This window comes from Canis lupus, chromosome 13, assembly GCF_011100685.1.
Source record: "Canis lupus familiaris isolate Mischka breed German Shepherd chromosome 13, alternate assembly UU_Cfam_GSD_1.0, whole genome shotgun sequence".
Lineage (NCBI taxonomy): Eukaryota > Metazoa > Chordata > Mammalia > Carnivora > Canidae > Canis > Canis lupus.
Window position 1 is genome coordinate 62,889,146 of NC_049234.1, and position 61,174 is coordinate 62,950,319.

The 61,174-nt window shown below is 39.7% G+C and overlaps 1 protein-coding gene and 1 pseudogene across 3 annotated transcripts; one reads left to right on the forward strand and one right to left on the reverse strand.

Moving 5' to 3' along the window:
- LOC475374 (alcohol dehydrogenase [NADP+] pseudogene) lies at window positions 36,284-37,504 on the forward strand (annotated as a pseudogene).
- Window positions 45,014-58,224, reverse strand: COX18 (cytochrome c oxidase assembly factor COX18). 3 transcript variants are annotated; one of them, XR_005369088.1, is made up of 7 exons: window positions 57,896-58,224; window positions 55,798-55,898; window positions 53,658-53,821; window positions 52,066-52,190; window positions 50,069-50,176; window positions 49,237-49,337; window positions 47,422-47,560 (listed from the first exon to the last, which is right to left on the reverse strand). XR_005369088.1 is itself a non-coding variant. In XM_038556301.1 (6 exons), the coding sequence occupies exons 1-6, from the start codon at window positions 58,214-58,216 to the stop codon at window positions 47,387-47,389; spliced, it is 993 nt and encodes a 330-aa protein (XP_038412229.1). In that variant the 5' UTR covers window positions 58,217-58,224; the 3' UTR covers window positions 45,014-47,386. The 3 variants fall into 3 exon arrangements, 2 of the variants coding, with proteins under 2 accessions (XP_038412229.1, XP_038412230.1); XM_038556301.1 differs by lacking the exon at window positions 49,237-49,337 and having other exon boundaries at window positions 45,014-47,560; XM_038556302.1 differs by lacking the exon at window positions 49,237-49,337 and having other exon boundaries at window positions 45,014-47,560; window positions 52,066-52,187; window positions 57,896-58,221.
- Window positions 58,225-61,174: the final 2,950 nt, after the last annotated feature.

Consider the following 61,174-nt stretch of genomic DNA (forward strand, 5'->3'; position numbering starts at 1 on the left):
CTCCTGCTGAAACTCAGCCCCACCATGAGATTGGCATTCCAGGGCTGTTTCTTCTAGAAAGCAATGAAAGTTGGGACAAAAATTTGGAGGGTTATAGGGTAAAAGGCAGAGAAGGAAGACAAGAAGAGAGGGTAGCTTCTACTAGATGTGCTGCTTCCATCAATGTGATCATAACAAAGACCAAATTGGGCAGCAATTTTATAGGGTATCACACCCAGATGTGAACAGTCTGTGTTCAGTACCAACCTGCAAAGAAGATCTTCTCTGTGATCTTTATTTCAATTCTCCCCCTATTCCCTTCCATTATGTTAAACAGTATCAATAGCTTCCATGCCAGTCTGTCATAAGTTCTGTCAATGTGAGCTATGAAATAACCATCCCGGATACATCTCTTGTCTTTCATAACCATTGCCATCAGTGTGGCTCTAGCCATCAGCATCTTCTTTCACTTGGGTAAATAACAATGGTCTCTTCCGACTCTTTCCCCTCCCTCCCCTCACACTCTTTTTTCTTTCTAATCTATTTTATAATCAGGATGGTCTTTCTCAAATGCAAACATAAACATATCATTTGCTTAAAACCCTTCATGGTTCCCTGATACTTTCCAGATTCTTCTCTTCTTCCCAAATGCATTCTATGATTCATCCATACCAAACTCCTTGCAGTTCCTCTAATGTGTCCTGGTTCTCCCTTGACACCCCTCCCTTGACTCTCACCGCATTCTTTAAGCCATGTCCTGGATGCTTGATATCTTTCCATCCTCTCCTCCTTCTCTTCCTTTTTTCTCTTATCATCATTTGCTAACTCTTATTCACCCTGCTGGGCCTCAATTCCAATTTCACTTTATCTTGAAAGTCCCTGTGCTTTGCAAATCTGGAATAAGGTCCCTTCCCATGATCTTTCTTAGAACTCATTTTCTCCTTCCATAAGTGTTAACATTCTGTGTTATAATTGTCCATCACTCATCTCTGTCCAATTCTCCTTACCTGCTCTCCCACAACTCCCAAGACTACATGATCTAAGCTCAAAGAGCATGCCTGTATTGCTCACCATGAACCCAACACCACACAAAAAGCACATGGGAGGTGCTTGGTGTTTGTTGATTCAATCAGTCTATTCGTCAATTAAAATCCCAGGCTGCAGTAGTGGAGGTAGGAAAGTCTTTGGCTCAGGTGTTTTTTTTTTTTTTTTAATTTATTCATGATAGTCACAGAGAGAGAGAGAGAGGCAGAGACATAGGCAGAGGGAGAAGCAGGCTCCATGCACCGGGAGCCCGACGTGGGATTCGATCCCAGGTCTCCAGGATTGCGCCCTGGGCCAAAGGCAGGCGCCAAACCGCTGCGCCACCCAGGGATCCCAAGGCTCAGGTGTTGATTCCCAAAGTCCTCCTATTTAATCTTTGACCATTTATATGTGGTTATACTTTGGCAAAAGACATTGCAGCCATTGCATAGAAAGAAACTGGGAGGGACACCTGGGTGGCTCAGTGGTTGAGCATCTGCCTTTGGCTCAGGTCATGATCCTGGGGTCCCAGGATTGAGTCCCACCTCAGGGAGCCTGCTTCTCCCTCTGCCTATGTCTCTGCCTCTTTCTCTGCATCTCTCATGAATAAATAAATGAAATCTTTAAAAAGAAAGAAAGAAGAAAGAAAGAAAGAAAGAAAGAAAGAAAGAAAGAAAGAAAGAGAAAGAAAGAAAGAAAGAAAGAAAGAAAGAAAGAAAGAAAGAAAGAAAGAAAGAAAGAAAGAAAGAAAGAAAGGGGATAAAAGTTGAACAGCAACAAAAATATACTTCCCTTCACAGTTCTTAGAAGATTCTGGTATTTTTTTAACAAGCTTAATCCTTTAGACTCTTTTCAAGCTTAACGTGTTAGTAATCATCAGAATACTTGGCTGCAACCAAGATACTGAATCCTTATCCTCCTTCCACAATGATGGCTATCCCTGGAGGGCCAGGTCTGACTCACCCATTAGGTCCTGTAGTAGTTCAGTGCCTAAGGTCCACAATAGGTTTAGAAGACCATGAACATGCTTTAATTTCTTTTGAAATCAGAAGAAAAAAATAAATTTTTAGGTCACAAAAAATGCTAATGTAAATATATTTGTCTTTATACCAACACGGTCATAAAATAGGATTTTTTAATACTTTTTATGGAGAAAGTATCAATGAAGTCAATAGTACCACATGCCCATGAAAATCATGATTTTAGTCCTGCTGATGCCTCAAAAGTGATGTATGCACAGAGGACAAGGCTAAGGAGTTGGGATTGTCTCACTACCTCTGGGCCTTGATGGAGCTATAATTCCTGGTGAAAGGGTTGAACCAAATGGAAGATTCAAGGATTGCTTCCAAGCCTTGGCCTAACGTCTGCAGATGGGCAGAGTGAGGCTTCTCTTGCCCTTTGTTACAGGCTTTTACAGGGATTGTCAGCAATCTCCAGAAGGAAACCAGAGTATGTCAACTCATAATATGCCTCTTTAACATAAAAATTATCTTGAATTAAAAGCAAAATTAAGCAGTAAATACAGGGAAAAAGTTCCCTGTTTTCTACCTAAAGGCAGAAAATAAATTCTCCTTTTACTAGAGACAAACTCTTATAAGCCCACAGTTGGCACAAGTAGAATCTGTAAATAAACCTTAGTAAATTAACCCTATGGAAGGAAGATAAGAACTACCTAACCCCAGTAGGACTACCCCAAGTCCAAATCCCTTTGTTTTGTCAACTCCACAAATTTATTGTGTCTTTGTCCCAAAGATATAAAAGCTTCCTACTCTGGTCGTTTCTTCTAGTCTTCAGCCTCTTATGAAGGCTTCTATATACATGTAAAAAGCTAATAAATACGTATGTTTTCCTATTAATCTGTCTTTATCGTTTTACTTTTCAGACCCAGCCAGGTGTCCTACGAAAATCGGGAAAAACTTTTTTCCTCCCCTACAGCACTTTAACTCACCAGCTACCTTTAAAATAAAACTGTTTCTATTACTAGAAATATCAAAGAACTAGCCCAATACTCTAATCATTCAATTCCTTCTCTGCAGATAGAATTATATTAAATAACACTTCTCTCCTTAGATTGGCCCAGTACTCCAAGTCAGGAGCACCTCAATCCATACACCTTGCTACTAGATGTTACGTGAGGTGAACCAGTCTACAACCTCTCCAGACCATGGGCCTGGGGCAAGATCTGAAAACATCCTCCTAATCTAACCGGAAAATATATACTGTGAAGTCACATACTTCATTCACAGAAGGGCAGTGAGCATAAAGTACAACATATAAATTTCTGCTCATATTTTCAAACATATGCGGGAGCTATTGTGTACGGGAAGAATGCATTCATCTGGGGGAAGTTTATTAAAATATAAATGTTCAGAGATCCATCTATAAAAAAAGAATCAGAAAAGTTATAAAATATGCAAATATTACTTCACTGTAAGATTGGTTACTGAAATCTGCACTCTGTAAATGTGCATCAGAGCTGATATTTGGACTGAGTCACAAAGTCAAACAATCAGAACACAGAAATTCCCTAACCACTTTGAATCCACAAATAAAGAACCATTTGCTTACATAACTAATCTGTTTGCATTTTGTAGGCAACATATCAGATAAAAATGTGAATTTATTCATGATTAGAGACTACTAACTATAACTAACCATTATAAAACTGAGACTACTAATAACACGATTATAAATATTATAAAAATGTCCAAAAGCAAGGAAGCATAAGAACAGAGAAAAACAGGGAAAGATGGAAAGATCATGTTCCTACTATGGTCAAAAACCTGTGCCTGGGCTACCACCTCACACCTGTCAAAATGGCTAAAATTAACAACTCAGAAAACAACAGATGTTGGTCAGGAGATGCAGAGAAAGGGGAACCCTCTTACACTGTTGGTGGGAATTCAAACTGGTGCAGCCACTCTGGAAACAGTAAAGAGTTTCCTCAAGAAGTTAAAAATAGAGCTACCCTACAACCCAGAAATTGCATTACTAGGTATTTATCCAAAGGACACAAAAATAGTGATTCGAAGGGGCAAATGCACCCCAATGTTTATAGCAGCAATGTTCATAATAGCCAAAATAGGGAAAGAGGTCAGATGTCCATTGACAGATGAATGGATAAAAAAGATATGGTGTATGCACACACACACACACACACACACACACACACATTATCAGCCATCAAAAGGAGTGAAATCTTGCCATTTGAATGATGTGGATGGAATTAGAGGATATTATGCTAAGCAGAATAAGTCAGTCAAAGACAAATACCATATGATTTTCACTCACGTAAATTCAAGAAACAAAACAGAGGATCATAGGGGAAAGGAGGGAAAATATGATAAAAACAGAGAGGAAGGCAAACCATCGGAGACCTTTGAACTGTGGGTAACAAACAGGTTTGCTTGAGGGGGCCGGAGTGGGGGAATGCGGTAATTGGGTGATAGGCCTTAAGGAGGGCAAATGATGTAATGAGCAGTGGGTGTTATGGTGACTGACGAATCACTAAATTCTACCCCTGAAACTAACAATACATATCTGTTAACTAAATTAAATTTAAATAAAATGTAAGGGTTGCCTGGGTGGCTCAGTTGGCTAAGCATCTTATTCTCAAGTAAATAAATAAAATCTTTTTTAAAATTAAAAAAAAAAAATCTTGGGACACCTGGGTGGCTCAGTGGTTGAGAGTCTGCCTTTGACTTGGGTCATGATCCCATCCATGGTCTGGGGATGGAATCCTTCATGAGACTCTGTGAAGAGCCTGCTTCTCCCTCTGTCTATATCTATGTCTCTGCCTCCATGTCTCTCATGAATAAATAAATAAAATCTTTAAAAAGTTTTTTTTAAAATATGTTTTTTTTTTTTGCTCACACTTAGATAACTACACTTCTTTAAAAAATATCATAGAATCTGATTCTTCACATATACAACCCCCTTTATACCACCACACCGCTACCATAGTTGCCTTGCAGAGAACGGGTATGCTGGGATTTCTTAACACATTCACACTGCTGCTGTAGGTCTGAGATACGAGAGTCTGGGACTCTGAATGACTGCTCTCCCCCAATACAAATATGAGTATGTTGAAATTATTTAGATATTCTCAACATGTTTATTTCACTGCTCTTAAGTGGAGTTTCATCCCACACGTTTTAATGAGTTGTAAATTTTCATGAAAACATGAATCTCCTGGCACAAGTAATCCAATTTCACTGTTATTTAGGTCAAATGATAAAAAATGCCCAATGGGCCTAGAGCGATCTAGTGAAGGACCAAGTCATAGGAAAGGATGTAGTTTTCCCTGTGAGCAAGCAGAAATATGAATCTATAAGTGAGCAGGAACTCTGAATCAGCGTTCTTAAAGCCTGCTGCATTCCAATCTCTCAGATAGATGTCTTTAAAATGTTATGATTATTATTTAAACATTTTACAAAGCACAGAAGATTTTTAGGGCAGTGAAACTATTCTGTAAGAAGCCTTAATAGTAGATACATGTCACTGTACATTGTACATCAAAACCCACAGAATGTACAGCACGAAAAGTGAACTCTAATACAGACTATAAAACTGGGTGACAATGATGTGTCAGTGCAGGTTCATTGATTGCAAGAAATGTAACCACTCCAAGGAGGGATGTTCATACTCAGGAAGGCTGTGAGTATGTGAGGGCAGGGAGTATATCTACTTTAAAAAGAGTTTTATATCTAGATGTTTTTTCACGTAACATCACATAATAGGAAATAACTAACTACATAATATGAATATATCTTCTCGCTGCTCTCTCATCCTTCTCTAGGTGGCTAAAGGATCATATTGTGATGGCTTCCAACATCCTTCCAACCTTGGACAAATCACTGGTTCTGAATGTCTTGTTTTAAAGAAATGTTTGGTCTTTCCTCACACAATTCCTGTACTTACACTTCTCATTGTATGCAACTAATCTCCATTTCTTGTCACTGCCTAACAGACATGAGATCAGCTTTTCTAAAACCTGTCTTTATTTTTAGCAACTTTTTTTTTTATAGATTTATTTATTTATTCATGAGAGACACACAGATAGAGGGAGAGACACAGGCAGAGGGAGAAGCAGGCTCCATGCAGGGAGCCCGATGCAGGACTCGATCCTGGGACTCCAGGTTCACGCCCTGGGCTGAAGGTAGCACTAAACCGCTGAGCCATCCAGGGATCCCCAGCAACTTTTTTTTTAGTCTGTGTGAAAAATTAGATAACACTGGTTTCCTTCTCGCCAATGGTGTACCTACCACTACGCAATCAATTCTACAAGTTCCTGTCAGAGATATTCTTTTTAAAGAGCGCATACCCAACCAACGACGACTTCTGCTGGCTTTCAGGCTCGTGCAGGTAGGCCATAGCACCCTTCTCACTCTGACCTGCACTCACCTTTTCTCTTTACTATTTCCCCAACAGATCATGGTACTTTCCCACTTCCAACGATCACCTTTCCATTGCTTTCCTCCTCCCACTTTCCCCCTTTCTGCCTGGAAGAAAGTGTTTATACATCCTTGCACTTCAACGTATCTTCTCAGTGAAACTCTCCTTAATGCTCTCCCCTCACCGAGATAATAGCAATTAATGCTTTTCCTCTACAGCAATTAGTGTAATCCCTCTTCTGGTTTTATCGCCAGCACGAAACTTTGTTGTGTTATACTATGGTTTTTCCTACAGCTATCTTTCCACTAGACTGTAAGAAACTTGGGGCCAGTTGACTTTAATTATTTTTATATTCCCAAACTCTACCAGAGTGGCTAGTACTGAAATAGGTATCCCGAGCAGGCCAGCATTGTTTGATAAATGCATTCACATAATCAATACCTACAAGTAGTTCGTTCACCTGACCAGACAGAGGAGCCAGAATTCTCTAATCTCAACTGTGAAAGGAAGCAATATGGGCTTTTCCTTATTTCTGCTTGGTTGGTTAGAGTGTGTACATTTTACTTGTATTACAATTTTTCAAGGGACATAAAATTACCACTTTTAATCAATTTAGAAGAGCAAATTTTCCTTTATTCATAAAAATGGCTACATAAATTTGATTAATGATTATCCATAAAGATTCATCCATCTATTCAGTCACTCAAATATATTTTGATTCTTCCATGTGGAACAAATGAGACTCTTCTTTTTATTGATGAGTTTTATCTGGGAGACAGAGAAAACTAATATCAATCTCACAAGTACAAAATGTCTCTAAAAATTCAAAAAATTTTTTCATTTAAAAAAATTTTGATTGATTGATTGATTTATATTTTATTTAAATACAAGTAGCCAACATCATTAGTTTCAGATGTAGAATTCAGCTATTCATCAGTTGCATATAACACCCCACTGCTCATCACATCACATGTAAAAATGCAAAATCTAATGAAAATTTTGACATCAACCAAATTTAACTCTCATGAGTTCCATAAGAATTGGCCCCTGCAGTACTCACTAAATAATGCTTTCCTTCAGCAACTTAAAGCCAAAACCAGTCTAATGGGTTTCAGGAAAGATTAGTGGCTTCAGAAAATGAGAAAATATGGTAACCTAGTGTTGAATGGTACCCATCCTTGCTGCCGCCACCACCACCACCACCACCACCACCACTCACCACTCTCCCTCTCATCTACTGTCACACACACGTCCTCACATCCCCCCTTTTAGCAAAGTTGCTCACAGAGGCATATACAGATGCATAATTACTCTTACAGCAGCTTTTCAGATATATAGGACAGAAACCAGGTTACATGAGGTCAGTCAGGTTCCGAAGATTTTCTTGACTTATAGAAACCTTAGTTTCTTAGGAACCCAGGTGGAAAAGGTATCAAGTTGAAACATGTGTCTGAGTTTGATGAGAATTTCATTGGGCTGGAAGTCACTGGACTTGAATTTTCAGGTTGATTCTACCATGGTGATCTTAAAGCAAATTTCTACATTTCTAAATCTTAGTTCACTCACCTACCATAAGACATAATTGTCAAGTCTGTATTTTTTGTATCAGGGTTTACAAACTCCTTAAGATATATGGTTATGTGCTAGATGCCACACAGAAGTGAAGGATAAATAGGGACCATTATTCCCGGTAAGCAATTTTAAAACTTCTTTTATTAGAAAATAAGTAAAAATATAACTTGGTATCAACTTAAAGTAGCAGAAATATTTAAAGATAAAATAGTGAACTTCAAAGACATTATATATTATGCTCCTTCTGAGTGGAACTTTCTCTGTGCCTCCAGATATCTGCTGAATTGGCTTTTTCCTTTGCGATAGAAGTCCTCTGGTGAAAAATGGTGGCAAAACACTGATACTCTCCAAAATCCCTTTTATATCTTTTCGTCCTATAATTCTTCTGTATTAAATGGCAAACAGCCAGTTTGATTTAAACTCTAGTTATAGCTCACTATTAAAAAAAATAATGCTTTGCATGAAGAGAAGTTAAAATCCCTGATTGAAGTATACCGCAATCCTAAGTCAAAAGTCCTTTCTTTCTGGTGGGGAAAGGAGAAAGTAGGGGTACCATGAGAGGAGACTGTGGCAAGTGTGCACTTCCGTAGATGAGGGATGAAAGCAGGAGTGAAAAGGAAAGAATATGTAGAACTAGTCTAGAATGTGGCTGGCACTAAACAGAGCTGTCTCAGAGAAGAGGAGTAGAGATGGCATGCTTCTGTAAGATGGGGAAAAGCAATTTTTCCTCTCAGGGATAATAAGAAAATTAGACGTTAGTAAATATAGTCTAGGTAGTTTGATTACTTTGGTTCTGGACATCTATGAGAAGTAAAGGCCTTGAAATTTTAAATAAATACTTCATAGAGAGCTTTTTCAAATTATACCATTCCCTCTCTCCATATTTCACATATACAGATTAATATAATTATAAATTATAAATCTTGGTATAATAAATCCAGTATTCATTTCATTACTTCATGATCAATATGACGCTTTTGACTACTGCAAGTAATGATAATATGTCCAGTTGACTCTAAAGTGGCCCTTGAAACCAAGGATCATATCCCCACAGACCAATACGGTATAATCGGATATTTTATCTTGATAATCTCCATCAGCTAAGAACAAAATGTTCCATTGTCATTCATTAGGACTTTTATAAAATGGGAGCTTATTAGAAGAAACAAGTCTAAATCAAGCTCCACAAAATAAAAACAATATGCAGCCCTGGGAAGACACATTCATGGGAAAATATTTTCTGCCACTTTAATTCCTGCTAAGGTTGTGATAATGGGGTTTATCAAGATATTAAACAAAGAAACAAAGAATCTTTACAAGAAGAACTGTAATTTAGCTGTGTATCTGGCAACATGGGTCATTTGTATATATTAAGAGTGTGTGGAGAAAATAATACACTGAATAGATTATCCAGGGTTTATGAAAAGAAATCAGTATCTGCTACCAAATTTATAGGCTCAGCATATTCTATGTGTCTTATTGCTTCAACTATTTATTAAGAAAGATGAGAAAAGGAAAAATGGAAGATGATAATTTTCTTTATGGCAGAGACAGATGTTGTAACATAGTGGGTAAAATAATTAGAACAGATAAATACATGAACAAACTAGAAATTTCTATTCTGTGCACATAGTTCTAATGCACCTGGAGAAGAAAACATTTCAAAGTCTTGGCCGTAGTGTTTTCTGTGGAGAACAATAAAGTTCTGGGACCTCCATTGGGCTCTCCAAACAATTCAGGGTGTTGCCTTTGATCTTCAAAGCCCCAGTATCATCTGGGTTCAGGTTTCCATAGAAACTACCTTTATGTACCACCATGCCTATTTCAGCTGGCCAAAGAATAGCTGCCAACAGGCCTTAGGTGTGAATACCAAGGGCTGGAAGCAACATATTTTCCATGGAGAAATTCCATCTTTGGGATTCATTTTTTCAGTTGGTTTCACCAAGTTCAAGAATATTGGCCTTCCGGCCATAGAGTAAAATCTAATTACCTAATACTTATGGGAATATTTACTGGTAAAATAAACATCAAGTCACAACATTATTAAGATGAAATAAGTATCTTGGCTTAAATTCTCAAAATTCTTTGACTTCCTTTTGAATAGTTCCAAGCATGCCAACATGTGTTGAAACTATAATTAAGTCCTCCCACTTCTCTGTGAAAAAGTCAAGTCTGCCTAAATAATAAAGGTTCCTTTGCAAACAGAAGGGGTTTTAGAAAAATTGGCATTGAGTTATTAAAAGATAAAGTTCTCAGAACTAAAACATTTATCTGTACGGCACATCTGGAGAGCTAAATTAAGAACACAGAAATTCCCATCAAGTGCACTGGTTCTTGGAGATGCCCAGGGAAGGGTCAACCCCCTTCTCCAATCTGTAGAAACAGAATCTGCAATTCAGTTGGAGAATAGCTCATCGTTTTTAGGAAACAGATTTTACTATGACCACGTCTCAACTCAAACATCACCTCCTTAGAGGTCTTCCATATGCATTATTGGTAAAGTAGTGCCCACGCCAAAGTGACTCTCAACTGTTTTTTCATAGCAGAACTGGTAGAAGAAAGAATCAGAAAGCTTGAAAAGAGGTCAACTTAGATTTTATAGAAAGGAAGATGTACGAAGAAAATGACCAGAGCCTCTGACAGCTGTGGGAAGCCATCAGGCTACCACCATAGATGTACAACAGGAATCACAGAGGAAAGAATAGAACAGAAGAGGGTGGGGAGGTGAAGAAATAGTAACCAATAACTTCTCAAATTTGATTTTTTTTAAAAGTTGATCTCGGGACACCCGGGTGGCTCAGCAGTTGAGCGTCTGACTTTGGCACAGGGTGTGAGCCTGGGGTCCTGGGATCAAGTCCCACATCGGGCTCCCTGCAGGAGCCTGATTCTCCTTCTGCCTGTGTCTCTCATGAATAAAGAAAATCTTTTTTTTAAAAAGTTGATCTAATGTTCAACTAATATTTGACAAGGGAGCAGAGAATAATCATTGGGGAAATGACAGCCTTTTCAATAAATAGTGTTGGGAAAACTGAACAAATACAAGCAGAAAAATGAAACTGGACCCCTACTTTACAGCACTCAAAAAGTTAACTGGAGGGGCATCTGGGTAGGTCAAGTGGTTCTGCATCATCTGCCTTCAGCTTAGGTCATGATCCCGGAATCCCAGGATTGAGCCCCTGCTGAGCAGGGAGCCTGCTTCTCCCATTCCCTCTACACACCCACCTCCCTTGTGTGCACTCTCTCACTCAGTCTCTCAAATAAATAAATAGAGAAAGAAAGAAAGAAAGAAAGAAAGAAAGAAAGAAAGAAAGAAAGAAAGAAAGAAAGCCTTAAAAAATTAACTTGAAATGAATTAAAGACATAAATGTAAGATCTGAAACTAAAACTCCTAGAAGAAAACATAGGGAAGATCTCTTTGATGTAAGTCTTGGATATGACAACCATTTCTTGGATATGACACAAAAAGCACAATCGACAAAGTACAAAATAAACAAGTGGGACCACATCAAACTATAAAGCTTCTGCAAAGAAACCGTCAACAAAGTGAAAGGGCAGCCTATAGGAATGGGAGAGACTATTTGCAAACCACATATCAGATAAGAGCTTAATATCCAAAATATACAAATAAATCATACAAATCAATAGCAAAAAACAAAATCTGATTAGAAAATGGGCAGAGGAACCGAATAGACATTTTTTTTTCTAATGAAAGCACACAAATGGCCAACAAATACATGAAAAGATGCTCAGCATCACTCATCATTGGGGAAATGCAAAAACCAACCACAATCAGATATTATCTCATTCCTGTTAGAATAGGTATCCTTAAGAAAATAAGAGGTGACAAGTGTTGGTGAGGATGTGAAGAAAAGAGAACCCTTGTGCACTGCTTGGTGGAAATGTAAATTGGTACAACCACTATGGGAAGCAGTGTGGAGGTTCCTCAAAAAATTAAAAATAGAGCTATCATTTGATCCAGCAATCCCACTTCTGAGTGTATGTGCAAAGGAAATGAAAACAGGATCTTGAAGATATATCCACACTTCCATGTTCATTGCAGCCAGATATCTACCCTTCCATGTTCATTTACAATAGCCAAGATATGGAAACAACCTTAAGTGAACACTGATGTATGAATGTATAAAGAAGATGTATTAAATATATAATCAAATATATTTATATGTTAAGTATATAATCAAATATATTTATGTTAAGTATATTTAATATATTTCTACTATATGTTTTTATTAAATATATTTGATAATATGTAAATATTATATGTATACATAATAAAATATTATTCAGCCATGAAAAAGAAGGAAATCCTTTCATTTGCAACAACATGGATGTTCCAAGAGGACATTAGCTAAGTGAAGTAAGTCAGACACAGAAAGAAAAATATTGTATCATATACATAGAAACTAAAAAAGCTGAGCTTATAGAAACAGAGAGTAGAATGGTAGTTAACAGGGGCTGGGAAGTAGAGGAAATGGGGGAGGTACTGGTTAAAGGGTATAGACTTCTAGTTAGAAGATGAATAAGTTCTGGGGATCAAACGCACAGCACTGTGATTATCAAAAAAATTCTATGTTGTACACCTGAAAGTTGCTAAAACAGTAAATCTTGGGCATCCCTGGTGGCGCAGCGGTTTGGCGCAGCCTGCAGCCTGGGGTGTGATCCCGGAGACCCGGGATGGAGTCCTACGTCGGGCTCCCTGCATGGAGCCTGCTTCTCTCTCTGTGTGTTTCTGCCTCTCTCTCTGTGTGTCTATGAATAAATAAATAAAATCTTAAAAAAAAAACAAACAGTAAATCTTAAATATTCTCACCACAAGAAAGAAATGGTAATTATGTGACATGATGGAAGTGTTAGCTAACACTATGATGGTAATCATATTGCAATATGGAAACACATCAAATCAACACATTATATACCTTAAAGTTACACAATGTTATGTCAACTACATCTAAATAAAGTTGGGGAAAATTAACCTATATATCCAAGAAGCTCAATAACTCCAAGTTGGATATACTCAAAGATCAAGTAAAGTTTTTACTGCTGCATTTGCAGATCTTAAAACAGTGCCTGACACATAGTAGCTTCTCAATAAATATAAGAAATATTTGCTGAATCAGTAAATGAATTAATTTTAATTTCACAAATGAAAAACCTGAAGCTACAGTAATTTCCCCAAAGTCAAATAGTTGTCAGTGATAAAGTCTGGTTTTAAACTCAGGCAGTCTGACAATAAAACCCTCAATCTTAATCTCATGATAGTCTACATCATGTACTAGCCCTTGTGGTGTTAAAATGTTCAGAATGTGCATCTCTTTGACATCCATGTTGAATAATTAAACACCTACTTTTACCTCCCTTTACTTCCATCTGAATATATTTGTTCGTAGATAATGAGATAAGGACAAATGAGTAGAGCTCAATGTCAATCTCTCAGATTGTCCCAATCCTGCCTCTGTGGTCTCATGTCTAAATCACAGGGACAGGAAGGGCCTTACAACAAAAATTAATTTTCCTGAAATTAGGTAATTAAATCTCAAAATCTCAGTGAAATAAAAAGTTAAGAGGGAAAATATATGTAATCAAAGCTGACTTGAAAAATACCAAACAAGAAAAGACCAATAAGCTTTGAAGAAATTGAAAGCACCTAATTATCTCCAGTAAAAGATTTTAGGACCACACATTTTTACTTGTAAGTAATCCAGTTCATCTTATTAAGCTATAGCATAATCAAAATAGCAAAGGCGACCAAACAGAGTCCAAAATACAAAAGTTATAAATCAGTCTTACCTATTTGGATTTGAAAAGGGCAAAATAAGAACAAAGTGAATTGATCAGACTGGAGCAAATATCTACATCCTTTTTGGTTATGGTTAGTTAATATTTGCTTTGATGTTAGTTGAATTAGTCATTGTTGGATGGGGACTGCAAGAATCTATCTTATATTGATTGAATGCAATCAAACACTTTAATTACGCTAAGTTGAATAATACTGATTTAATTGTTTAATATTAGGAAATCTATACATCTTTCCTTAAACCTACAAGTCAAAGAACAAAAACCATTCAACCATTAAAAGATGCCAACAAGGAATCTGAAGATCAGTAACCTATTCTTAAGGGGAAGAAAAGTAACCTAAAAACTAGAACTGGGAGGAAATTAATGTGCAAAACAAATATTCTAAAATAACCTTATATTAAACATATATCTAGTCATTTCTATAAATAATAAATAAGCAAAGATATCTATCTAATATCACTCTTGATCTGGTACAGCTATACAAATGGAGAGGACAAATCATCATATTGGAAGATTGAAATTAAAACTGTTTACACAGGGTGCCTGTGTGGCTCAGTCAGTTCAGTGTCCGACTGTTGGTTTCAGCTTAGGTCATGATCTCAGGGTCCTGAGACTGAGCCCCACAACTGCTCCAGGCTCAGCGAGGAGTCAGTTTGAGATTCCTTCCCTCTCTCTTTCCCTCTTGCTCTGCTCTTCCTCCACTCATGTGCTTGCTTGCTCTCTCTCTCTCTCTCTCTCAAATAAATAAATAAAATCTTAACTAAATAAAAATAGATACAACCATTTACACAAAAGTGGTAGAGAGTTAATTGAAAATCTCAAATCAAGTGTAAGATGTACAATATATATCCACACTTTCTTATATATGGAAAGGATGTTAGAAAATACAATAGAATATATATTCCACTGACAGTATATTAAACATATATAAAATATCTAGAAATAACCTAAAAATTTGCGAGGAAACTACATAGAAAACATGACATATTTTTTAAAGATTTATGCATATATTTTTAGAGTGCGAGAGAGAGAGAAACCTAAACAGACTCCCTGCTGAGTGGGGAGCCCTAGGCAGGGCTTGATCCCAGGACTCCAGGAGTCATGATCTGAGGTGAAACCAAGAGTTGGAAGTTCAACTAACTGAGCCACTCATGCACCCCAAAACATGACATATTTTTACTATTAGATGTGAAGAAGAAGGAAGTGGGGAGAATAAAAGGAAAAGAAAACATAGAGACATTGTTTTCTTTTTTTATTTAAAATCAATTAATTTACATATAGTGTATTATAGTTTCAGAGGTAGAATTTAGTGATTCATCAGTTGCATAGAACACCTAGTGCTCATCACATCAACCAGTAACCCCATCCCCCTCTACCTCCCTTCCAGCAACCCTCAGTTTGTTTCCTATAGTTAGGATCTTTTATGGTTTGTCTTTAATGGAAAAATGGAATTCTGAAAATATGTCAATTCCTTCTCAAATTAACTTATAAATGTTTCATAATCTTTTTTTTTAATGTTTCATAATTTTAATCAAAAAAACATCTGGCTAAATCCAAAGTGCTTTCCAGGCCCTACAGGGTGGCACGTGATTTGGCCCTTTACTACATCTTTGGCTTCATCACCAAACCCCTCACTCCCTCGGTTCACATAAGCCTTCCTCCTGCTTCTCTGACCACCAGACACCTGTAAGCCCTCTGCCTGTGGCTACTCCTTTCCACTCACTCTCTCTCCCTTTATTCAAATACCATCTTCTCATAGGAACGTTCTGGAACGTTATCTAATACCATCTCCATCATTCTCTGTCTTTTGTTTGTCTCACCTATCACCAACTGACATTGTGCTATATAGCCACTCCTGGTTTTGTCTATGGTCTGTCTTCTCTAAGATATTATGAACCCCATGACAGCAATAATTGCCTATCTTGTACAAAATTGCATTCCTAGAATAAGGAATGCCTGGCACAGTGAAGGACCCCATAAAAATTTATTGAATAGAATAATGGAAAAATCCCAACTTAAATGGATGAAACCATAAAATTATTCTAAGTTTAGCTCAGAACTATAAATAGATAAGAATGTAGAATAATTTTTAATGCAGTAATAAAGGAGTCTTGCTTTATCAAATATTAACATTATTTTAAAATCATAGTAATTAAGTCAATGTCATGCTAGGAAAGAGACAGGTAGATTACTAAAACAAAGTTGACAAATCCAAAATAACCATAGCTGATAAAAGAATGTAATATATCATAAAGGCAACATCATAAAACAAAAGGGAAAAGTAATTATTTAACAAAGAATGTAAGAAAAACTAGATCAACCTTTGAGAAAAAAAAAGAAGCTATTCTATAAATTCTAATAAACCTCATGTTTTTAAAATGGCTTTAAAATAAAGCAATTAAATGGAAAAATATATGCAAATATTTTGCTGATATTTGAATGTGAATGATACTTGCTAGGAAATCACAAAAACACATGAAAAAAATTGGACATATAAAAATTTTAAGTTTACACCCATCAAAAATTCTATAACCAATATGAAAAGATAACATAATGGAAAAAGAACTCTTGGCACAATTATGACAAAGGGCCATTATGTTTACAATATAAAGCAAGTTCATAAATCATCACAAAAAGCATTAAGGGCTAATAGAAATATAAAAGCCAACAAGCATGTTAAAATGTACATTTTTAGTAATAACCAAAAAATATAAATTAAAATAATGCTTCTATCAAAATGCCAAAATAATTAATGCTTTAAGTCATTGTTAATAAATATACAGTGGGATAGTTTTCATACCTTGCTGGCAGAAAGGAAAATGGGTGGAAAATTATGGAAAAAATTTCCCTGTTTAATAAAAGCCAGTAAGTGTAGACTGAGATTTACATCTGAAGTTTCTCATCACAAGATTTTATAGAACAGCAAAAATTTACAAACAAAACACAAGCTCCCAATAAAATGGTGAAATCACTTATGGGACATTCATACAATGGAGGATTATGCAGATTTTAAAATCTGTTTTCAAGGAATATTTAATAATATCAGCTAACATTTATTACATATAAAGTTAACTTAGGAGGAAGAGGAGGAGGAGGAAAAAATAATTCAAAATTATATATATAGTTATTACAGGATATTATAGCTGAATGATAGCTCAGATTTTGTAGGTTGAAAGAATTGTGTTTCTCTCTCAACATGGCAATTGAATTTGGAGCTCTGGTCTGTTTGGCAGAGTTGAGTAGAACCATCTGCTTTTATAAATGTGCATGAAGTAAAAGGTGCCTCCTGGTAAAGAATGACATGAATCCCAAAGCCACACTCTTGAGAGTCAAAGATATAAAATGTCTGATGAACTAGGAAGGGAGGCGATGGGTATGTCCAAACCAAAGCCAGATGTCAACAAGGTAAGCTGCTGCCTACAAGGAAACCCACATAAGAAAGGTTGGGCCACCAATCAGCAGAGCTGAGACCAAGGGCCAAAGTCACTGAAGGGAATGTCAGTTTCAGGACCAGGGTGGACCTAATGCTGGACCCTGCTCCAACACAGACTCTCGCCACACCACACGTCCCTGCCAGGCCATCTGAGGACACCAAGTGGGAAATGTCTATCCAGCCCTTAGCATTGCCCCTGGCATGGAGTTACTACTCAACAAACATTTTTCTTGAATGAAAGGGGAAAAAAATGAGTTATCAATGAATCAATAAATGATTAAAAATTGTCCACCTTGAGGCAGGTTTTTTTGTTGTGGGCACCTCAATGAAGCCTGATGCTGAGAAGTGTCCTCTTTCACACCTCGAAGTGTGGATCCATAGATATTTCTACCAGGAGCAAGGAGGGCATGAGGAACACCATGACAGTGGCGCCTCCAGAGTGAGGCAATGCCTGCGGGCAGTTGAGTTCCTGGCAGAATTCTCCTGGGTTTAGGGGGCTGCAGCCTATGGCCCTCAGGACTGTATGCAGTCTCAGAAGGCAGCTGCAGGTGAGCAGGTAGGAGACAGTATTGAGGTAAGGATATAAGTGACCTGGGTGAGTTTCAGGACACTTGGAAAAAAAAAAAAAAAAAAAAAACCACCCAGGGAAAAGTGTAATCCTTTTACTCCTTTACTGGTTGGTACCCAAGCTATTGTTATTTGAATGTTTCATAGAGATATTGTTTTGTTTTGTGGACACAGACTTTTGTGAAATAAATTATTTAGATTATATGATAATATACGTGTTTTGTAAAAATAAAACGTCTAATGAAAACACACACAAGTATATACACATACACCTACACCTCAACATAGACAGAAAAAAAACATTTCTGCATTTAAAACTTTTTAAGGACCGTGGATTTTGTAAACGAAAAAAAAATAAACATGGCTTTTCATTTAAAAAAGGGTTTGAAAAGAGGCGCCTGGGTGGCTCAGGGGTTGGGTATCTGCTTTTGGACCCAAATTGGGTCCTGGGGTCAAGTCCTGCATCATTCTCCCTGCGGGGAGTCTGCTTCTTCCTCTGCCTATGTCTCTGTCCCTCTCTGAGTCTCTCATGAATAAATAAAATCTTTAAAAAAAATTTTAAGAGAGTGAATAAAAAAAGGGCAACAAACTCTAAAATATTTCTCTGCAAAAGGAGCTGGAAAGGAGGCTAGTTTGATGGGCAGCACTGTGACCACACAGCAGAGACTCTAAATGTTTAGGTGGCAGCAGCAACTGGTTGACATATGCACCCATGGCAGGAAACCCAGGCAGACTCACAGGACTCATTTGGAACAATCTGGTGGAACTAGATTTCTCACACAATGGGCAAGGACAGAGCCTGATGTGCATCTTACCACTGTAACTAAAACCATAGTTTCACTCTTATACTATTGTGGGAAAAAGGTTTTCAATTGCTTCTCTTCTAGGAGTTCTTAACCCTCTAGAGGAAAGAAAGCAATGGAGATGCTAATGGTGTTAGACGTTATAGGACTATGTGGGGAATTAGGAACTGACGCCTTAAATGCTTTCAGAGTTCAGAAGACACTTCTCTAGAATCAAACAGCCAGAAAATATTTTATTAAAGAGAGAGGAATTTAAGTTCAGCTGTACAGGATGGGCTGGAACCAAAGAAAATGAGAAAAGAGGTGAGAGGCAGAGGACATTCTAGCGGCATGTTTATCCTCTATCATCTCACAGAAAGCTTTAGAAAGGTTACCCTAAGAAGCAATGGTCAAGGTAACTAGTAAGTTCAATATTTCATATATATTATACAGTCTAATCTCATAAAAGAACTATTCATCTCTCGTGGAATATTACTGAAGGTTCAAAAGTCAAGACACGTTAAAGATAAAATATCTGCCTAGAAAGGATGGACATTCTGAAGAAGAAAGGATGGACAGAGAAAACGATGTCATTACAGAAAACCTGCAGTGCTGTGATTTTATTGGAGACAGAAACACCAAAATCTGACAATATTGAACACCCCCTGGTGGTCATATTAGTGAAGACTGGTTACTAGAGAATTTCCACCCTTTTTTCTATAAGGGAAATGATTTCAAAAGAAAATGGCATTTGTTGACTTGATTCTCCTTCCCCTTCATTAATTTGCATATGAGTGTAGCTCATCTCGATTTATTTCCCCCCACCAGCACTGTTTCGTAATTCTTAAAAGCCCCTCTCTTGACCAGAGGTATAGTAAAATGAAGAACGAGGAAGAATTTGTCCATACATAGGTAATAATATTATTAATTCCAGATGGCAAGAAGATACTGGTCTGTGTTTCTAAAGAAAATATCAAACACGAGGAAACTCAATGGTGTGGAAAATCCTGGCATTTAATGTTATTCACCCAGATCTCTGTTGCTGCTGTGAGACAGGCAAAGATGAAATAACTATGCAAAACACCTGGCAAAATCCCTGTCACAGAGCAAGTACTCAGTAAACATTATTCCTTTCCCTTGAATTCATACTGGTATATTTCCAAATAGGATTCAGAACCAAACGAACCACATACACAAAAATGGTATCTATGTGAAGTGATGGAAATATTCATTATCTTGATTGTGATAATCATTTCACATTGTGTATACATATCAAACCATCATGTTGCCCACCTTAAATATACCCACTTTTATTTTTCAATTATACCTCTATAAAGCCAGAGAAGGAAAAAATGGAAAAGAAGGAAACAGGGCAGGCAGAAAAGAGAAACAAGTTAGATTTCTCAGAAAATAAAAATGCCATTATGACACAGAATTGAAAATTTCATTATGGGATCCATTTTCTGCCCGACATACACTGCCTCTTCTAAGCTTTTATGTGTGTTCTTCACTCAACAAAAGCTTAAAAAAAAGAAAAAAATGGGGATAGAGCGATCCAAATTTCTATACTGAACTAATAGGAAAAACTCAGTTCTCTGCTACATGCAAGACATATGACCTTAAACAAATCATTTAACTTATTTGGACCTTGATTTATCCATCCAAAAAATGAAGATACTGTCCTAGATCAGTAGTTCTCTACTGCTGCTCATGGATTACCAATAAACCTAAGAGGAGCTCATTTGTCCTTGGTGAAATGAACAATGTAGCATTTCGCACAGTTCAATTATTAAAAAACTGACTTTAAAAAAAATAAAAAATAAAAAAATAAAAAACTGACTTTGATTCTGAGACTAAATCCTTCTTACCGAAGTGGTGTTAAAATATTCCTTCTTTTGGGGCACCTGGGTGGCTCAGTAGGTTGAGCATCCAATGCCCGATTTTGGCTCAGGTCATGATCTCAGGGTCACAACCTCAGGGTCCTGACCTTGAGCCCTGAGTCAAGCCCTGTTTCCACATTGGGCTCTGCTGGAGTCTGCTTGGGATTCTCTCTCTCCCTCTCTCTCTGCCCCTCCCCCCTAGCTCATGCTCTCTCTCACTCTCATCCTCTCTCTCTCAAATAAAACTTTTTTTTAAAAGCCCTTCTTTTACAAAGTAGTGATGATATTAGGGATGACTCTAATGTCCTCACTAAGTAAAATATTGCCAATCCTAAACTATCCCCCCCAATTCTTGGTCTATGAAATCACTGAAAACCCACTGAAATCTCCTGAAGGAATGGATATGGTCAAAAGATGGTGAAATCTGGATACAGTTGACCAGGCTCTGTTAATTCAATCCAGGCTCTGTTAATTACACACTTATGTGACCTTGTCTGTTTTATTTAATTAATTCTAAACCCAAGATAAAAACCAAGGATCTGAAAACTCCTTTCCTTGCTGATCTCTAAAGGTCGTTCCAGCTCTGCTCTCTAGACTGACACATTGACACTTGCCTTAGTTACACTATGCCACTAATAAAACCTAATAGATCACACATAATGTCAACTTGTGAGAAAAACCTGAGTGATCAAATCAACCTCCCAACCTGCAAACAGTGAAGAGGGCTAAATAAAACACAAAGGGAGAAGAAGACTGGGTATGTGTATGCATTACAAAGAAAGTGAAATGCTAACAGGATGCCTTCTGTATATGCTCACTAAGCAAATATTGTATGTGATATATACATGAAAGAGTCATTTTATCACCCCTAAAAACATAAACTGCTAGTCCTAAACTATAAAAATTCCCAATTTCCTCATTGCGTTTCACCTCCTGACTTACGTCAACTTTGTGAACTCCCTTTCCAAGGAGAGAAAAAACAGAGGATACTGGAAAAATGAGAAGTGAATAACCACAGAGGGTCCCTGGTCTTTGACACAGCCTCTCTACAGAACTTGGGAAGTGGAACACACGTCCACACACTCACTCTCTCCCTCCCCCTTCTCTCTCTCCTTTATAGTGTTCTTCCTCCGCCTGACATACAAAGCTACTGAATCCAAACACAGGTCACAGGCACCACCTAGAGGCATTAATCACAAGTCTGACTCTCATTTCAGTGAGCTCTGGATACAAATCCGTTCAAAATGCAGTTGAGGTTCCCCTCTAGTCACAGACTTGAAAATTAATCAAGTACAAGCTCCCACATCTAAATGCAGTCAGGGGAGGGAGTAAGACCAAATGAAGAGGAGACATGCAGATATACATACCCTGTCACATCGTTAGACTTACTGTATCACCATCTCATTCATTAACACCTTTGTGGTTCCACTTGCTGCCTATTCTACGAGAAAAATGCATGACAGAAAGGCCACAATTCTACCTTTGGGTGTCAAGGAGATTGAGAAACTGAAACCACAAGCCTTAACAAACAACATGCCCTTTAATAATGAAAATATGTCTGCAATAAGTGAAACTAGATCCTGCTGGTTACCATTGCTATCAGGGACAAGTGCATTTCCAGAAAGCTCAGCCTTCATGTGTTGGCTTTATCTCATCAGCAATAACCAAATACCTGAGTGATGTTTCAAATTAACCATGTGCACATCTCGTCTATGTAACATTAACTGGAATAAACAGGTCCCCCAAATTCAAAGGCCTATCTATACCCAATGTATCACAGATCACCAAGTGAAGTTAAGGGACAGTTGAAATTAATGAGGAGGTATGAGTTTCCTGTGTGTAACTGAGTCCTCAAATCAGAAGTATATTTGACAGATACCTTGGACTTCCGTGATACTAGCAAACTAATATAAAGCTGAGGCAGCTCAGATGGGCAAAGATTATGTTGGCTGGGGACAGTGGAGGCCCAGGCTCTGGTTCCATCTTTATCATGATGTACCTGTGGGAATCTAAGGCTATTCATTTAATTTCTCAGTTTTCTTACCTATAAAACACAGAGGATGCTTATAATGAATTGTAAAGATCTATAAATATAAAAAGTCCTAGGTATAAAAAAGCTCACACCAAACACCTGCCCTTTATTGGCACTGATGCTTTGTTCCTAAAGACCACTAGTGGGCAGTGCTGGGCTATCTCCCTAAGACCCTGCCGGGTGGGCAATTAGATTCCTCTAGCACTGAAGAACTTCTGCAATATTTTTCTCAGAATTGTCTGCAGCCCATGTACCCACTGGCTGCAATAGCCGTCTTGTGTTGCTGCAAGATACAGCAACCAAAACTTAAAGAATAAAAGGCTCAACATTAGATATTGGTTTTTGTTTTCACCATAAGTTGATTATTAGTCTCCCCTGTAAGTGGTATCATTTTTAGTTCAATATGTAATTAATCACTTCAATTATTATATCAATTCATTAAAATTACAACTGTTCAAGAAAGAATTAGGATCTTATTTAATGATCCAGAACAATGAGATTCTTGCTTTATCGGAATAGATGTATTTCTGAAAACATGGGTATAACAACACTTTTATAATGACAAAAGTAATACATTTCACTCAATGAATTTTAACTTCAAGAAAAAGGCTATATAAATCCAACCAAATCTTAACCAACCAGTGATATTTTGGAAATACCACTGTATGTTTTGTGGGGTTTTTTTTCTTTGTATAAGCATTTAACTTTTGCTTTTAAAGAATCTCTCCACATATTGTTGTATAATGTGCTTTCCCCCCGTTCATTACATTACGAATATTTTCATGACATTATCTCCTCCATCAACTTTGCTAGCGTCTACACAGTAATGTGTACACATTATGGAGGCAGGAAAAAACTGAATCAACTGCCTTTTTTGTAGACTTAAGATTATTTCTAATTTCACAACACAGAAATGAAAATCTTTACTGATAAGCCTCTCATACATCTTTGCTATCTGAGCCTAACTGAAGGTTTAAAAGCTGGGCAAGAATTCCAGTCATTTCAAAGTTCAGATGTCTTTGTCTCACACAGACTATCTTTAGTAGATTCCTAAATATTTGAAGAAGACTGGTGGTGAACGTTTTCTAATGTTGACTTATACCAACTCAGATGTTGCCTTAGTCCATTCGGCTGCTATAACAGGATACATGGACTGGGTAGCTTCTCAACAATAGAAATTTGATTCTCACAGTTATGGAGGCTGAGAAATTCAAGATCAGATGAGGTGCCAGGAGATTCAGTGTGTGGTGAGAGCCCATTTCCTGGTTCCCAGACAGCTGCCTTCCTGCCATGTCCTCACACAAAGCAAAGCTAGGTCTCGAGTGGCCAGCTACATCCAAGAGGCACGAGGAGCACTCCCCATGTAAGACTTGGTGACACCCTCTCTCTCATAGTGTACCTTCCCCTCACAATTACAGAAGGTTCTACAATAACAGAAGCTAGCAGAGAAAGTTAAGTGAAAGATAAAAATGCAACCGAGAATCACCAAATAGTTAAAGAAAAATCACATCCTGAAATATAAGCATCAACCTAAATATACAGAACTAACTTCTGAGGCAGGGGTGGAAATACAATGAACTGAGAGTGATTTTTATTAAGTATTTGTTTTTATTAAGTATTAATAGAAAAGACATCACGTCCATGTGGCAAAAGGGGCTGTTGTAAAAATGGAGTAGAATAATTAAAATTTAACTACCGTAACATTTGAAAAAATTTAACTACCGTAACATTTGAAATAAAACAAATCTGTTTTAAATAAACACAAACTTAAAAATAAACACAGTAGATGCACCTGAAGAACAGACACAGTGGAAGAACAAATGAGTGATCTAGAGCACAAATCCAAGGTTCAAAGTGATGAAAAGTGGGAGGGAGTGGGAGGGAGTGAAGAATGAGACAGTGGGGACAGCTAGTATGAATGACTTATAAATAAAATGACCATGAATTGGAGAAGAGAGAGGGAAGAAGAGAGAGAACGACATGGAATATTGAAAGATGTAGATTTAAGGAGTGTTGGATGATGGAGGAGCACCATAAAGTGAAGCAAAGCAGTGAGACCCCTGCTGGAAGGACCATCAAAGGAGGAATAACCAATGAGATGATAACAATGGATAATTTTTAAAAAGACGTATGTGTATTTTATAATACCATGAGAGAAAGGGGAGAACAGATAGTGGATATGAAGTCTGTAAACCGGTGTCAGGAAGTTGTAGAAACTAATATCTGGTTAGGCACCCAACTCTTGGTTTTGGCTTGGTCATGATCTCTGGGTCGTGGGATCAAGCCCCACGTGGGCTCTGCACTCAGTGTGGAGTCTGCTTCAGATTCTTTTTCCCTCTCCCCTCCTACCTTTGCCCCCTCCCCATTCGTGTTCTCCCTCTCTCAAAATAATAAATAAAATCTTTAAAACGACAACAACAAAAACCCCATAGAAAGATGAGTTTTTCTACTACCCCACCCCTACTTCCTGGAAGCTGAAAGCTTCTGTATCTAGGTGATAGAATGGCGGCCGTCTGTGGTAAGCAGAGGACAGTGTCTTAACATAAGATATAAGAGGAAAGGGATATGTTGACAGGAAATAAACATGTATAATATAAAGTGTCAGATGTTTTAATAATTTATATTCTTCTTTCAGGCCAGACTAGCACTTTTACCTACCTTGTCCATCTCTGGACCTGTCCAGCAGAGAAATCTTGTGAAACAGAAAAGAACACCTATTTCAGGGCACCCACAGCAGAGTAGGCTGGGATTGGGATGAAAGAGAAGTAGTTAATGAGGATCAAGGACTGTGGAGACAGCTCAAGGAGAGTCCAGAAGAGAGACCCGATGGCTGCCCCCTAGTTTATAAGTGAAAGTTCAACTATATGAATGGAGAATGAAATGAATAAAATAAAGTCATTTCTAAGTTCTCACCCTCATGGATATTATATGGGGTAAATCATAGTGCAAAGCTGAAATAAGAACTGAATGGACTTCCTTTGCAACTCTGTTGTGTGTTTTTCCAGCTGAGAAAGAGGTAGGGCATGCTTTCCCTCATCAATTAACAGATTGCCTGCATTTGCTCAGTGGAAGAGAAACCATGTTGGAACAATTTCTCCTTACTGTCATAGTCTTCCATGTCCAAGATAATAGGCAGAGAGACCAAGTTATAGTTCATAGCTTCCCACAGGGGTATGTATCTTCAGGGGCATTTGAGTGTCCAGTTGTTCCTGGATCAAATCATTAAAAAGAACTAAGACACAATTCATCATGGCAGCCAAAATATTAACAAAATAGTACCACGAGAAATGGCTCCAGAATAGTGGTTTTGGGGTTTAGGATCTTCAGATAGGAGAGAGAAGTAGTGTATCATTTTGTGATCCAGTCACTGGAGCCAGTGAGTTTGTATATGGAGAAGACTGGAACCATGCCTTCTGCAAAACCGATACTGAGCTTTCTTGCAAATAGATGGGAAGTGGTATATAGATGCTTGTTGTCAGACTAACGATTTGTTTTTGAAATCTGGATTACTTCTAGAAAGGGAAGATCCATCCACAGAACTTGACCAGGAGATAGATATGCAGTGATTATATCAGAACAAAGGTGATGGCCCGTGATGGTCAGGGAAAGAAGTAAAGTTGCTTATGTTGCATACTACTATGTAGAGAATGCTAAAGTTATTTTCCAGGAGCACAAAATGGTTCTCAGATGGGCTGAATCTGAACTATGGAGTAAGAATAAAATGTATCAGAACTATGAACAGAAGAGGACTGTGAGACTTTGGCATCTTCTGTCTTCAAAGTGATATGTGAGTTAAATGCCACAAATGTACTGGCCTTGATCCATGATGGATTGGCGGCCTTCACACAAGACTAAAGAATACTGAGAAATTCCACACTGATCACTCAGCAAGAGAGGCCAAAGAGACTGCTAATTAGGCCATGAAACTATAAACACACACGTATGTATACGCATGCTGAGGAGCAGCTAAGAAGCATGATGGATTCATTCCTTCCCCAAACTCCAAGCATGTGGCTTAGGTTGGACCTGGCTCTGGGAGTGCACATAACCCTTATCTGAGCAGTGTACTACACCTTCACTCCTACACCAAGGTTGACCAGTTGGTTCAGGGATGGGCAATAATCAGAAGCTCTATTTGTTTCCTATTGCTGTTGTAAAAAATTACCACAATCTTAGCGACTTAAAAAAAAAAAACAAAAAAACCAACACCAACGTATTTTATAGCTCTGAAGATCATTATCTATTATGGGTCCTCAGGGCTATATTCTGGAGTCTCTAAGGAGTGTGTTCCTTGTCTTTTCCAGCTTCTAGAGGCCACTTGCACTCCTTGATTCATGGCCCCTTTCCTCCATTTTCAAAGCTGGCAGCATAGGATCTTTTCTCTTCTCCCACCTCCCGCCTCCCTCCTGTGACTACTTCAGGACCATCTGGATATTCTAGCATGATCACCCCATCTTATGAGCCATAATTTAATAATATCCTCAAATTTCCTTTTGCCATGTAACGTAACATATTCACAGGTTCTAGAAATTGGGACATGGATATTTGTTTGGGAAGATATTATTTCACTTACCACACAAGGCGAAGTCTCTCCTGGAATATTTTCTAGAAGTACAAATAGCACTAACTGAAGAAATATCATGAGCCTAGAGCTACTAGTGGCCATATTTTCCACTTGAGACTCAAGAATCAGCCCAACCCAAAGGAAACCAAAGTTGAAAGATAAAGGGAAATGGTCCTGAGAATATGGTTTAAGCTCCCAGGACCACCCATGCCTAAAACCAACATTACCTATAGATTCTATAGCTACATGAATAGTCCCTTTTTGCTGAAGTTAGACTGAATTAGGCTGCTATCTATTATAATAAAAAGAGGCCTTGTAATCAAACTAATTAATGGAAAAGCAAATGACCAATTGGAATTTATCCATCACTGAATTAGATATAAAACGTGTTGAAGAGAAATAACAGGGACGCCTGGGTGGCTCAGTGGTTGAGCGTGTGCCTCAGCTTGGGGTGTGATCCCAGGGTCTAGGATCGAGTCCTGCATGGGGCTCCTTGCGGGGAGTCTGCTTCTCCCTCTGCCTATACCTTTGCCTCTCTCTGTGTGTCTCTCATGAATAAATAAAATCTTTTTTAAAAAAGAAATAAAATAAAATCTTTTTTAAAAAAGAAATAACATTAGCAATATGAAGCCCCTCCACTTTTTAAGGAGTATCGTGGAAAAAGATCATTTCATTAGAGAAAACTACTGACTTAAAAAAACATATTAATGATATATTGATATCAGAGTATCTGGATTTTGTAGTCTTGCAAAATTGAGATATATGTAGAATATGGCATGGAGCAAATTGGCTAAAATAGATTAGTATTTCATGCTGGGAATTCGAAATACTCTAATGGCTGAGCCAAGCGCTCAGTGGTGGTGGTGGTGGTAATGTTAGTGGCATTTCTGAATTTAAGAAACAGGTATTTTCTCAAAGGACTCATCCTATTGTTACAGGAGACCCTGGGATCCTTGGCTATTACCACGTAACAATTCTTTCTCCTCATGAGTCGGTAGACTGAGAATACTATTTCTTGTTCTTCAACAATATACTGCAAAGATATGTATGTTCTGGCCAGAGATACATATGCTATAAGGAAAGTGAATATATAATATTTGCAAAAATATTATGAAATTGCCTTCTATATATCTGCAGAAAAACTTTTGCTTTTCTATATGTTAAAAATAGTGTAAAAGACCCTGAAGAACTGAGAAGTTTCCAGAGTCCCTGCAGCTATTCTTCTCTATTCCCTCCTACACAATGACTTAGCCCCTCACTCTTCTCCACTCTTGATGAAATCCAAATTGCCCAAACCATGGCTACTATTCTACAAAGTATCCCCACCCCCACCCCCCCTTGAGAGAACATCCTTGCCTACTTCTCGGGACTACCTAATTGTCAAGTGCCCCTTCCTGCTAAACCTCAATAAAAAGTTTGTGCCCTGCCTCCTCTCCCAAGTTAGGATGTTCTTCTTAGGCCCAGCATTTTTGAATCAAGATTTATATAAATGATGCTCTGGGTGGTTACTATCTACAATAGAAAGGCAGGGGGGAAACATTTTCCCTCCAGTATACTTAGTGAGGCAAGAAAGTTTTGATTTAATATCTCCCCCAGTCTATTATTTCTTTCTGAAAGAAAGCAAGAAAGAACACTTTCTTCCAGCAGTAGATAAAGGACTGAGTGAGGGTGGCCACCCTGAGATCTTAAGCTTCAGACCAAATGAACTGACACCAGTTTAAATCTGTTTGAAGGGGGGGGAGGAGCAAGACGGCGGAAGAGTAGGGTCCCCAAGTCACCTGTCCCCACCAAATTACCTAGAAAACCTTCCAATCATCCTGAAAATCTATGAATTCGGCCTGAGAATTAAAGAGAGACCAGCTGGAATGCAACAGTGAGAAGAGTTCGCGCTTCTATCAAGGTAGGAAGACGGGGAAAAAGAAATAAAGACACAAAAGGCCTCCAAGGGGGAGGGGCCCGCGAGGAGCCGGGCTGAGGCCGGGGCGAGTGTCCCCAGGACAGGAGAGCCCCGTCCCGGAGACGCAGGAGCTGCACCGACCTTCCCGGGGGAAAGGGGCTCGCGGGGAGGTGGAGCAGGACCCAGGAGGGCGGGGATGCCCTCGGGCTCCCGGGGACACTAAAGACACCTGCGCCCCGGGAGATGCGCCGAGCTCCCTAAGGGCTGCAGCGCGCACGGCGGGACCCAGAGCAGCTCGGAGGGGGGAGGGGGCGGCTCCGCAGAGGGGGCTGCGGGGCGGGAGCAGCTCGGGGGGCTCGGGGGCGGCTCCGTGGAGGGGGCTGCGGGGCGGGAGCAGCTCGGAGGGGCTCGGGCAGAGGAAGAGGCTCCGTGCGGAGGGAGCTGCGCAGTTCCAGGAGCAGCTCGGGGGGCTCGGGCGGCAGCTCCGCGGAGGGGGCTGCGGGGCGGGAGCGCGAATCCAACAGCGCAGGCCCCAGAGCACAGGGCGCCGGGACACAGCCCAGGATCCCGCCTCCCCCGGGACAGGCAGAGGCCGGGAGGGCCCAGGACCGCGAGGACGCTCCTGCCCCAGCTGAGCAGATCAGCGGCCCCGCCCCGGAGCCTCCAGGCGCTGCAGACGGAGAGCTCCGGAGCTACTGCGGGGGCTGACTCCAGGGCTGCAGAGCTGCCGCCGCCACTGCGGTTGTTCCTCCTGGGGCCTCACGGGGTGAACAACCCCCACTGAGCCCTGCACCAGGCAGGGGCACAGCAGCTCCCCCAAGTGCTAACACCTGAGAATCAGCACAACAGGCCACTCCCCCAGAAGACCAGCTAGACGGACAACTTCCAGGAGAAGCCAAGGGACTTAAAGTACACAGAATCAGAAGATACTCCCCCGTGGTTCTTTTTTGTTTTGTTTTGTTTTGTTTTGCTTTTTGATTTGTTTCCTTCCCCCCACCCCCCCTTTTTTTTCTCCTTTCTTTTTCTTTCTCTTTTTCTTCTTTTTTTTTTTCGTTTTTTTTTCTTCCCTTTTTTTCTCTTTCTCTTTTCTTTCCTTCTTTCTCTCCTCTCTTTTTCTCTTTTTCCCAATACAACTTGCTTTTGGCCACTCTGCACTGAGCAAAATGACTAGAAGGAAAACCTCACCTCAAAAGAAAGAATCAGAAACAGTCCTCTCTCCCACAGAGTTACAAAATCTGGATTACAATTCAATGTCAGAAAGCCAATTCAGAAGCACTATTATACAGCTACTGGTGGCTAGAGAAAAAAGTATAAAGGACTCAAGAGACTTCATGACTGCAGAATTTAGAGCTAATCAGGCAGAAATTAAAAATCAATTGAATGAGATGCAATCCAAACTAGAAGTCCTAACGACGAGGGTTAACGAGGTGGAAGAACGAGTGAGTGACATAGAAGACAAGTTGATAGCAAAGAGGGAAACTGAGGAAAAAAGAGACAAACAATTAAAAGACCATGAAGATAGATTAAGGGAAATAAACGACAGCCTTAGAAAGAAAAACCTACGTTTAATTGGGGTTCCCAAGGGCGCCGAAAGGGGCAGAGGGCCAGAATATGTATTTGAACAAATTCTAGCTGAAAACTTTCCTAATCTGGGAAGGGAAACAGGCATTCAGATCCAGGAAATAGAGAGATCCCCCTCTAAAATCAATAAAAACCGTTCAACACCTCGACATTTAATAGTGAAGCTTGCAAATTCCAAAGACAAAGAGAAGATCCTTAAAGCAGCAAGAGACAAGAAATCCCTGACTTTTATGGGGAGGAGTATTAGGGTAACAGCAGACCTCTCCACAGAGACCTGGCAGGCCAGAAAGGGCTGGCAGGATATATTCAGGGTCCTAAATGAGAAGAACATGCAACCAAGAATACTTTATCCAGCAAGGCTCTCATTCAAAATGAAAGGAGAGATAAAGAGCTTCCAAGACAGGCAGCAACTAAAAGAATATGTGACCTCCAAACCAGCTCTGCAAGAAATTTTAAGGGGGACTCTTAAAATTCCCCTTTAAGAAGTTCAGTGGAACAGTCCACAAAAACAAGGACTGAATAGATATCATGATGACACTAAACTCATATCTCTCAATAGTAACTCTGAATGTGAACGGGCTTCATGACCCCATCAAAAGGCGCAGGGTTTCAGACTGGATAAAAAAGCAGGACCCATCTATTTGCTGTCTACAAGAGACTCATTTTAGACAGAAGGACACCTACAGCCTGAAAATAAAAGGTTGGAGAACCATTTACCATTCGAATGGTCCTCAAAAGAAAGCAGGGGTAGCCATCCTTATATCAGATAAACTAAAATTCACCCCAAAGACTGTAGTGAGAGATGAAGAGGGACACTATATCATACTTAAAGGATCTATTCAACAAGAGGACTTAACAATCCTCAATATATATGCTCCGAATGTGGGAGCTGCCAAATATATAAATCAATTATTAACCAAAGTGAAGAAATACTTAGATAATAATACACTTATACTTGGTGACTTCAATCTAGCTCTTTCTATACTCGATAGGTCTTCTAAGCACAACATCTCCAAAGAAACGAGAGCTTTAAATGATACACTGGACCAGATGGATTTCACAGATATCTACAGAACTTTACATCCAAACTCAACTGAATACACATTCTTCTCAAGCGCACATGGAACTTTCTCCAGAATAGACCACATATTGGGTCACAAATCGGGTCTGAACCGATACCAAAAGATTGGGATCGTCCCCTGCATATTCTCAGACCATAATGCCTTGAAATTAAAACTAAATCACAACAAGAAGTTTGGAAGGACCTCAAACACGTGGAGGTTAAGGACCATCCTGCTAAAAGATAAAAGGGTCAACCAGGAAATTAAGGAAGAATTAAAAAGATTCATGGAAACTAATGAGAATGAAGATACAACCGTTCAAAATCTTTGGGATGCAGCAAAAGCAGTCCTAAGGGGGAAATACATCGCAATACAAGCATCCATTCAAAAACTGGAAAGAACTCAAATACAAAAGCTAACCTTACACATAAAGGAGCTAGAGAAAAAACAGCAAATAGATCCTACACCCAAGAGAAGAAGGGAGTTAATAAAGATTCGAGCAGAACTCAACGAAATCGAGACCAGAAGAACTGTGGAACAGATCAACAGAACCAGGAGTTGGTTCTTTGAAAGAATTAATAAGATAGATAAACCATTAGCCAGACTTATTAAAAAGAAGAGAGAGAAGACTCAAATTAATAAAATCATTAATGAGAAAGGAGAGATCACTACCAACACCAAGGAAATACAAACGATTTTAAAAACATATTATGAACAGCTATACTCCAATAAATTAGGCAATCTAGAAGAAATGGACGCATTCCTGGAAAGCCACAAACTACCAAAACTGGAACGGGAAGAAATAGAAAACCTGAATAGGCCAATAACCAGGGAGGAAATTGAAGCAGTCATCAAAAACCTCCCAAGACACAAGAGTCCAGGGCCAGATGGCTTCCCAGGGGAATTTTATCAAACGTTTAAAGAAGAAACCATACCTATTCTCCTAAAGCTGTTTGGAAAGATAGAAAGAGATGGAGTACTTCCAAATTCATTCTATGAGGCCAGCATCACCTTAATTCCAAAACCAGACAAAGACCCCACCAAAAAGGAGAATTACAGACCAATATCCCTGATGAACATGGATGCAAAAATTCTCAACAAGATACTGGCCAATAGGATCCAACAGTACATTAAAAAAATTATTCACCATGACCAAGTAGGATTTATCCCTGGGACACAAGGCTGGTTCAACACCCGTAAAACAATCAATGTGATTCATCATATCAGCAAGAGAAAAACCAAGAACCATATGATCCTTTCATTGGATGCAGAGAAAGCATTTGACAAAATACAGCATCCATTCCTGATCAAAACTCTTCAGAGTGTAGGGATAGAGGGAACATTCCTCGACATCTTAAAAGCCATCTATGAAAAGCCCACAGCAAATATCATTCTCAATGGGGAAGCACTGGGAGCCTTTCCCCTAAGATCAGGAACAAGACAGGGATGTCCACTCTCACCACTGCCATTCAACATAGTACTGGAAGTCCTAGCCTCAGCAATCAGACAACAAAAAGACATTAAAGGCATTCAAATTGGCAAAGAAGAAGTCAAACTCTCCCTCTTCGCCGATGACATGATACTCTACATAGAAAACCCAAAAGTCTCCACCCCAAGATTGCTAGAACTCATACAGCAATTCGGTAGCGTGGCAGGATACAAAATCAATGCCCAGAAGTCAGTGGCATTTCTATACACTAACAATGAGACTGAAGAAAGAGAAATTAAGGAGTCAATCCCATTTACAATTGCACCCAAAAGCATAAGATACCTAAGAATAAACCTAACCAAAGAGGTAAAGGATCTATACCCTCAAAACTATAGAACACTTCTGAAAGAAATTGAGGAAGACACAAAGAGATGGAAAAATATTCCATGCTCATGGATTGGCAGAATTAATATTGTGAAAATGTCAATGTTACCCAGGGCAATATACACGTTTAATGCAATCCCTATCAAAATACCATGGACTTTCTTCAGAGAGTTAGAACAAATTATTTTAAGATTTGTGTGGAATCAGAAAAGACCCCGAATAGCCAGGGGAATTTAAAAAAAAAAAAAACATATCTGGGGGCATCACAATGCCAGATTTCAGGTTGTACTACAAAGCTGTGGTCATCAAGACAGTGTGGTACTGGCACAAAAACAGACACATAGATCAGTGGAACAGAATAGAGAATCCAGAAGTGGACCCTGAACTTTATGGGCAACTAATATTCGATAAAGGAGGAAAGACTATCCATTGGAAGAAAGACAGTCTCTTCAATACATGGTTCTGGGAAAATTGGACATCCACATGCAGAAGAATGAAACTAGACCACTCTCTTGCACCATACACAAAGACAAACTCAAAATGGATGAAAGATCTAAATGTGAGACAAGATTCCATCAAAATCCTAGAGAAGAACACAGGCAACACCCTTTTTGAACTCAGCCACAGTAACTTCTTGCAAGATACATCCACGAAGGCAAAAGAAACAAAAGCAAAAATGAACTATTGGGACTTCATCAAGATAAGAAGCTTTTGCACAGCAAAGGATACAGTCAACAAAACTCAAAGACAACCTACAGAATGGGAGAAGATATTTGCAAATGACGTATCAGATAAAGGGCTAGTTTCCAAGATCTTCCAAGGGCTAGTTTCCACTTCTTAAACTCAACACCAAAGAAACAAACAATCCAATCATGAAATGGGCAAAAGACATGAACAGAAATCTCACAGAGGAAGACATAGACATGGCCAACACGCACATGAGAAAATGCTCTGCATCACTTGCCATCAGGGAAATACAAATCAAAACCACAATGAGATCTCACCTCACACCAGTGAGAATGGGGAACATTAACAAGGCAGGAAACCACAAATGTTGGAGAGGATGCGGAGAAAAGGGAACCCTCTTACACTGTTGGTGGGAATGTGAACTGGTGCAGCCACTCTGGAAAACTGTGTGGAGGTTCCTGAAAGAGTTAAAAATAGACCTGCCCTACGACCCAGCAATTGCACTGTTGGGGATTTACCCCAAAGATACAAATGCAATGAAACGCCGGGACACCTGCACCCCGATGTTTATAGCAGCAATGGCCACGATAGCCAAACTGTGGAAGGAGCCTCGGTGTCCATCGAAAGATGAATGGATAAAGAAGATGTGGTTTACGTATACAATGGAATATTCCTCAGCTATTAGAAATGACAAATACCCACCATTTGCTTGAACGTGGATGGAACTGGAGGGTATTATGCTGAGTGAAGTAAGCCAGTCGGAGAAGGACAAACATTATATGTTCTCATTCATTTGGGGAAGATAAATAATAGTGAAAGGGAATATAAGGGAAGGGGGAAGAAATGTGTGGGAAATATCAGAAAGGGAGACAGAACGTAAAGACTCCTAACTCTGGGAAACGAACTAGGGGTGGTGGAAGGGGAGGAGGGCGGGGGGTGGGAGTGAATGGGTGACGGGCACTGGGGGTTATTCTGTATGTTAGTAAATTGAACACCAATAAAAAATAAATTTAAAAAAAATCTGTTTGAAGACCCCTGCCGTAGACAGAGAGCAGAATGCATGTATATCTGAATATACTTGCAAATAAAAGAATAACCCTATAGACCAATCAATAAAAGTCTTACAGAAAGAAAAGAAAATTAAGATAAAATAAAGGGGCTAGCTCAGAAGAAAAAAAAATACGGAAAAAAAATAGGTTACTATTTTAGGTGGAACAAAACACCAAATCTTGAAGAAGTTGTATCTCTTAGCAGTTAAATACAGAGAGTGCTTGGGAATATGGACATAATGGCATATCTAAATAATCTCACTATATTTGGTAAGTCTTCACAAGAACAAGAGGAGACTGTAAGCAGCAGACCACCTCCAAGAGGCAAACATAACACTTTCCTACAGTAGTTGACAATTAAACTGTGTCCCTGTGAAGTATGTTGGGGCAGGGTTACCTCAGCCAAGGACAAACATAGCCCCTTAGAACACCTCTGCTCAAACACTGGCCCTGTCCCATTCATTTTAGAGAACTAGAGATAGTACATCTGGGAGTTACAGGTGGAGTTTTTTACTTCAAGAATTTGGATTTTTAATTTCTCTATTGTGAATTATGGCCACCCTTTCACTTGGTAACCATTCGTCTTCTATCTTCTATTTTTTTAAACATTTTATTTATTTATTTATTTATTTATTTATTTATTTATTTATTTATTTATTTATTTATGATAGTCACACACAGAGAGAGAGGCAGAGACACAGGCAGAGGGAGAAGCAGGCTCCATGCAGGGAGCCCGACGTGGGATTCGATCCCGGGTCTCCAGGATCACGCCCTGGGCCAAAGGCAGGTGCCAAACCGCTGAGCCACCCAGGGATCCCCCCGTCTTCTATCTTCTGATGACCCCTGGTGGCCATGGGCAGCAGAGGAGGTGTAGAGTCCCTCTACTCTGGTCCTACTGGGGAAGGAAGCCTAAAGGCAAGCATTCTGCACGTTAAGTGGGGAGTAAATGAACATGGAGAGCTCATGTAGGAATGCCTCTTCAGGCCAAAGAGAACTGACCATTTTGACTAAAATGGGACTCTCACAGCCAATACAGTCATCTGAACATATTATCCATCACAGTGGTAATCTGAGCTGATTATAAATACCAAACCTATAGAATTTGTATCCATGGACCATTTTCATAAAATCAGAGAAGAAGGTCTGCATACACAGAGACTTAAGCCAGGTCCCGGCCTTCAGCATCGGGCCATCTTCCCTCGCAGCCCAGCAGTTCCCGGAGCTGAGGCGTGTTGGATCGTGGGCAGGGCACAGAACCGAGCAGAGATCACACTGCCTCGTTGACGCTCTGCGCTCCAGCCGGGGGGGCGATGGCGGCTTCATGTGTCCTCCTGCACACTGGGCAGAAGATGCCCCTGATTGGGCTGGGCACCTGGAAGAGTGATCCTGGCCAGGTAAAAGCAGCTATTATGTATGCCCTGAGTGTAGGCTACCGCCACATTGACTGTGCTGCTATCTACGGCAATGAGGCTGAGATCGGGGAGGCCCTGAAGGAGAATGTAGGACCTGGCAAGGTGGTGCTTCGAGAGGAGCTGTTTGTGACTTCTAAGCTGTGGAACACTAAACACCACCCCAAGGATGTGGAGCCTGCCCTCCGGAAGACACTGGCTGACCTCCAGCTGGAGTATTTGGACCTGTACCTGATGCACTGGCCTTATGCCTTTGAGCGGGGAGACAACCCTTTCCCTAAAAATGCCGATGGGACAATCCGCTATGACTCTACCCACTACAAGGAGACCTGGAAAGCTCTGGAGGCACTGGTGGCTAAGGGACTGGTACGAGCACTGGGCCTGTCCAATTTCAGCAGTCGGCAGATCGATGATGTGCTCAGTGTGGCCTCTGTACGCCCAGCTGTCCTGCAGGTGGAATGTCACCCATACTTGGCTCAGAAGGAGCTGATTGCTCATTGCCAAGCACGCGGCCTGGAGGTGACCGCTTATAGCCCTCTGGGATCCTCTGATAGAGCTTGGCGTGATCCTGATGAGCCTGTCCTACTTGAGGAGCCGGTAGTCTTGGCACTGGCTGAAAAGTATGGCCGGTCTCCAGCTCAGATCCTGCTCAGGTGGCAGGTCCAGCGGAAAGTGATCTGCATCCCCAAGAGTATCACACCTTCACGTATTCTCCAGAACATACAGGTGTTTGACTTCACCTTTAGCCCAGACGAGATGAAGCAGCTAGATGCCCTGAATAAAAATTGGCAATACATTGTGCCCATGCTCACAGTGGATGGGAAGAGGGTCCCGAGAGATGCAGGGCACCCTCTGTACCCCTTTAATGATCCATACTGAGACCACCACTTCCTGGTTTCCTTCCAGCTCTTCAACTACAAGGTCCTGCCACCCCCAGAAAGGAGTTAATAAAGCCATTAGAGCAGCCACAAAAAAAAAAAAAAAAAAAGATCTGCATACACAGTTTTATTGATGGATCACTTCACTCTCTACATTCAAGGAAGCCAACTTTCTAGCAAAGGTGTTACAGGGGAAAATATCTTTGCTTTATCCTATGTGATCAAAGGAAAAACTGAGAGGTGCTTATAATAAACGTCCCATTTAGAAGGGCTCTTTTCTTTTCTTTTTTTTTCTTTCTTTTCTTTCTTTCTTTCTTTCTTTCTTTCTTTCTTTCTTTCTTCTTTCTTTCTTTCTTTTTCTTTCTTTCTTTCTTCTTCCTTCTTTTTCTTTCTTCTTTCTTTCTATTCCCTTTTATCCTGAGGAGAACCCAAATCCTAAGAACTTTAATAGAACTTCATCAACAATGTCAGTAACTCTGCATATAGAACAAAGTGACAATGGAGACAATGGGTTATCATACTTGCCAGCTGCATGGCTGACTGACCTTTTTGTTGACTGTGTGTCTTGCATCCATTCAACAATGTTAGGCTAAGTGACAAGGTATCAGAGATATTAAGCTAAGGGTGAGGAAGGGGAAATGAACGTCTTATCCCTTAAGCACTGGGTAGTTGAGCACATCGTTGAAATACAGACATCTGTCACTCAGGTGTAGCACCAGGTAAGGCAAGACAGGTATCAGTTCCAAATATGGCCTTTGTACATTCCAGACAAAAAACAACAGGAAGCTCATTGTACATAGTGCTAGTAGAATGGGGCAATCTCCCTGATATGGATGACATCAGAGACCATAGGCAGGATTATCTTGGTAAGGTGTTTTAATAACCTCCTTCCCAAGGCAGGATGGTAGGAAGAGAACATACTCTGCCTAAGGCACTGACATTAACATCCAACAGAAAAATTGGAGTAAATATGGAGTAAAAAGCTGCCCTGCGCCCCCTACCACCACCATTATAAGCAGACAAGGGGTTACAGATAGGAAGAAAAAGGGAGCAGATAGAGATGGAGCAACTAATTCCATCTAGAGAGTGCTGGATTATCTACTACTGCGGCATGAAGATAGAGAAGCTTTCTACCAGGTGATGGTATCTTGTACTCTGCAGGCCACAGAAAACTGGATCTGGGTTATTCATGTAGCCCAAGTAGGGCCATCAGATCCTTCTAGGAAATCTGATTTAAGAGATACGAAGAGAGCAATTTGTAAGTGGTTCATGCTAGATGCCATCCCATACTAGATGCCATCCCACCAGCCCAAGCCCATAAGCATTATGTAGTTAGGATATTGCACAGAAGACGAGGGAAGCAGAGAAAAGTTTATGTAAGAAGAGACAACACCATCTTACAAAAGAAGCTGAGGCAGAGAGATCCCACAGTCTTTACCCCCTTAAGAGATAGGGTGGCCATATTCCAAAATTTGAAATTGCAACCATGCATTACTTTCCTATTGCTGCTATAACAAATTACCATAAATTTAGTGACTTAAAACCACACAAATTTATTATCTGACAAGTTCTTGAGTTCATAGATCTGAAATGGGTTCCACAGGGCTGTGTTTCTTCTGGAGACTGTAGGCAGGAATCTGGTTTCTTGTTTTCCAGCTTCGGAAGTTTCCTTGGCTCATGACCTGCCTCACTCTGTCCTCTTTCTGTTGTTGCCATCTCTTTTCTCTCATTATAAGGACTCTTGTGGTTATATTTGGCCACCCTGATAATCCAGGATAATCCTCCTACCTCAAAATGCTTAATTTAGTCACATTTATTGATCTTGCTCCTTGGGTCCAAGCACCTTTCAATTCAGATCTGCGGAGATGACCATGCTTCTCTATATTCCAAGCCCCAGTGGTACATAATCCTACACTCTGTAGATGGAAAGAGTCGCTCCATCTCTATCTGCTCCCTTTTTCTTCCTCTCTGTAGCCCCGTCTGCTTACAATGGTGGTGATAGGGAACGCAGAACAGCTTTTTTACTCTATATGGAGTCATCTATCCATTTTTTCTGTTGGATGTTCACGTCAGTGCCGTAGGCAGGGTGTGTAGACACAAACAATTCATAATTCTGTGCTCTGAGCTCAACGAAATCCCAGCCTCTCCCCTTTAGGTGATTCATCACATCTTGTATGAAGACCTACTACAGGCAGGGTTCTGTGATCCTTGGAAGCAACAGACTACTTATATAGATTAAGCCTCAGGACTATCCCTGAGATTCTTATCCTCTCTTCTTTATACGTAGGCATGTCTCCTAAACACATCTCAACCAATCCAAATGCCTTCATACAACTAGTCTTACCAGTGAGAATCCATTTTAAATAATTCATTTTCTGAGCAAAAAGCCAATTTCATCAATTAAAATCCTGCGATAGGCTGGTAAAATAATATTTGGTCTTCATCCATGGTTCCTGGCACACAGCTTCTAAAATTCTTGTAATTTCTTTTTTTTTTTTTTAAGATTTTATTTATTTATTCATGAAAGACACAGAGAGAGGCAGAGACACAGGCAGAGGGAGAAGCAGACCCCATGTAGGGAGCCCGACATGGGACTCGATCCCGGGACTCCAGGATTACACCCTGGGCCGAAGGTAGGCGCCAAACCGCTGAGCCACCCAGGGATCCCCTACAATTCTTATAATGTCTTAAGTGAAAAATAGTGATAGAAGCATCTTTTGTTATATTTGTGTGGACTTTGTGCTCCTAAAACAGCTCTTAAAGGAGTTTTCTGAGTTTTGTTATTCATAATAAAAAGGCCCTTTCAATCACGCCGAAATGTATATTAAAAAGGCAATTTTTGAAAGCCTGTCCTTGATAACCACAGAATGGGGGTTGGTTGTCCTGGGAACCAGCAAGATGACCAGAAACTTGGAACTTTCTGCCCCTATCCCTTGGAGATTGAATTCAATTACCAATGAATGGCTAATGATTTAATCAACTGTGCCTAATGACGCCTCCACACAGAGCATGGAAGCTCTGGGCACCCTGCCCTGTACATACATTGCTCTAGCCACTTCTTCCTGAGTCGTATCCTTTATTATAAATGGATAACACGAAGTGCATTCCTGAGTTTTGTGAGCCATTTTAGCATATTATCAAACCCGAGGAGGAGGTTATAGGAACCCTCAATCTGCAAACAAGTCAGACAAAGGTACATAATCCTACACTCTGTAGATTACTCTGTAGTTACTCTGTGGGTAACCTGAAGATCTACTACTTGAGGTTGGTGTCTGAGGAGGGGCAGCAGTCCTTTGGGACTGAGCCCCAAACCTACGGGATATGATACCAACATATGCATGTTCTCTGTGAGACTACCATACCTTTTGTGCACTTTGAGTCTGGGGGCCATTTTAAACAGAAATCATCAATAAAAAAGATAAAAATGAGAAAAATATGGTACTAAATAGACCATAAAACACTTATTTACAGTAGGACGGGTAAAACAAAAAGGCAGTGTCACCTCATTTGATCTTAGCGGAGTGTGAGCACTGGACGATTTAGGTTTTATTGTTTTAAAGTAAATTCCATGCCCAGTGTGGGGCATGACCTCAAGATCAAGAGTCTTATGCTATACAGCCTGAGCCAGCCAAGGTGCCCCACCATTCGTATTTTACAAATACATTTTAGTGAGTAGATGAATTCACAAATATGAATCTGTGAATGCTGTGAATCAGCTGTATTTCAAAGTAAAATAACACAGTATCAGGTAGGTAAGAGTTAAGGATGAGAAGGAAGATATTTCATTTCAAAATCTAAACTTGGGGAACGGCTGGGTGGCTCAGCAGTTGAGGGCATCATCCTGGAGAGCCAGGATCAAGTCCCACAATCAGGCTCCTCGCAGGGAGCCTGCTTCTCCCTCTGCCTCTGTCTCTGTGTGTCTCTCATGAATAAATAAATAAAATCTTTAAAAAACCAAACAAAAAAACACAAAATATATACTTAGTTGCAGCTGTAATGTTAAACGGCAACTGTAGTTTTTATTTGGATCCCCAAATAGAACATTCGTATTGAAAACTCAAGTGCAATGGAAGCTTCTACAATAAAACTTTATGAGAATTTATTACCTGTTGCAACACATAGGATAAATTTTAAATAGCATGGAATATGAACCTGTTAATTCTCTCATAGGTATAGAATTTATATTTTTAACTCCTTGCCCTCAGAAGCATCCACCACTCACAGAAGATCCAGGAAGCTTGAAGTTATAATTAGAAGAAATTCCTCAAATTATTTGTACTATGGTAAACATGCAGAAATGCAGTTGCAATGAAAGGAATATGGTTAGGTATATATATTTCATAATCCCTTTTAAGTTTCCCTAGGGAGCTCCATTTTAGCCAGAAGACAAAAATCAAAGCTAAATTAAATACAGTGCTTCCTTCCCAGCCAAGGCAAAACAAATATAAATTGCCTTATCGGGGACACAGGGAAAGAAGCACACCTGTGATATTTTCTCAAAACGGGAAAGAGAAATTGGGCACTTTCCTTGGAAGCCTCTTTTCGTGAAATTCTTGGCCCTCTGGAGTTAGCAGAGACTTTCAAGAATAGAAATTTCTTTTTGTTGCCTTAGAATAACTCAGTGACTGTTTTCTTGGAGCACTTTTAGTTTTATTTCAGATCTTTACATAATGCTTTTATTCCCAAACACTCAGAAGCCCTCACCTTATTAAATAAAATCAGCAGTACAGGACTAGGCAATTAAAGGTAAGACTACTCTGTAAAACTTGCCAGAATACAGGGCAGTCCAGAAGGCAATCAGTGGTCGAACACAAGGGGCCAGGGTTCTCTCTACATCTATTCCTTAGGGACAGTTGTGTCACTCTCTCTCTCATGTTCAAGTTACAGAAAAGCAAAAAGTTACTGTTCTAAGCATTAGACAAGGCCTCTGTATGAACACTTTATTTATTTAAGTGTTTATTAAAGATTTGGCTCAGGTTGTGATCCTGGAGTCTTGGGATCAAGTCCTGCATTGGGCTTCCTGTATGGAGTCTGCTTTTCCCTCTGCCTCTGTCTCTGACTCTCTCTCTGTGTCTCTCATGAATAAATACAATCTTACAAAAAAAAAAAAAAAAAGAAATGTATAGAATGGTTGAATCACTATACTGTATGCCTGAAACCAATATAATGCTGTACATTAATTATACTGGAATTAAAACTTAAAAAAAATGTGGATACAGAAATATCTTCAACAATAAAAGAATTATACAAACATAAAATAATTTAATCATTATGAAAACAGAAGACATGATGGAAAAATAAAAATAAAAAAGGACTCCCCCAGTTAGTATTAGTTTGATTCCAGTATCAGTTTTTCACTTTATCAATTTTTCACTTTTTGATCTTTGTATTTCATATGATTAGAAACACATGTAAAAATAGTCTTTACGTTTTGCCTGAAGTGTTCATGGATGAAAATTCATATAAATGAGTACATTAAAAATATATATGAACATAAGCTCCTATTTTACTTGTTTAAATACAGAAATCCGAAATATCTATGGGTTTTAATACTACACAAATTCAAATGTCCCAAAGTTAAATACTGATTTCACAAAATACAATATAATTAGAAAATATCAGTTATAACAACTTTATATTCCTGTTTCAAATGGAAAATTTTCCATGGATTCCTATAATTTCCAGATAATCAATGTCCTGGTAGAATCAGCTCATAAAAAGAGGTGAGCATCGATAATGATGGCCTATTGTAACTACAGTCTCATGTTTTGCATCATATTTGCATACTGAGCTTTAATACAGAAACCTAAATTCTTATGGATTCATAGATTCTTAATGGATTCATAGATCATACCTGAAATCCTAATTTTGCATTCTGTGATAACTTCACTTATCACCCTGGGGGGAAAACAAACCACATTCTTTGTTTCTAGGATCTGAGTTTCTACTGTTTTGGGGCTTAATCTGGTATTAAAGTCATTTAAAAGGCCATTTTCAAAAAAAAAAAAAAAAAAACTCAAATAAGAAGTGATTCCTGGGATCCTAGGAGAAATCTATGAAGACACATGGATGAATTAAGCATAGGAGTAAAGTGAGAGAAAATATTGAGGTGTATTTGGGCCCTCATTTTCTTCCACTTTTCCCCACAAACAATTCCCCCCCTATTGTCTAGAACTGACTGTATCTCTTCTGAGATGTAAGGGTTTGGTCTTTAGCTCTTGAGTGCTTTTAAAGGAACCTAGAAAGGCTTGCTCTCTAAGAGGTTTTGAAACCTCTCCTGGGTTATCTGTGAAGGTGGCAATCACGGATTTTACTTTTAAATGTCATCTTTTCGGGACGCCTGAGTGGTTCAGTGGTTGAGTGTCCGCCTTTAGCCCAGGGTGTGATTCTGGGATCCAGGATTGAGTTCCACATTGGGCTCCCTGCAGGGGGCCTGCTTCTCCCTCAGCCTATGTCTTTGCCTCTGTCTCTCATGAATAAATAAAAATCTTAAAATAAATGTCATCTTTCCACCTATGACATCTGGCCAAGATAGGGCTGTGCAGGTTTACTCTCACGATGCTTCCAGGGAAACTAATTTTGGGTTATTCAGGTATGCCAGTTCTATCTCCTAACATATGTCTGAGCTCTATCTTAATGGTGTAACAGAAATTGATCCAGAAAGGAGTCACCTTTCCTCACTCTTGGGCTGAGACACCCATAAAAAAAAGTGATTTTGGCCTAAGACACAAAAGTAAGGCCCATCTGCAAAAAGACCCCCTTTCAGAAGGAAGGAAGGGGGTTACAGACATGTAGACTATGGTCTCCATCTGAAAAGACAAAAAAAGATTTCCTGAACGCTGTAGGGTGCAGGACAGGCCCTCAGCAGGAGAGAAGCATCCAACAGGAAGTTGTCAAGGGATCTTTACAGTGTGTGTGTCCTCTTGTTCCCCATCCAGTATCCACCTCCCCTGACCTCATGCTCTAGAAGTGTTCCAGACCATGACAGACTCTGCTGGGGAAATAAGATCAAAGACCACAGACTTGGGATTTTCTAAAACATGACTTGCCATTTACTAAAAATATGCCTGGAGAAAGGAATGAGACAAACATTTACCAGCCTGAAGTCAGGCGACTGATTCACTTCAGTTCATCATGTATCAGTTTTCTTTATTCATGAGAATTTTCCAAGATCCCATCCACCTCCAAACCTACCAGAAATTATTTTGAGGTCTGAGAGGAAGGATCTTGTATTCTCAAATTTATACAATTTTTTAAAAGATTTTATTTATTTATTCTTGAGACACAAAGAGTGAGAGAGAGAGAAAGAGGCAAAGACAGAGGCAGAGGGAGAAGCAAGCTCCATGCAGGGAGCCCGATGTGGGACTGGATCCCGGGACTCATGCATCACACTCTGAGCCAAAGGCAGACACTCAACGACTGAGCCACCCAGGCATCCCAAATTTATACAAATTTTCAAAGCAGTTCAAAAATGTTTGAGAACAGGAGTGCAATAGGAAACAAGGTAAGCTATTCGTCTGAAAAACAAAACAAAACAAAAAGATGTTAAGTGTACATTTAGAAATCAAGAGGAATCAAAGTAAACAAGATAAAGTATGGAAAAGGGAGTCACAGCATTCCTTTATTTCTTTCAGAAAGTGACAAACTTCTTCGAATAAGATGGGGGAAGAGGGCTGATTTGCTTCAACCAATTGTGAGAAAAATCTATGAATCAGTCAGTACCCAAAGACAACCATGGCCAGACTCGACTTGTACCAGAGACAGACAAATTTTTCCCAAATTCCCTTTCCTCTTTTTGCTATAAAACAACCAGCATACAGGGACGCCAGGGTGGCTCAGCGGTTTAGCGCAGCCTTCAGCCCAGGGCGTGATCCTGGAGACCCGGGATCGAGTCCCACGTCGGGCTCCCTGCATGGAGCCTGCTTCTCCCTCTGCCTCTCTCTCTCTCTCTCTCTCTCTCGCTCTGTGTCTCTCATAAATAAATAAATAAAATCTTTAAAAAAAATTCTTAAAAAAAAAAAAAAAGAAAAAAGAAAAAACAACCAGCATACACATTTCTGCCTTTGCTTCCTTGATTGTACATGTTCCAAAAGGTCAATTCTTGTTATCTGAGGTAGTTATATTCTAAAAGTTACCACGAACACTTAGTAACCACGAAACCATTGCCCTTAGAGAATATACAGGGTTGTGTTCCTGTGACCTTGTCACATTTTTGCCAACTCATCATTACAATATGTTGTTGATTTCTTAATGGCAAACTCATGGCTAACACAGCATCATAACTCATGCCTGAATGAAGTTTATTTAATGTAGGTGTTACTTTCTCCTTAGGGAACATCACAGCATTCTTGTGCCTGGAAAAAATAGATACCACCTTAGCATGACAACAGTTGGAGACCATTTTAAATAGTGACATCACCAACAAAAAGCACAAAAATGAAAAAAAAAATGGCACTACACCATATAAAGGACACTTGGTTACACAGTATGAGAGATGACAAGAAGCCACAGTGTTGCCTTGTTTGACCTAGCTGGGAACACACCTTGAATGACTCAAATTTTTGCCACTGTTTGTCCAAAAATAACATCAAGAGCACTGTACTGACTTGGGGGTTACAAATAAATTTTAGTGAGTAGGCAAACCAGCAAATATGAAGTCTGTGCATGAGGACTGATTGCACAAAGGTTTCAATTCTTTCACTGAGATTGGACAATTACCTCAGTAGGAGCAGTCATGAACCAGAACTGGGAAGTCAAGAAGAGAACCAGGTCCCAATTGCTACCTCTAAATTCCTGGTAAGGTGACAGCCCCAAAAGCTGACATTCCTGACGTTAACAGACATTCCTCAAGAAATGACTAATTAATTCCACGTTAGTTTTCGTTTAATTGTAAAACATGAGATGGGATGATAGGGCATCTCAAAAGCAGGTTCATATTTCAACTCAATGAAAATTTGTAATTTACAATCTTCTCAAATGACTGTCAAGTTTATTCATAGATAACCCAACTGTGATTAGTTTTATCATCTTTTCAAATCAAACAAGCAAAAAACTGGATCCACAATTTATATTATCTGTTAATTTTTTCTATATTAAGCACCTATGATAGTTTAAACCCACTAGAATACTTAATCCTTCCAAATAGTTTATAAAATCACCTCCATAGTAGGTAGCTGCCCTTCTGATTTCCTTCAACTATACAAACTTAATGCTTAAGATTTCCCACTTTGGGCTCTAGCTGTACTCAGTGCTATCCTCTAGTCCAGTCTTCTCAAGTTATAGAAAGAGGAATGCACCCTTCTTGTAGTCTTTCAGAGCAGGGTTGAAAGGCAACATCACCTATGATATTAGGTACTTTCTTATAAGGACTAATCTACTGCATATATTTCGTTCATTTTTTAAAAGTCACACATTAACTCATCATCATTGTGTGTCCGATTAGAATAAGATTTCTCAGCCAGGAATGACCAGAAAGCCTCAGGACAGGGGGAAGGAAAAGGTCATCAACGAAGGCCCCCATTGTGAGTCCCAAGATTTTCCTGAAAAGAAAGCCGTAGCCTTAGCAAATAAATGGGTCTATGATCCTCCACATCTCCAAAATTTTAAGAACCACCTCAACGGATTCTCTTACTTTATAAAACTTTAATGTAGGAGACTGGTCAGTATAATCTGACATCATTCAGTATTTGATCCTGTTTTCCAAAGTTGTGGCACCTCTAGTAAGTTATAATTTTATAAGCAGAACCAGACACTTTCAATCTACTTTTGTTATTTTTCAATACAATTAAACATAAAATTCTAGCACTTAAAAAAGTTTAAGTATTGTCAAATATATTTGGATTGTATCTTAACCCACAGTACTACAATTCATGATTTTAAATAAAAACAAATTAAATCACATCTGAATTTCTAAACATAAATATATTGTGATAGCAACACTTGCAATTGTTTCAAAATTACTGGAAAGCATGTCATTTTCTTGAAATGAACTTGGTATAAAAGGCAGCAAAGAGGTCCTTATAAGGAGAGTCTGAATCTGACTTGGTCAACGGTATTCGGCAAAGCTGGCGAAATCTAGGAGAGCGCAGCAGCAAGTTCTGTGAAAGCCCCATGAGGCTGGAGCATAACCAGTAGAGTACAATCGACTAGAAAGAGAAGAAAGGACATGAATTTTGGTACTTCTTCACTGTCCAAGGACACCGATGTCTAGAGACTAGCAGGCAATAAAAGAGAAAATGACAACGTGGGCAAAAGCAGCAGTGGACCAGCACTTCATGAGATATGTGGCAGCTATTCAATACCTGTGACAGCTTTAATAGGCAAGAAAGAGGGCTGAAAGGACCAAAAAGTGACAAGAAAGCAAAGGAGAGGTAGTCATGATAGAATGCGGGCAACAGAGAGCAGTGTCCAGGCAGAGGTCAAGAGAGATCTCCCTGTCCCTCTGGGGCAATTCAGCATCCTTCCCCTGACCAAGAGTCTTGACAAGCTGTTACACTGGAGGTAGGGTCCTGGGGGCACAGCCATTCAGGCTTCCTAGACTGCATTTTCCTCCACGCAACGATCTATCACCTCAAATTTTCCCAGTAACTGGTTTCTAAGTATGGGCAACAAGGCCTCATCTTTGCCTTTTTCAGAGACAGTCTCAGCATCATCTTCAACTTTCTTCTGTGCTTCCATTCAGAGTGATTTATTTAGGTCGTTGACTAGGTTCTGTAACCTCTCAAAGTATTCCCACACATATATCTATTCAAACTATTCTTTGGCATCAGAATGTGACCAGGCCACAGAGGTTTGATCCTGTGGTGGCTGAGTCTAGGTCTTGGAGTTGAACTATCTGAATGGGAATTCCATTTATTTGATTCCAGGGAAGTTATTTTCCTTCTGTTTCAGTCTCCTCATTTATAAAATGGGGACTGAACTATACCAGCCTTAGAAGGCTGATGTGAAGAAAAAGTGAGTTCACAAACACTAATCAGCACAGTATGTGGCCCATATTAAGCATTTGCATTTGTACCAAAGCAAACTTTTAGGGGAAGAAAATACATCCTCAAAGCAAATTAGCATAGTAGTTTTGAGTAGGAGCCAAACTGCTGGATGTGCCTTAAACACTTAAGTGATATAAATTATCAACTAATAGATGAGTGACCTTGGATGAGCTACTTATACTTACCCTCTCTGTGTCTCAGTTTTTTCATCACTCAAGTGGAGATGGTAAATAGCATCTATCTCAGTGGACACTGGATGAATTATATGAGCTAATATATATAAACCTTTTAAAACTGTGCCTGACACAAAGTCAATATTGAATGAGTATTAGCCATCATATCATCATCATCTGACTTATCCAGTATGCAAAGAGTACTCTGAAACCACAACTGCCTTCTAAGAATAATTCTTCTTCCTTAGTAATGAAATTCTCATTTTAAACTGGGTATATGGCCATCAAAAAAAAAAAAAAAAAATAGACTGATTTCCAGTTCCTTTTGGAACCAGATGTGGCCATGTAACTCAGATGCAAGCACGAGTGTTTGGTGTGACATCTGACAAAGTTCGCTAAAGGAGCTAAATGTACTTGAAGCACCCTTTTACCATTCCTGCAAGATAAGCTCCAGCAGCCATCATGACCATACTGTGGCCTTAAGGATAGGAATCTCAGGCTGTGGATGATGGAGCATGAGAGAAGCAGGCTGGGTTTCTCATGTATCTTCATGAAGCTGCCACATAAGCTCCACACGAAATTGCCTAACTCTAAATTTCCTACATTTGAGAGAATAAACTTTTGGGTATTTAAGACACTGCTTTTGAGAGCTCTGTTACTTACTTTAAACCCAATCATTCACTGAAAATTCACTGCTCTTTTATTTGATCAGGGAGTTTCCTCAGTTATAATTAGTAAAATTTCTCACCAGAAATGCACTCAACCTGTAAATGTAAAATGTACAAATACGTTTTTGATGCTGAAAATGTACTATTTCAGATTCTTAAGACAATGAAGTACTTTGGGAATATGCTGATATAACCCTAACTGTCCCCAACAGATGAATTCTACTTCATGGTCTATGTGTTGGCCTTGAAGCAGAGACAGAGATAATACCTAAGACAGCTTTTGCCTCTTTGCACTACATATCACTGGGAAATAAGCAAAAGGCTAAAAATATGAAATAACTGCAAACATAACTATTTTTTCCTATTTCTACCAAAGTGTAATAACATATAAATGGGGGCAGGTGTACTTACTTCACTGAATTGTTACGAGGTTAAACAATATTACATATGACCTCATATAGACATGGCACAAAATTTTGTTTCTTTTTTAAGAGCTAAACTCCTTGACCTACTCTATGCAGACAGAAGGAATTCAGTATTTCAACTAGCCAAACAGAACAAATGCTATGTTTATAGCACTGTGCAAGATGTAAAGAAAAGAAAGAAAAAGGAGCTTGACAGTTAACTCACATTCACACAAAAGATTAGCCAATCCCAAGAAATGTCAAGTGTCACTTGGTGATAGAGAAACAGAAACTTGGAAACCAGTAAGGGACTTAGCAGTCAAAGCAGCTCAACAGAAGACGCGGAACCCTAGCCAGTCTAAGTGAAGCACAGGGAGGATTTAGATTTAGCACGTGCTACACGCAGTGGGGGTGCTTACTCACTGAAGGTACTGTCGCAGCAACTGGAATCATCAACACTGATACTGCACGAACAAAGTATGTAATATATGTCTGAAAACGAGACATTCCAATTTTTTGCAGGGCAAAAATCTAAGAAGGTAGAATAATAAACACACAATGATTATTAAGCATACTAAATAAGACAAGCTTTAAACTACAACTTGAGTTTTGACTGGCCTCCTATATTTTAATAGAAGTAAAAGAATTAAAACACTGATAAATGTATAGAGTTGACCATCGGTGTTTTTAAAAAAATTATGCAGAATTATTAAATGGAGCTTTAATTAATAGCAATAAAGGAGATTCAGCTATATTAAAGAGAATCACAGCATAATTTTTATAAATCAATGTTTTCTTAAAGACTTAAGACTGAGGGCAGCGCCGGTGGCGCAGTGGTTTGGCGCCGCCTGCGGCCCGGGGTGTGATCCTGGAGACCAGGGATCGAGTCCCACGTCAGGCTCCCTGCATGGAGCCTGCTTCTCCCTCTGCCTGTGTCTCTGCCTCTCTCTCTCTCTCTCTCTGGGTCTCTATGAATAAATAAATAAAATCTTAAAAAAAAAAAAAAGACTTAAGACTGAAAAGTGCTTTTAAGATAGTTGCTATGTATGAATCACTATCCTTGTTTTGGCATTTAAACCAGTGCCTGGCTTAAAGAAGGAACATAAAAGATACCTCAAAGGTTTGTGGATCTGGCTATATGGAGTAAGGGGAAGAATCTGGCTAGGAAAAGCTGTGAAAAGCAATTATACCTTACGAATAACTTATTTAAGTGGCAGAATAGTGCAATGATTGTGAGCACAGATTTTACAACCAAACTACCTAGATTCACACAGCAGCCCTGCACTTAGTGGTGATGTGACTTTTATAAGTTACTTAACGTTTCTGTGCCTCACTTTCTCTACCTTTAAATGGGGATAATATTAGTACCTACACCACAGGATTATTCTAAGAATTAAATGAGTTAATTCATGCAAATTGATTATAATAGTGCCTGTCACATGGTGTATATTATGTAAAGAGTAAGTTTTTATTAAACTTACATATACTGGGTCATTAGTTGGTAAAAGGAAAGATTAGAGGATTGATATTAATTCACTGTGACCTTGTGTTTATCACTTCCTTCATTCTAACAAATATTCACTAGGTACCAACCATATTCAATTGTGCTAGGTGATCTCAGGGAAACAAACTTAGAGTACACATGGAGTCTTTCTCAAGAAACCTTAACCCAAGACATTAGAGTATCATCTTCACTCTTCTCATCTGAAAAAATAAGGGGTGCATTCAATTTTCCAAACAGAGACCAGTGATGGGTCTGTGAAATGAGATTCTAAGGATTATTTCTAAGGTTTCCTCCGTTTCAAAGAATCTAAGTTCTACTCAACTGAGAACAGCACCTTTTACGATTCAAGGTTTTTCTTCCTCTAAACTGTTAAGTAACACAGAATGAGATAATGGTAAGAAACAGCTGACAGGTCATATTTTATACGTATGTGTTTTTCCACTCCATCATATAAGAAGTTATGACTTTTCTAGGGTCATACAATTAAAAAAAAAAAAAAAAAACAATCAGATACTGTGTTTCCTGCTTGCAAATTTACATTTTAAACATATACACAAAATACCAATCTACTGTGAGACTAAACCAGAGTAACCATCTTAATTACGGTCTCTACAAAAACAAATCACAAAATTGTGTGTATTAGATTCATAACTGTAAAGCTGAAAGAGACTTTGGAAGTGTTCTAATTCAGCTCTTCCATTTTAATTATGAACATTCTAGCCCTTAGAGAGGTTAAAGAATTGGCCTAAGACAGGCGGAGTTTGCCAACAGCTGATCTATGACCAGAAAAACAAGGAATCTCAATTCTAGTTCAGAGCTATCACTACCAACTCAAACACATTTATACTTGATGTTGGAAAGCAACAAAAAACCCAAAAATTAAATGGCAAACAAATCTCATTTAAAAACCACTGACCTCCACTATTAATAAATTGATGACACCAACAGAAATAGGCAGAATCCAGGTAGAATCCAGTGCAGTGAGGTCAGGAAACCACAGGATTCCATCAGTAGCTAACTGTTCCTGAACAGAAAAACCTGCTAAGACAATTTTATAAATAAAACATAGCAGAGGAAAATGCGTAAGACATAAGTAGTCTGATTCAAATAAGGCGTCCTTCACACTAAAGACCTGCATTGGTTTCATTCATTTTCATTCCACAACATAAATTAGTCCTTCCTGTACTGAGAAAGAAGCAAGAAGCTCTCGGAAGCAAACAGATGTAGGAGCATAAAGATGTGTAGCAGTTCTCTTCAAATTTATGTTTATAGAACTATTTGTCCATAGGCTTTCTTTCAAGTCTGTTCAGATATTTTCTGGTTAGAAATGCCTTTAAGTAAAAGTAAAAAACAAATGCTTTAGTTTATAGTTTCTTAATAACTGTTTACATTTGTAACTGTGAAAGCTTTTCTGGTCCCTTAATTTTATAAATGGGAAAAATTCATGGCCAGGAAACTGAATTATGGAATTGTAACACTAATTTTCTGACATCCATGAAGGAGTATAGTTGACCTTTAAACAGCCTGGGAGTTAGGAGTGCCAACCCTCCGAGCAGCTGAAGATCTGTGTATCAAGTGCCTGACTTGGCTCAATTGGTAGAGCAGGTAACTCTTGACCTCAGGGTTGTGAATTTAAGTCCCATATTTGGTGTAGAGATTACTTAAAAATAAAATCTTAAAAAAAAAAAAAAATCTGTGTATAACTTTTGACTCTCCAAGAACTACAGAAAGCCAACTGTTGTCTGGAAGCCTTACCAATAACATTTGTATGCTTATATACCATACACTGTATTCTTACAAAAAAGCTAAAGAAGAGAAAATGCTACGAAGAAAATCATAAGGGGCACCTGGGTGGCTCCGTAGGTTAAGCACTCAACTCCTGATTTGGGGTCAGGTCACCATCTCAGGGTTATGAGATGGAGCACTGTGTGGGGCTTCGTGCCCAGTGGGAAGTCTGCTTAAGATTCTCCCTCTCCACTCCTAACTCTGGGAAATAAACAAGGGGTAGTGGAAGGGGAGGTGGGTGAGGGGATGGGGTGACTGGGTGACGGGCACTGAGGGGGGCACTCGACAGGATGAGCACTGGGTGTTATACTATATGTTGGCAAATTAAACTCCAATAAAAAAAAAATACACACACACACACAGAGACAAAAAGATTCTCCCTCTCCTGCAAACCCATCCCTTCTAAAATTAAAAAAAAATCTAACGAAGAGAAAATACATTCACAGTACTGTAAAAATATACCTGTAAGTGGACCTACCCAGTTTGAACCTGTATTAATTAACCTTCCTAGATTAATTTGTTTACTCAACATGGCTAGTTTGCTTACACTTAGTATTTTAAAATCTATACCCTTGTAAGAAAGATGGTAAAAATATTCTAATCATGAAAAGTATAGAGATTTTTTTTTGCTTTTTTTTTTTTTTTTTTTGTTTAGACTCCTTTAGACTACAAAGACAATATTAGTGAACTTATTTGGGGGAAACAGACTTCTATAATAACTACCTTCTGAATGTGCTGCCCCTGTGCTAAAATTCCGGAGAGCAACAGACATGAAGATCCACATCGGAAACTGAATCCAGACCAATATAGTGGCTTTGAAAGGGTGGCAGTTATCCCGAACATACAGCTCTGAAACAAGCCTCCGCATATTCTTTAGATAAGTGAGCCTAGTTTGAGGGAAGAAGGGAAAAAGGGAAAGGAGAAAATATCACCTGATTATTAACAGTGCTTCATACCCACAGCACAGACACATCCATCTTGTGGTTATTCACTAAATTATACTAAGAGGTTGCCTAATAAAAGGCAAAAAAAGTCTTTTACTGAAGATTCTCTAGCAATGTACTCAAATTATGTAACAATTTGATAAATCTGCCATTATCAAACTACAAGCTTTGTCTCTGGTGCTCTCTGGCCAATTAGATTTTAATAAGGGAAATTTTACTACTGGCATGGCATGACCACAGTTTGTATCAGAATTCTAAAAGTGAAAGCATATTTAACTTAAATCCTTCCATTCTAGCCAAGCTCAATTACTTGATCCCTGAACGTACCTTTTGCAGCAATGTGGTTTTGTAATATCTATGCTCCTGACCTATCAAAATAGTTTTTATTCTTCTGCCAACTCTTTTATGAAGATTTTCTTAATCTGTTTCTCTGTTAACCCTATTAGTTATTCCTGTTCTTAAGTCCCACTTTCTAGTCTCCTTGAAGATCAAGTGTTGGGTCTTACCCATCTCTAAATGTCTTGTAGCATGTTTTGTACAATGCAGACACTCAAGAACCTTGAAGTTAATAGAATTATAGTGTATTATTGCACTAAGACAGTACATAGACATTCCAGGCTTATAATTTAGACTCTGTATGCTTTTCCAACTTTATTTCTTACTACTCTTCTACAGATACCTGTATATTCTGGTGCCTACAGTTGCATAGGCTATCCAGTTAATCAGATTTCTATACCAGCATGCATGTGGAAGTCATTAAGTCATCTGTGTAGACAGCCCAGTTACCTGGCTATCCACCTGACAAACTCACTTATATCCTTCAAGACTCAGTTCCACTGAAAAATGCAAGGAATTCTCAGATGTATTTGCCCTGAAAGTCATGTATCTGTGCAAGGATGTGTCTGGACGATCATTCTGCCAATGCTCCGTGAGCAAGGTACCAGTCTTGTCTAGGCTTCATATATAAATCAGATGAACAGCTTACTAATTTGTTCTTTTGGTCTGGAGTCATCATTCTTAGATTCATCTGATCATTAAAACTTCATAACTGCTAAATCTGTCAACTTATCAGGTAAAGATACTTTCTTTTAAATGTCAGATCTTTTCAACACTAAATAAAGAGAAAAACAATTTCATATTGAAGCTGTTTGGCAAATTTATACGTGTATAGATAGGTAAAAACATACAGATAACCATATATACACATTATATATACACAATATAAAGCCCTTATTTTTCTCGTTGCTGTGAACCGGTGAATACTTAGTCACAGTCTAGTAAGGATTAGAATCTAAGTATCTTAGGCTGATTGAAGGAGGACTTAGAAGTTCCTGTTCCTAGTGGATAACCCAACCCCAGGCCACGGGACTGCAAAATTCATGGTCAAGCAATAAGGGCTTTCTTAGAGCCCAGGCAGACAACTACACAGGTTAACTACAGTGGATGGGCAGCACTTTGGCTACCTAATTTCTTCTACCAGAGCATTCTCTACCTCCCCCTTCTTGTGGGCTGGTATCTCTCTTTCCAAAATGGTCAAGTGTGTAAATAATCTGTATTATTTGCTGATTAAAATCCTAACAGAGTGGCACAGTATCTTCATTCATGAAGCCTTCTCTGACTCCACGATGACTGAGCTCCTTGTGTATAACCTTGTTTACAACAGTTAATTCAGTCATATTTGTTTACAGGTCTTTTTCAGGAGGCTGGAGTCCCTCAAGAAGGAACTTGCTCTTTGTTTCTCCATTTCTTGCTTTCAGTTCACTGTATAAAACTACCACACCACACAAACTTATTAAACTATTAAAGAGTGAAAGAACTACTTTGCTGCTAAAGCTATAAACACCCAAACCTATAATCAATAGAACTACTTATACAGTATATATCTATGTATATGGTCTATATTCCTAGAATTAGCTTACCTGGCAACCCTTTTGGACCACTTCAACTGATTTGCACGAACCGCAACTTCCTGGTTAAGATGCCTTGCAATGTTTTTTATTTCTGGCTGTAAATTTTCCACCTAGCTAAAGAAAAAGCAAAATTTGTTAGAAGTACATAAAGGATCTTTATTCATAACCACTCATCATTTTACTCTCTATTCCTCTTACTGAAAAAATGTGGTTTACTGATCATCTGAAAAAAAAAAAAAAAATTTAAGTCTAAGCATAAGGTCATTCATTTGCTTACGGTATCTTCAGTCACAACGAAACTCAAATTCCAGCCTATACTCTTAGCTATGCGAGTTATTTAAGCTCTAATACCCCGTTCCCTCATATATAAAATGTCTAACAGCACCTACTTCACAGAATTATTATAAGGATTAAACAAGAACTGAACCCTACACTTTAATGTTTCATCCCTGGACTTCTGAGTAACATAAAGTGGAAAAACATTAAGTCTATATTAAGACTGTAACCACAGAGTCACAAAAAGTCTGCATTTATTTCCGCCGTGTTAATTCTTTCTGTAAAGTGCCTCGCTGCCTCGATGGTGCTGATGATTTCCTTTGTTTCTGGGTCCCCCATCCCTAAAAAACAGTCTGAAAACACGAAAACCATTATTTTTCGAAGCCTCTCCTTTGAATGATATTTTGCTTTCAAAGCCCTTTAACTCCCGTTATCTGACTTGATCTCATAGCATCGTGAAGGGGGCCAGGAAACTATTACTATCCTGATTCCACAGAAGAGAAAGAAGCACTGAAGGCCAAGCGGGCCTCTGGCTGGGGCCAACGAGAGCGGTAGGTGACACAGCCTGAAAAAGGAATCACGTTCGCCCACGGCTGTAGCTTAGCAGGGCTTTTTTCTAGTTAAGAGAGATGAACTGGGATACTTGGGGACAAAAGATGCTGCAGGCCTACGGGCTGCCACAACCTTCAAGACGGCAATTCTACAAGTTTCTCCGTACACACAGCGACTTCTACCGATTCCTCTGTCTTTCTCGTTCTCTAACAAACAGCAAGCTCAGTGACCGCTTGGGCTTAGAGCACAGACCTAGTAGGGGAAAGAAATGACAGGCACATGCGTCACGGAGCATCTCTGGATTCACGTATCCAGTGCTCGATAGATTTCTGATTAAGAAGGTGGTCGTGGGGGATCGATCCCTGGTTTGGCGCCTGCCTTTGGACCAGGGCGCGATCCTGGGGTCCCAGGATCGAGTCCCACGTCGGGCTCCCGGTGCACGGAACCTGCTTCTCCCTCTGCCTGTGTCTCTGCCTCTCTCTCTCTCTGTGTCTCTCATAAATAAATAAATAAATAAATAAATAAATAAGTAAGTAAATAGATAAATAGGTAAATAGGTAAATAGATAAATAAATAACAAAAAATAAATAAAAAATAAAAAGTAAAAATAAACAAATAGATAAATAAGCAAATAGATAAATAAATAAAAATAAAAAATAAAAATAAATAAATAGATAGATAAATAGATAAATAAATAGATAAATAAAGATAAATAGATAGATAAATAAATAAATAAAAACAAATAAATAGATAAATTGATAAATAATAAATAACAAATAAAAATAAAAAAAATAAATAAATAAAGATAAATAGATAAATAAACAAATAAATAGATAAGTAGATAAATAAATAACAAATAAAAATTAAATAAATAGATAAATAGATAAATAGATGGATAGATAGATAAGTAGATAAATAAATAAAGATAAATAAATAAATAATAAATAAAAATAAAAATAAATAAATATTCAAATAAATAAATAGATAAGTAGATAAATAAATAATAAATAACATAAAAATTAAATAAATAAATAGGTAGATGGATACATAGATAAATAATAAATAACAAATAAAAAATAAAAAATAAAATAATAAATAGCTAGACAGACAGAAGGCGGTCGCGAGCTTCACGCCGCGCGGGGCAGATGCAGGGGGCGGGGTCGGGTCGGGGTCGGGGTCGGGTGTTCCTGCCGCGGGCGCCCCCGCCGGCCCCCACCGGCCCCCGCCGGCCCTCACCAGCCCTCACCGGCCCTCCGGGCGCAGGCCGCGCGCCGCTCACCTTGGCCAGGATGTAGTGCTGGTAGGCGGCCAGGGGCAGCGTGACGGCGCCGCGGAGGGCCACGGTGCCGAGCCCGATGCAGGCCCACCAGGGCAGGCCCGCGGCGGCGTGCAGGCCGAGCAGCATCTCCTCCGCGCCCCGCACCGGCGCCGACGCGGCCAGGGCCTCGTACCAGCCGCCAGGGCCGCCAGGGCCGCCTGGGCCGCCTGCCGACCCCGACGCCACCGCCCGCGCCCACTGCGGACACCGGCCGCCGCCCGCGGGGGTGGGCGCCGCGAGCCGCGGCCTCCGCAGCCGCCCAGCGCCCAGCCGGCACAGCATGTCGGCGCCAGGGCTCCGCCAGACGTCGACGTCACAGAGCAGCGCCGGCTGCGCTTCGCTCGGCCTCGGCCCCGGCCCCGGCCCCCACGCGCACGCGCGCCCTCTCTCGGCACCCTCGACCTTCGCCAGCCGGCCAGTGGCGTCGGCGTCGCACGGGCGATGACGCATCGGTAGGGAAGCCCCGCCTTTCCCACGCGGCACGGGGCAGGCCCACTGCGCAGACGCTGCACTGCCCGCGGCGGGCGGGGAGCCCGGGGGGGGGGGGGGGCGGGGCTGCCGCCTGCACTGCGGCCGGGCGTGGCTCGAAGCCCTCGCCTCGCAGGCCGCGTTCAGCGCGTGCATCCTTTTTCAACCGGTCCGATCGTGTGGTTTGTGGCCGGTTAAACTGCGCAGGTGGTTTTCCTGCCCGGAGGGCGCCCCCCCCCCCGCCCCCCGCCCCCCCCGCGCGCAGCCCGGTGACATCTGCCGGAGACGGAGGTGACAGCGCGGCGGGGCCCACAAGGGGCATGGGTCGTGCACCGGGCGTAGTGCGGCGCGCGCTGTAAGGCCTCACTGGCTCCCCTGTTTCCATTTCCAAGCCCGAGTGCACGAGCGCACACCGGGTGCGCAGTGGTGCTTCCTCCCCTGCAAAGAGCGCAGCCCAGCAGGAGTGCTGGACGCCAGAGCATCTCCTCCAGGGGCGGGGTGAACTCCTCCTGGAGCGTACGTCTGCCCCACGTAAAGGACCCAGAACACCTTGTCTTCGGATTAGCAGAAATACGGCCAAATCTGCTTGCACTGGTTTGGAGTTGTGTGTTCCTGGAAAGAGTGTGCATCGATCACGGAAGGGCCACCCCGAACCCTAGAGCCCGGACTGGGTCTGCGCGGAGCCAGACGTTGGTTGAAACAAGCCTCCCGCCAGCGCTGGGGCAATGCGGACCTGCCAACGAGGTGCATCGCGCACCGACACGAGTTCTGAAACGTGTTCAAACACACAAGGCCCAACTTCTGTATATGTAGCTGTTCCTTTTTAAAAGAAAAGGCGACACCGGTCTGTATCCCTACCCATCCAAGTTAGAAAAGGCGACCGGGGGCGCCTTCGTCGCTCCGTGGTTCCACTCGCTTTTGCTTCCACGCGCGGTGGACGCCGAGGAGTCCGCTGGAGGATGCTCCTCTCCCTCTGTTCCTCCTCCCACTCATGTCCTCTCCCAAATAAATGAATAAAAGAATTCTTTAAAACATTAAACATTCTTTAAAAGAATGTTTAAAAAGAAACCAAAACAAGCAAAAAAAAGCAAAAAAGGAAGCAACCGATCGCTAGTGACTACTGCGTTAAAGCGGAAACAAGTTTTAAGTGCAAATATCTTGGCCTAAAGACTGTGGGAGTAAAGAAGCAAGTGCTTACGCTGCTGCATTCCTCTCCTTCCAGAGAACTGAGGTCACTGGAAGTTGGTGCTTCCATGGTTAGCACTGAAGCCTCGGGACTCTGATGTTTTAATATCCATAGGAGAAAAGGAGTGGATTAGGTCCGCCTTTTCTGGAGTTACATATTGTCATTTCAAAGTGTTCCATTGCTCTAAGTTTCAATATTGTGATCTAAATAAAATTCATGAATATTTAACTTCTGCTAATTTCATATATATTAATATGTATTTCTGAATTCATGGAATAGGGATGATCAGAACTTATCCACTTTGTAAAGAACGTTGGGGGAAGGATTTGTCAGTTATAAAGCTCAATACAAAAGGAGGGTTAGCACTAATGTATATACTACTTACCCAAAATTGTGGGAACTCTTGAGTTGCAGAGTACAATATGAAATGACCGTACATTGAACGGACCAACTGATAATTTGTCAACTCTAACATTGCAAGTGAACTTGTGCAGCATATTGGATTTTTTTTTAAATTTCAACATAATTAGTCTGCTTGTCTTTATTATGTCACACAACTATTTTTTTTTTTTTTTTACTTTAAGCTCCTTAAAAATAAAGACTTTCACTTTCTTCTTGCAGTTTCTGAAATTCTTAACCCATCAATGCTGAACACAGGAGTGGACTCAAAACTTGAATATAGGCTATTTACACATATAGACTATTACATACATTTAAATTTCTCATTTCCCAAATATGCCTTCTGAAATGTTGGACAAAAGAACCTTTATTTTTTTAATACTTTTTTAAATTTTTTATTTATTTATGATAGTCACAGAGAGAGAGAGAGAGAGAGAGAGGCAGAGACATAGGCAGAGGGAAAAGCAGGCTCCATGCACCGGGAGCCCGACATGGGATTCGATCCCCGGTCTCCAGGATCACGCCCTGGGCCAAAGGCAGGTGCTAAACCGCTGCGCCACCCAGGGATCCCCCAAAAGAACCTTTAAAACATAATTCTCATGATCAATTGTTAAGGTGGCCTCTTGAAATAGATTTAGGTTGAATTTTTTTCTTTCCTACTTATTTAATGCATTGCTTCTCAAAATTAAAGCTAATGTAAAATTAGCCTTTCATCTCTACTGAAAAACATCCCCTCATCTTCCGAATCATGGTTTTTATTTAGCATGCCAAATTGGATTTTACCTTTCAAAAGTGTGAATGAATGCATTTAAAGACTAATATGAAACCTCTTACTTCAATACTTTACATCTTAATCATGTATTTCAACTGTCACATTAAGAAGGAATTCTTATGTCAAGCCATAGTTGCACACTTTTCATTTACCCAAAATACTAGTGATGGTATTTTTGCAATCAAGGTTTATAACACAGTAAGTCATATTAAAGCACTAATGAAGGTCTCATTCTAAATTCCTCACATGGAGTTAATACACTAGTTAACTGAGTGTTGTGACTTGTTGAAGCAAGCATTTATCAGTAAGATGTATACAGGTTTCCTTCCTATCTGAAAGTAGAGCACTCTTGCCAAGTCTTTCATAGGCCAAATTGGTGGAAAGCAGAGTACTCCCTGCTTTCTGAAAGTTTGCA

Bases quoted from the DNA above. Each gene is read 5' to 3' on its own strand.
- COX18 (XM_038556301.1), bottom strand. From the start codon at position 58,216: ATGCTGTGCCGGCTGGGCGCTGGGCGGCTGCGGAGGCCGCGGCTCGCG. The intron at 53,822-55,797 runs GTAAGCTAATTC...CCCTCAAACTAG, and splicing joins TGGTCCAAAAGGGTTGCCAG to GCTCACTTATCTAAAGAATA. The intron at 50,177-52,065 runs GTCAGTGGTTTT...CTACCTTCTTAG, and splicing joins TCAATTTATTAATAGTGGAG to ATTTTTGCCCTGCAAAAAAT.